The sequence below is a fragment of the Pteropus medius genome, unplaced genomic scaffold (genome assembly GCF_902729225.1).
Source record: "Pteropus medius unplaced genomic scaffold, Ma_sr-lr_union100, whole genome shotgun sequence".
NCBI classification, from domain to species: Eukaryota; Metazoa; Chordata; class Mammalia; order Chiroptera; family Pteropodidae; genus Pteropus; species Pteropus medius.
Window position 1 is genome coordinate 20,286,743 of NW_024352787.1, and position 72,089 is coordinate 20,358,831.

The window sequence follows — 72,089 nt, forward strand, 5'->3', positions numbered from 1 at the left end:
TCCCTGCTCTGAGTTCTTATATCGGGTGCATCTCCCTTTTAGAACTCTTTCCACATTCATAGTATAATTACTAAACTTATATCATAAATTCCATGAAGGCTTTTGATTTTTTTATCAAACAGCTTGATGCCAGGCACATAGTAGCAACTCAGTAAATAATTGTTGAATCAATGAATGTAATACATTCATTATGCACTCATCTAATATTTATTGAATACCTACTAAATACCAGGTTTGATGTTAAGGATCAAAACAGATAAAGGCCTTGCTTTTATTTCTTTAAATTATATAAAGTTAATTATATTAATTTCTATTGCTGCTGAAACAAAGGATCACACATTTAGTAACTTAAAACAATTCAGATTTATTATGTCACAATTCTGTAGGTCAGAAGTCCAGGTAAGATTGACTGGTTCCTATGCTCTATGTCTCACAGGGTCAAAATCAAGATGTCAGTTGGCCTAAGCTTTTAAAGGTCATTTAAGTTGTTGACATAATTCAGCTTCTTGTAGCTGTAGAGCCAAATGGAATTTCCATGCTGGTTGTCAGCCAGAAGCATCTCTTAAAGGGACATCTGCCAAGTCTCTTTTGCCATGTAACATAACATATTCATAGGTTCAAGGGATTAGGTCATGGGCTTTTTTTTAGGAGTCCATTATTCTGCTTACCATAATTACCATTCTTCCAGAATTATTTCTTGGCACTCTGGTGATTTAAAGAAATATCTTACAGTAATACAGCTAAATTTATTTGGGCTACAACATTAAGTTTTGTTTGAACAATAAAGAGACTAGAAGTTCTTTGAAGAGGTATTATAAGCCAGACCTTAATAGTTAATAGAAAGATAGGTTAATTATGGATCTAGAGAAGGGAAAGACCTAAAAGAGATAACTGGCAAACTTTGTAAATGGAATGAGAACAGCAAATAATACAGAAGCAATGTGGATGTCTATTTTGTTTAGCAGCAAAAGAATATAAGGCTGAACAATTACTGTATTTAACATTATTTCATGCTCACTTCAGCAGCACACATACTAACATTATTCCAAATATGATGTTTCCATAAAGGCTATTAAATATTATTATTCTGCTATTTAAAATGAAATAATCTATTTTACACACTATTGAATTTATTTTGTTTGAAATTAACCAAAATTCTCTTTTCTCTTAAAACTTTTCCAACATCAAAAGAATCATGAATGGGTTTGATTTTCCATTTTTAATCTATTAACCAGTAATCCTAATAAAATTAAAAATCAATTCAACAATACAGAATTTTAGAGAGTGTACTATTTCCTGAGTATTTATGCTAGATTCAGAAGATACAAATATATTTATGTTATACTCCTTGACTATGGAAAACTCATAGGAATAGAAATGAATACATTGCAATACTGTGCATCCAGGGCAATAAGAAAAGCAAGAACAAATGGAAGCAATGATTTACTCTAGTAAGATAAGGCTTTCTTGTTTTTTTTTTTTCTTCAACTTTCTTTTTAAAGACAATTATAGGGTTAACTCAGAACATAGCCCCTCTACATACTCAGAAGACATTAGCTGCCCAGCCAGCAGCCAAGGAAGGCAGTGTACAAAGAGTTTTCAGCAGTGCCTACTCCCAAGGACATTTTCTGTTCCTCCCATGGATGTTATCTGCTTCTGTAAGCAAGCAGCACATCTTGCTCCCATCTGTCTGAGAAGGCAGCTACTCCTACAATGAGATAAAACCTCCCTCTGCTTGTGGGCATAAAAACTCTGCTTGCTCTTGGTCAGCAGCTTTATTCCTACAGCTTAATTAACCACTGCTGAAGCTTTCCTGCCTTGTGAGTAATAAACTGCACTTCTTGCCCCTCTAATTCACCTGATGGTTCTTCGGAATACCCAAACCTAGGTGCAAGTTCCGAGCCTAGAGTTCCTGCATTATCACTGGCATAGACAGCTGTGTATTCTGGAAACTACCCCAGTTGTGCTGACCTCAAGTAAGGGGAGAATATGACTGTTGGGTGCCAGCCAGGTGGAATTCTGGAGCGGGCCTCTGGGTCCATGTTGTTCAAAGTGGCAAGCCCTTTAGATTCTTGCAGCCTACCAAGGGAATGGGGGGATGCCCCCTCATGCCTATAGGCCTCTTACAGTTTTTACTGTAAGAAGGATCTGTGGGCCAAAGCAGATGCAGTGGGCTGGTCCCTTCTTCAAGTGCTGTGCAAGGCTACTGCTAAACAGTCGTAGGCTGAGGAAAGGGTGAAGAAAGTGGAAGAGGAAGTAAAGTTAGAAAAAAACCTGTGAGTCACACAGACCAATAGCAAGGATATTCTGGGACGACAGTTAGAACAGACTAGCGGACAACTGCAAGACCTAGCCTGCCACTTTGCGAAAGTTCAGGGATGAAATGTAACGAGAGCTCTCACATGGGCGGTAATTGCACAGCCTGAATGGAAACCCGGTAAGTGGGATCCCACAGCAGAAAGTGAGACTGAGTCAGATAAGGAAATAGAGGTGTCCCTCCCGGAGGAAGCCTCATGTGTGTCTCAGGTCTGCCTGGTAATTGTTCAAAAACTAAAGACTCAACAAGAATGCCCTGAGAGGCAGGATCCAAGAAACCTGCCTCCTCCTCTTAAACATCTACACACTTCTGTCCAGCCAAATACTTCGACGGGGTTGGTAGAGCTGTCTGCCAAGTTCTGCCAGAAAGGATCAGAGGCCTTCGCAGGGTGGCTACTTCACTGCTGGGACACCAGTGAGAATGGCATAATACTGTCTGGGGATGAATTGACCTGGATAGCCTCTCTCACCAACCACCCTTCTTTGTGACATCACATACATGGGGCAATCCAATATGTAGAAAACACATCACTGCTGAATTGGCTCATGGTGGATTGTCAGTGGCTTGGCCAAATGAAGCCGATTTGCTGAGGGCCCAGCCATTCTGAACGTCCATGTCTGAACTGCAGGTGTTCCTTAGGGAGATGGAAATGCGGCATTCTATTTACATCAAACCATTTGAGGGCCCTGATGTGGTGCCGTTTACTGCATGTATGCAGGACCTCATCATCCAAACATCCCCTACAGCCTATTACGGTACTTTGGTGCCTGTTCTGTCCGCTTAGTGGGGAGGATAGTCCAGGTAGCAGCACAGGCTGTTGCCCATTTGGGGGAAATTGAACTGGCAGGCAGAAACGGGGGCCCGACGGGTCCAGGAGAAAGAGAGGAAGTCAATTGTGAATGTGCAGGCAGAAAGTAAGGATGGCCAGAAGACAATTATGGATGGATCTGATAAGAGCCAGAGTAGACCCAAAAGAGATTGATAAGCAACTCAAATACAGTACTGGCAGCCCTGTGGCAGCAACTTAAACTGGAGCAGAAATTCCAACCCCTGCTTGACAGGTGGGCGGCTGTCCACACCTTGGAATGGGACCTCAAGGGAATGGATTCTTGATCCTTGACTCTTTGCTTGGATAACTTTTTTGTGGGATCAGAACATGTCTAAAATATTTACCCAGATAGCTAAGATCAATTTGCCTTTACCTGGGAAGGACAATAATGAACCCTCACTGTCCTACCGATGGAGTATCTCCATAGCCCCACTATTTGCCATGGTTTTGTGGCTGAGGATTTGACTGGCTAGGCTAAACCCTCCACCATACAATTGTACCATTATATTGATGATATGGTAACCTCTGACTCTCTTTCAGACTTACAACAAGCTGTATGCTGCTCCTGCCTTTTCCCAACCTCTGTAAAACTGTCAAGAGCAAATTAAATACTTCTAGGGGTTAAAAAATATATTCATAAATTTGTCAATCTGAAGGATGTTAATTACTTACTTTCTAACTGCCATTAGAAATTGAAGTTTCTGAGAGTTATGAATTCATATTACTATTGAAAGGGAAATGTGTGTGCTTAGTAACAGAAGGAATAAATTATAGAGATTTATTTTAAAGGAGATTAAAGGAAAGTAGTTTGTCCTAAAGTTGGTTATTTCTAAATGAGTTAGAAGAGGCAAACTGATGGGATGAAGAAAGTTGCAGAAGGTCTATGAAGGGAAATATTGAAAGAAGAAACTTTATATATGGTTAAGCCAAACAAGATTGGAAATAAATTTAAATGTCAATAGAAAGCTAATACAATATCAAAGTTGTGTTTTCTCTTTCTGCTAAATAAGATAGAGTTTCTGGAACAATTGGTCTGCTACTGATATTATAGAAAAGATTTCTTTCTGAAGAAAACAAAGACTCTGTGTTTTATTGGAATAATTTTCCATGTTTTATATTGTCTTAATCAGGCCCTTAGCTACTTAAGGAAATTGAATCTCCACAATAGTAAGACATAAGTTTTACTAATAATTATAGAGAATTCAAGTTTTTCTTTTCCTTCCTACTTACCCCTCTGGAATCCAAACACTTTTAATGAGTAAGTATCCTTACTTTCATGGCAGTGTGACTATTTGAGTAAATTCAATAAGAATCTGTTCTCTTTATAACAGGACATGATTGGAAACTAGTTTTTATCACCAAGCCTTTGACTGGAATGTCATATTTGAGAGAAATGCAGAGACTCCGATATGACCAAACAACTTTAAGGAATTCAGATAGACTTACGGAAGCCAATAAAAGCCTTTGGAAATATTGGCCTAGTACCTTGCTCTCATGGTTCCCAGCAGCTTTCACATGTGAGTAAAGAATGTCACTTCTTGGCAGGTGCAGGAAACTCAAAATATTTTGGAGATCTTAAGAAAAGAGGAACTCACCAGAAATCTATAGGTATTGTAGGCATCCTTTGAGGGCAAGCCCTTGCCTTGGCTTTACTGGCCTTGCAAGGTCTTTTAAATTCAATCTGAAGATTCCTTGTAAAAGTCTAGCAAAGCAGAATTAAAAGTGCCTATGTGGTTAATTAATATTCTTGCTGTGCTTATGCAAATGATCAGGCCAAGTTTATTGAAATGATTTATTTCACAAATGAATGAGTCTTAATTTGGCTATCTTTGTTAAAAACAGGGTAGTTGGAGAGAAAAGAAAAAAACATGTTTCGATAAAAATTGAAATATACCTATGTAAACATTAGATTCTTATGCTATTTATTATCTTTTAGGTTTTTATTTTATTTTATTTTCTACTTGTAAATTGGACTGGGTCCTACATTCTTCTACTTTCCTCCAACATCTGTCTGTGGCTCTGTGAACATGTTTTCAATTTGTAATTTTTCTCCCATCCTTTAACTAGGGATTGTTAAAAACTGTAACTGCTTTTTCCAAGCCATGTAAGCTAAAGATGGACAATCTGATATAAAATTCGAGAGATTGCCACATCGACTCATATTTGAACAATCTCAGTGACTAGTGCTGTGTGGGTTACTCAAAGAGTTTGTCTTGGTGTCTGTGGACATCATCAGGGACATTTCAAGTTGCAGGAGATGCTTCCAGGCTTATAGCTAGAAATCTTTGCTGATAGCTTTACAAACTCAGAAGCTGGTTTATAATTTGCTCTGATTATTAACCTTTGTTTTTCTCTTGTTTTCATAGACATAGGAGGTGTCTATACAATGGTTAATACAATCTGCTAAACCTGTAGTATGGGAAAGTTGAGACTCAAATAAATAGAATCATGCAGAAGGCTATTTTGTATACATAGTAAACCAAAACTAACAATACGTTCAGTTGAATGTAGGACAGTTTCATTCCCCTAAACCCTGAACTCTCCCCTTTTCAGCAGAAAGCAGACAAAAGGATCATTGCCTCTCTTCTTCTCTCAATATTGAGGAATGATCAAGAAACTGGTGGAGTTGTAACAGGAATTGTAGCCTCACATGTTGCAGAATTTGAAGCAAACCCCTTAACCACTTGGTGGCCCTCTTTGGGTTCTTGAGGCTGTTACCTGATAACAGGACTGCTTGGCTTATGTGTTCTGTTAATGTTAGGATGTAGTCTTTATTGTATTTGTGATATACGATGTAATACACAAATGCTCTAACCACCCGAGGACTCCTGTTTGGAAGAACTGACGTGAAGAATGTGAGGTGCAGGAGCTATGTCCGGGTGGAGAATAGGGTTAACTCAGAACATAGCCCCTCCACATACTCAGAAGACAGTAGCTGCCCAGCCAGCAGCCAAGGAAGGCAGTGCACAAAAAGCTTTTTGCAGTGCCTACTCCCAAGGATATTTTCTGTTCCTCCATGGACGTTATCTGCCTCTGTAAGCAAGCAGCACATTTTGCTCCCATCTGAGAAGGCAGCTACTCCCCCAATGAGATAACCCCTCCCTCTGCTTGTGGGTATAAAAACCTCTGCTTACTCTTGGTCAACAGCTTTATTCCTGCAACTTCAATTAACCACTGCTGAAGCTTCCCTGCCTTATGAGTAACAAACTGCATTTCTTACGTCCTCTAATCCTCCTGGTGGTTCTTCCTAAATATCCAAACCCGGGTGCAATTATCAAGCCTGGAGCTCCTGCATTTCAACAATTTTTTAATAGATGTTTTTGGTTCACAGCAAAAGTGAGAGGAAAGTACGGAGAATTTCCATGTATTCTCTGTGGCCACAGAGAATACATGGAAATAGCCTCCCTCGTTATCAACATTAACCACCAAAATGTTACATTTGTTACAATCAATAAACCTACATTGACACATCATAAAAACTCAAAGTCTACAGTTTACTTTAGAATTTACTTTGGGTGTTGTACATTCCATGGGTTTGGACAAATGTTTAATGACATGTATCCATCATTATAATCGCATACTGAGTATTTTCAGTGCCCTAAAAGTACTCTGGTCTTTACCTATTCATCCCAATCCCTAACAATCACTAATCTCTTTACTGTCTACATAGTTTTGCCATTCCCAGATGTCATATAGTTGGAATCATACAGTAATGTAGTCTTTTGAGATTGGCTTCTTCCACTTAGTAAAAAGCATTTAAGATTTCTCCATAGCTTAGGACTCATTTCATTTTAGGGCTGACTAATATTCCATTGTTTGGAAGTATCACAGTATACTTAACCAATTACCTACTGAAGGATATCTTGGTTGCTTCCAAGTTTGGCAATTATGAATAAAGCTGCTATAAACATCTGTGTGTCATCTTTATGTGAACATGTTTTAAACTCCTTTGGGTAAATACAAGGGGCACTATTGCTGGATTGTATGCTAAGAATATGTTTAGTTTTGTAGGTTTTCATGGTTTTGAAGGAAGCGTGCTTAAAGGCACAAGTCATTTGGGAAACTACAGGTATGGTTGGAGGGTAAAGAGTAAAGGGCAAGTGGTGAAATGAAGGCTGGAAGGCTGGCAGGGTAAAGCCTATAATGCCATGCATTTTATTCAATGGAGATGAAGCACCACAAAAAATTTTACATCGGCGAAAATGCGTGATTGAACCTGCACTTTAGAAAAATTACCTTGGCTACACAGAAGAGAATGACTCTAGGTTGGAGGTCAGTTACAGTTTGAAAAATCAGGTTAGGTAAGATTGAGCTGTGAGGACGAAAGCTTAAACTAAAGCAGTGGAAGTGACAATGCAGAGCAGTGGAGAGATTTTGCAGTAAGAATCATCAGACTTCATGACTGTTAAAGGTATGGGTGTGACAAGGGAAAAAAGGGAAGGATGAGGGAGGGGAGAGAACAGCAAAGGAGAAGGATTTGAGGTTATTTGAAAATTTCTGACATGGGAGGAAAATTAGATATTTGAAAAAAGTCTGACTAAATTAGGGAATAAAAGAAAATGAGGGGAGAATGGACGGTGACGCTTTTCCTTGAGCAAACCTTAATTTGGTTTCTCTGTGCACTCTTCTTGTTTAGGCTTCCTGCTTGAGACCTGTCTTTGGCTTGCCAAGTCCAGTTTTAGCAAGAATCCTGTTAAATCGGTTTAGAGATAATCTCCCACCCTTAATATCTGATCCAATTCCTCATCCCTCACTCTTAATATCTGATCACACTGATATCTGTTCAGCAAGAATCCTGTTAAGTCAGTTTAGCAAGAATCACCTCTACCCTTGATTTAAAGGAGTAAGGGAAACTGTTTTAACTACCCACATTTGCTTGGTAGCATGAAAGCAACTTAACATATAAAAGAATGGATATGGTTGTGTTCTGATACAACTTATTTTAAATGGACACCGAAATTTGAATTTTATGTCGTCATGTGTCCCAAAACATTCTTTTTATTTTTTTAACCACTGAAAAAAATGTAAAAGCCATTCTTAGCTCACCAATGTACAGAAGCAGGCGGTGGGCTATATTTGCCCTATGGGCTACCTATAGTTTGTTGACCTGGTATGCATAAGCCAGAATTCAAAAAATATGCGTCAAGCGTGGGACATTTTGTGGAGCGGTATATTAATTTCACGGGCTAACTTCCAATGTACGTGAATGGGCTTTCCAGTGATATTTAGTCCAGGATGCCATGCACAGGAATAGTGACAGGAGAGTGGTAGGGGTCCTGCCAACGCTGCTCACCACCCTCCAAGTTGTTGGTAACACAGCGCCAGGTCCGAGGCCCGGACAGAGTGCGAACAAGGCCTTCACGGACCTGGAGATGGAGGATTAGCTCAACTAATAAGGTCCAGAGGCCAGCAAACAAGAGCCATGAGCAGAACAAACCCCCTTCCATGCCGCCCCAAACAGCGGCTCTCCGGGTGCAGTCAGGCGCGTGCCCGCACGCACGCCTCCCTCCCAGCGCTTGGTCATTCTCTATTGCGCATGTCTCGGGACCGAGAAAGCAGGATACTGACAGAGGCTGAGGCCGGAAAGAGGCGGAAGAGTTCCGCCCTCAGTGGGCAGGTAGGCGCGGACCGCGTGCGCGTCACTTCCGCTCGGGTGTCGGGGCGGAGCTGGGGAGGAGGTGGTGCCCGGCTCCTGCCCTTCGGTTTGTGTTGGAAGCTCAGCTGATGCAGGTCAGCCAGAGTAGGCGTCAATGTCGGGAAGAAGCGCGTCGCCACTCTTGCCGAAGTAGTTGCGGCCTGCATCCGGGTAAGTGGCCTCTGGGGTACGGAGGGGGTACGGAGGCGGAACGATAGGATAGGGAAGCTGGCAGCCTGATAGCCCAGGACGCTTGCCCGGCTCTCCGGGTCTCCTTATCTCTCTCGGAGGGCGCTTCCGGTGTGAGAGGGCGGGTTGACGCCTGGCTTGCAGGAGGCCGCAGGACCAAGGCTTCAAAAGGCGACTGGGTACCAGAAGGAACCCGTGACTCCTGGGGCTGGTTGATGCACGGTGCCCTCCGCCTCCCCTGTGGGTTTTGCTGGCCCAGCCATGCAAATTGTTTTGGTTCTTCTGGTACCGCCTTGCGCTTCCTGTCCAACCTCCTCGACTCCCAGCTAGTTATCCCGAATCTGTTTGACTTCCCTCGGACTGTAGGGTTTTCCAACAGTTCGCCGGTGACTGTCAAAACGGTTTTCCTGTTCTACATCATTCTCGAATGTCAGTGCACCGGGTGATTCCATTGCTCGGTATTTTCATTTATCAGCGATTTCTTTTCAACTCCACCCACATTTAACTCTGTCCCTGTCTACTATTGCTTAAGCGGGTTCAGATATGTGCTTTTTAAAAGGCGAAACTGTACGTGAAGCATTGTGTTGCAGTGCTTCCCGTCATTGTCATTTCTATCATCACGCTAGGAGGAAACTGGTTTCTATACCTAATCCAGCGATAACGTTAGAGTGGTGACTCCTAGGAAAAAGGAGATGGGGCATAAGGGACTGTCATATAATCCTTTCTAAAATAGTGTTTTTACTTGTAGTAACAGTTGCATCCTGGTTTTACAGCCCGAATTTGTTGAGATTTCAAAAGCGACAAAACTGTTTCAGTGTATTGAGAAAATACTGTTAAAACAGTGAAAGATTAAGGATTTAAAATCTGAGAATTAAAAAAAATATATATATTAAACTGTGAACTGAGAGTTTATGCCTCTTATTGAGGCAGTTGTTTCAAAACCATTGTGGTGATTTTATTAAATTACTTGTGCAAATTAGTTGTACTTTTATGTTCTGATATCATTTTTACTGATTAATTTTTTTCTTAATGTTAGTCTTATTTTTATATTTCTGTAGGGAATCTAAATTAAAATCTTGAAAGCAATGTCCTTTTAACGAATGATGTTGAATGAAAGGATCAGTTTCACTAGTTTGTATACTTGCTTCACATGCAAAGTTGGTAAAAGTACAGCTTGTACTTTGAGTTATTTTTTTGGCTTAGTAATGGCAGAGGAATTGTGCTGAAGGGTACATATTGCCTCACTTGTGGAACCTGTATTTATGAAAAGGTCAGAGTGAGAACCATAAGCCCTAGACACCTTCCTGTTCTCTCATGTCTTAGTTCTAATCATTCTCTCAAGTGTCATATATTTCACTTTGTTCATTTTCCATAATTTTTTAGAATTTGCTATTGGTTTTCATTGCCCTGATTTTTTTAGGCTATCATTTCTCCTGTGCTTTTTTGTTTCTTTAGAAACTTCCTCTTTCTAACTCTGGATGGCAGTCAAGACTCTACCCTTGTTCTCTCTAAATCAGAATTTTATCATTTGAAACCCAGGGAATACTTTTAATAGGTCCATGGATATCCTGAAATGTCATGGGAAATATAGTGTATATATGCAAATAAGCATTTTCCAAGTAAGAAGAGCTTTTATCAAGTTCTATGATCCCAAAATTCTCAAGGACTACTATAAAACTTTCTTTGGTAAATCCGATTTATGGTTTCAGCTATCACTGTGCTGATAACTCCAAAATAAATCCACAGTCTGTGTTCCTATAATATGTTTCCATTTGAATGTCCTACTGTTATTTTATCCTGTAAATACAAGAGATATTTCTTTCATATTAAATTGGCCCCCTTCCAAATTATCTCATATTCACAAATAGCATACTTCTTGTGTTTCTGATTAAAAACCTTTAAGTCATCCTGACACCTCCCTCTCCTTACCCATTCTTCCCTGTCACCAAGTCCTGTGTTTTGCTGTTTCCCCACTTTCAAAATGTGGCTCAGAGTAACCCTCTTCCCCATTATATTATTATTACCATAATTCAAAACTTTGTCACTTTATGTCTGCTTTATTGCAATCGCCAAGTGAAGTCCTCTATAAATTTATTCTTTCCATCTTCAGTTGAGCCTCCACCTAGCAATTCCCTTAATTCTTCTAGGTAAAACTCAATTCCATTCCCTGATGGTTGGTCTAAGCCTCTATTCTATTTATACCTCCATTGTATTTATACTACCCTATAAATAAGTAGTGTAGTCTTCTGTGATCATTTCTCAGTTAATGATTACACCTCCCACTTTACATTCTTCTCTTTATACTTTTGCAGTTTAACTTCTGTTCTAGCTGAATTTACTCTCAAAACTCTTATCTGTACTTACTGATAGTGTGATTTGGGAGCAGTTAAATTAAGCTTGTTGATAGCTCTCAATGTTTAGTAATTTTTGCTTGATAATTATAGTTTCTAGAGAGGTGTATGAAAATATTATGATCATGAAATTGTCCAGTCTTCCTGTAATTGTTCCTTTTTTTTTTCCTTTATATACCATCTTTCAGTGCCAAGTGGATAGGTTTATGCATAATTGATCATAAGGGTTATATCTTTTTGAAAAGAAACAATATAGACCCCTTACTGTAGCCTAGCCTTATGTAGCTCTGTTGTCTGCTTGACTCTTGGGTCCATCTCTACCATTTATCCCATTTCTTACTTCCTTTCAACCACTTTGTCATTCTTGCTGTTCTTGAATAGACAAAGCCCATTCCTGTCTCCAAAGCCTTGGTTGCTTTTTCCTCTGCCATGATTGCTTTTTTCCCAGATGCTTTTAATAATTTTCTTCCTCACTTCGTTTAGGTTTCTAATAAAATGTCAACTTGGTTCTTCTCCTGACCACGTCAACTAAAATAACACTCAGTGCCCTTTCTCCCCAACCCTCAGCTCAGTTTTCTTCATTACATTTTTCCACCTGATATTATATATTATTTATTTGTTAATAGATTGTCTTGTTCTCCAAGACCTGGAAGACTACCTAAGATTTAATAAGTAAATGAATTATTCCTTTTACTATTACATAATATCCCTTTTTTAATCTTTATTTAATGCTTTTACCTTAAAGCGCTTTAATTTTAATAAATTTGCCTTAAAGTGCTTTTTGTTGTTGTTAATATAGGCATAGTATATTATTTTTCACATTCCTTTATTTTTAATTGTTTTTTATCGCATTATAGGTGTGTCTAGTAACTAGCATGTAGCTGGAGTTTTAATTACTAAAATTTTGCTCTTCCTGTTTACTCTTTGTACAGTTTTTTTTTTTTTGCTGCCTTATTTTTGTTCCCTCTGTTATATCATCGACATTGTAAATCTACTTAATTTTTTTCTATTATTTTTAAATCTTGGTTACACATTTTCCTGTTGGCTATATTTGCTGGTACTTTCTTGAGGTGACGGTTCATTTCCTTGCATGTTTTGTAATCTCCGTGAGTTAAACTTTAGTGGTAGTGGCTCAGTGTGGGAGTTCCATTTGCCCCAAGCTTTGGAAGTGTCCTTAAATGGTAGTTTCCGTTGACTTCGCTCAAGTCCCATGACTAGTTTTCATTTGCTTAGAGTCTCTTTACCATCAAGGTGATGTGACTGCAGATCCAGTTCTGTGATTCCTCTTTAACTATGGATTTCCCACTATTTTTTGTTGTTGTTGTTGTTGTTGTGATAAGAAAAAACATATAGAATTTACCATCTTAACCATTTTTAAGTATATATAGTTCAATGGCATTAAGTACATTCCTTGTAAAACAGGTTTCCAGTACTTTTTCATCTGAAACTATACCCATTAAACCCTCTTTTCCCTTTTTCTTCCCCCATACCGTTAAAACCACCATTTTACTTTCTCTGTCTATGAATTTGACTATTCTAGACACCTCATGTAAGTAGAACCAGTATTTGTCCTTTCGTGACTGGCTTATTTTACTTAAAATAATGTCCTAAAGATTCATCTATGATGTAGCATGTGATAGGATTTCCTTCCTTTTTTTAAGGCTGCATAATAATATTCCACTGTATTTATATACCATTTTGTTTATCCATCTGTCCATTGAGTTGTAGGAGCCTGTTAGTGGTTTTGAGCATGTTTTTTTATCCACATGTCCTTCAATTGTACTTTATCAAGTATTTCTGTGTTGGAGATTGCAGAGCTTTTATGTTAATTCAGCTTATTGCATTGACTGAAAGTCCTGAGGAGTTCAGAAGAGCCAGGAAGGCAGATAAGTTTGCTTCTTTTCTATTCTCCCCTCTGTAAAATCAGGTATTTTAAAACAATATGTGCTCATATGCAATTTAGAAAGATTTTAATTCATATTGCCTTCTTCTGAATGTCACAGTATTTCTTGGTTTCTGTCTTGTCCCATTACTTCTTTCTGTCAGAGATCTGCTGGAACCATCTTTCTAATTCATTCCTTTGTTTAAAATACTTTATTGTCAGTTTGATCTTAAACCTCCTTGGCAAGGTTTATAAGACCCTTCATAATCTGGTCCAGATTATCTTTGCAGTATCATCTACCTCTCCCTTATTCTCTCCAGGTCCTGGAGCAAAACTAGACTACTTGGAATTTTTGCTCATATTGTGTCTGCTTTCTTAAATGCTTTTTTGTGTGTGTTTGCTTCTGTTTTTTTTTTTTTCTATTATCTAGAATACTCTCCTTCCCTTTTCATCTTTACCTTGTTATGAATTTTTTAACTTTGCTCAGTTTTTAGTATCTTTTTTCTAATTTACCTGGATATCTGCTCTCCCCTTGTATCTTCCATTCACAAAGCACCATCTGTTAAAGTGCTTTAAACTGTTTAATTTTTCTGATTATAAAAGTAATACCTGCTCATCGTAAAAAATTTAGACATTACAAAAGTGGAATATAAAACCCCTTCTCATCCTCTTTTGATTCTACTCAATTCACAAGAAAAAACAAACTGGTGCTTATCTTTCCAGAATCAATGTCAGTATCAATCAATCTCTCTCTCTCTGTCTCTCTCTGTCTCTCTCTCTCTCCCTCTCCCCCCCCTCTCCACCTCACTCTCCTCCCTCCTCTTCCTCCTCTCTCTCCCCCCTCCTTCTGTGTATATACGTGTTTGTGTGTAAGCTACAGATTTAAACTGCATATGCAGATTTTTGTTTTCTTTTATTACATAATATCTACATATTTACATCTTTGTTTCTTAATGTATGAATAATACATATTATATTGCAGCTTGCCGTTTTCACTGTTCTCTGTATGAAGGATATGTCAGTCACAGACCATCTGGTTCTCTTTAACTGCTATGGTAACTCATCCTGTTGCATGTATATACCATGATTCTTTTTTCCCCCGGCTTTATTGAAATATAATAGACAATTAGTTGCTCGTATTTATATTGTACAATTCAATGAGTTTTTTTCAGTTATAGTTGGCATACAAAAATTTATTAGTTTCGGTTGTACAGCATAGTGATTAGAAATCTATATAACTCACAAAGTGATCACCCCACTAAATCTAGTACCCCCTCTTCCCCTTACATATATATTACAACATTGTTAACTATTTTCCTTATGCTGTACTTTATATCCTCATGTCTATTTTGTAGCTATCCATTTGTACTTCTTAATCTCTTTGTCCCTTTTCGCCATCCCTCCCAACTCTCCTCCTATCTAGTAGCCCTCAAAATATTCTCTGTATTTATAAGTTGATTTCCATTTTTGTCATTGTGTTTATTTTGTTCTTTAGATTCCACATGTATGTGAAATCATGCGATATTTGTCTTTCTCTATCTAACTTATTTCATTCAGCATAATACTCTCTAGGTCTGTTGAGGCAATATCTTTTTCCATTCCCCTCCTTTTAGTCTCTGTGCATCTTTTAATCTGAAATGAGTCTCTTGAATAAATTACCATTCTTTATTCATGTTTTTGATACATGTTTTTTCTTCCTAAAGAAGTCTCTCCAACATTTCCTGTAATATTGGCTTGGTGTCGATAAATTCCCTTAGCTTATTTTTGTCTGGGAAGCTATTTATCTGTCCTTCGACTCTAAATGGTAGCTTTGCTGGATAAAGAATTCTTAGTTGTAGATCCTGGGTTTTCATCACTTTGAATATTTTGTGCCAGGTGCTTTGTCCTGCAAAGTCTGTTGAGAAATCAGCTGCTGGTCTTATGGGTATCTTGTAGGTAACTTTCTCTTGCTGCTTTTAAGATTCTCTTTGTATTAAACCTTTGGCATTTTAATTATGATGTGTCTTGGTTTGGGCCTCTTTGGGTTCATCTTTTTTGGGTTCATCTTTTTTCTCTGAGCTTCCTGGGGTTTATGTCTATTTCCTTCACCAGGTAAGGGAAGTTTTTCATCATTATTTCTTCAAATAGCTCTTAAACTTCTTTTTTTTTTCCTTCAGGTACCCCTGTGACATGGATATTTTTACATTAAATTGTCTCATAGGCTCCTTAAATTATTATTATAGTCTTGGCTTCTTTTTTCTTGCCATTCTGATTGAGTTTCCTTGCCTTCCCCATCCTCTGTATCTGTAGTTCGATCCGGTTCTTTATCCACTCTGTTGATTCCCTCTAATATCCTTCATCTCAAATAATGTTCTTCATTTCTGACTGGTTCCCTTTTATAATTTCCATTTCCATTTTTATGTTTTCTATCTCTTTGTTTAAGTTCTCATTAAGTTCATCTACTCTTCCCCTAAGTTTATTGAGCATTTTTATAACCAGTATTTTGAACTCTGCCTCTGTTAGATTGCTTGGCTCTATTATTCCTGGATCTCTGTTCTGTTCTCTCATATGGTTTCTGCTTCTTTGTCTTTCCATTTTGGCTGCCTTTCTGTGTCTGTTTCTATGTACTAAGCAAAGCCATTAAGTCTTCTGGTCTTATTAGCGTGACTTTGTATAGTAGGTGTCCAGTGGCACAGTCCTGAGAGGGTTTCAGCTACAGGCCAAGTTTAGCCCCAGCCTTTGCCCCTCTGAAGCCACCTATTAAGATTCAGCAAGCAATCCACAGATGCTGTGCTTATAGTTATCTCAAGAAGCCACGCGAGAAACTAAAGCTGCTACCAGTGTGGGTCTTGGAGCTGGCTCAGCGATGAACACCAGACTCACGGAGGACACAACTGGAGGTAGCTTGGTTGAGGCCGTGAGTTGGGGGAGGCGGAGTTTCAGGGAATCCTCTGGGCGGAGCGACCTCTGTTACTCAGTTTGTTGGTGTCTGGGCTATGGTGGTGCTGCATTCGCACACTGGGATGGATGAGAGCTCAGCAGAGGAACAATGAATACTGCTGTCACTTCTGCCCGGAAGAGAGCCTTGCCTCTGGCCCTCACTCCAACAACTCAGCGTCCTTCCTGTAAGACTCTGGTGTCCCCCGAGCAGCTGACCTGACTCTGGTGCTCTGAGCAAGCAGGTCTGTCCCACGAAAGTCCACTCATGGACACGGCCTGTTTAAGAGATGTCTGCAGCTGCCAGCTGCAGCTGCCCAGCCTCTGTCCCAGTCAGCCGCTCAGGACCAGGTAGCCTTGTGTTTTTCGCCCCCTCCTACCTTCTACCTTTCAGTGTGATTTTTTTTTTCTCTCCCTAGTTATAGTGCCTTGGTTCATTTAGATCCCAGGTCACAACTTCAATTTGGATGCAAGAGGGATGAACGAAGCCTCTATCATCTACAACGTTTTTTCCACTTATATATATCATAATTTAACCATCTCTTGCTAGAAAGCATGGAGTTGCTTTTCAGTGTTTTATTATTTTAAGCAGTGCGACAGGGACTGTGTGTATATACCTTTATACTCTTATTCAAATATTTCTGTAGTAAAAATTCTTGATAGAGGAATTGCTGATCAAAGAATATATGCCTTTAAAACTTGAGAGAGAGCATTTAATATTTCATTAGATACTGTCAAATAGCCGTTTAGTCACCCTTTTCTGCATCCCATTATCAGTACTGGATATTATCACTCATTTATATTTTTACCAATTGAAAGAACAGAATATCTCTTTTAATCGGCTTTTTTCTTAGATGTGAAAGATGTTTTCGTAATTTTACTGTTTGCTCTTATTTTTCTGTGACTGGCCTTTTTATGTTCTTTGCTTCTTTTTCTATTGAGTTAATCTTTCTTATTTGTATATGTTCTTTTTATATTATAATTATGAACCCCTTGTCTGTTAGATGTTGCACATAGCTTCTTCTAGACTGAATTCCTTGACTTAACATGCACTTATTCCTAGATAGTGAAATCTTTCTTACATGGGTATCCCTAGCTCTAGACTGAAAGTTCCTCAGTATTCTATTTGTTCTTATGGTCTGCATCTGGCAACATGTTTAGTATAGATTAAATATTATAAATGGTTTGCAGTGAATGCCTGAATGACTGTAAGACCTGACTTTTGTCTTTAAAGAACTTAAAAGTCTAGGGTCAGATAAAATTGTCAGGACTTTAACAATAAGGAAGAAAAACAGCATAGTACTTAAATTGTGTATTCAATTATGTGTTGTAGGAAAACATCTACTGGTTACTTCTCTAAATTAGTGCTCATGAAACATCCTGCTACTCTCTTATTTCATTGACGTCTATACTGAAAGATGAATTATTTTTTATTAGTTTAAAAGTGAAATCTATATCACCCATAATGGAAATATATTATTGTGTCTTTTTTTGAGACAAGTTGCCGAGTTCATTTAATAATGTATTTTTTCTTATACCTAATTTTGGTTTTACCTTGAATCCTAATTTTTTTTCTTGCCATTTCAGGTAAGAGTGTGAATTATGGCATTTCTTAAATGAAGCAATCAGGAATGAAGTGAAAATCATAACATATAGCAAATAAGTGATTTTTAAGTTATGTCTATTAGTTTGACTATAGATATATATATTTACCTCCTTAGTAATGCACGAAGTCTTTGTGGGAAGCAGAAAAGCAAGCAACTACATTTCTTGTGTTCACCTAAACATTACTGGAGGATAAGCCACTTCAGTCTACGAAGAGGTTTTCATACAAGCAAAATAAGATGTAAATGGACCCAAACTGAAGCATGTTCTTGCAGTAAGCACTGTTATTCTCCAAGCAGCAATGGGTCACATATTGGAATTTTGAAACTTAGCACTTCTGCTCCCAAGGGACTTACAAAAGTGAGCATTCGTATGTCCCGTATTAAAAGTACTTTGAACTCTGTTTCAAAGGCTGTTTTTGGAAATCAGAATGAAATGATCTCACGTTTAGCTCAGTTTATGCCAAGTTCTCAAATATTAAGAAAAATATCAGATGGTGGCTGGTTAAAACAGAATAATGTTAAACAAACCATCAAATCTTTGAAAAAATATAGTGACAAATCAGCAGAAAAGAGTTCTTTTCCAGAAAAGCAAAGTCACATTATAGATAAAGACGAAGATACCGGTAAACAAAGCCTTTTTCATTACACAAATATTATAACGACAAAATTTGGAGAGTCATTCTACTTTTTATCCAGTCATATTAATTCATACTTCAAACGTGAGGAAAAAATGTCTCAAAAAAAGGAAAATAAACATTTCCAGGACAAATCAGAACTTAAAGATAAAAAGGTTGAAGAAGAGAAATCTAGTTCTCCAGATTCTGGTGTCCTGACCGATAAGAAGCTTGGCTCAGAATCTTCTTTATATACTGTGGACAAGCCTGAAAGTCGCAGTTGGACCCCTGAGGGTCTTCCAGTTTCTACTAAACAAAGTATTGCTAATTTTCTTTCTCGTCCCACTGAAGGTGTGCAAGCTTTAGTGGGTGGTTATATTGGTGGACTTGTCCCCAAATTAAAGTATGATTCAAAGAGTCAACCAGAAGAACAGGAAGAAGCTATTAAAGGTGAGCAGGCTGTCAGCAAAGACAAAAATGCAGAGGAGAAAAAGCGTTTATCGCTTCAGCGAGAAAAGGCAAGTTTTTCAGTGTGGTTTTAAGTTTTAATTTTTGTCAAATTTATATTTTATTTCCTAATGAGACCTTAGAAACTTTAACCATTTGTTAGTATTACTAGAGCAATTTCATATTCTAATTATGTGTATTTTGATTTGTCTTTGCAGATTATTGCAAGAGTGAGTATTGATAACAGAACCCGGGCACTAGTTCAGGCATTAAGAAGAACAACTGACCCAAAACTCTGCATTAATAGGGTTGAAGAACTGACTTTTCATCTTCTAGAATTTCCTGAAGGGAAAGGAGTGGCTGTCAAGGTAATTTTAATTTATTTATTTGGTTTTATCTTAGAATGAAAATACTAATAAACATTCTAAAATGGAGAAGGCAGTGCCTTTAATTTTTTTATTTAAATATTTTTGTGGTTTTTATCATACATGTGACTTATATTAGTAATTGCCCCATTTATGATATACATTATGCTAAACGTACCCTTTTATAATGTAATATAAAATATGCTAACAGTACCAATATCTATACTTTGATATTAAACATTTTAAAATGGAAGCAAAATCTCAGTATATTAGCTTTTCTTTGCCTCATTTTTTTCAAATATAAAATAGTAAGGATAATTTAGACCCATTTAAATAGACTATTTTCAGAGAAATACTACAAAATATGAATGATGTGGCTGGGTCTCTTTACATTTATACTACTGGGATTATTTGTAATATTTGATGAACAATTCGAAAATATCACATAATGAATAGATGATGTTAACCATTTCATTAGAGATCTTTTAGTGCTTATTTTTAACTTGCCATTCAGAAAAATGTAAGTTAACTTAGTTCATATTCAAGTTTTTGACAGCCATCTTGCTGAAAAGTTATGTAGTTTGTATAATGTACCCTTCTGTCATTTTATATTGTATAATGCATACATTATAATAGCTGAACTTGAGAATTTTGTGTTCATAAAATTTGGGATTGTCTTTCATATATATGTAATCTCTTACCTAAAAGATAGGTTTTCTAAATATAGATATACATTTAAGTCGTTTAACATTTCAATGATACATTGAAAGCAGAGACCTAAAATAGAATTGCAAATTTAAAGAACTCTTTAAAAAATTTTATTCAAGTATGATACACATGCAGTTTTAAGTATAAAGTTCAGTGAATTTTCACAAACTGAACACAGCTATATAATCAGCACCATTCGAAGAACAGACTGTGCCAGCACTGCAGAAGCTTCCTTTGTGCCCCCAGTTACAAACTCTCAAAAAGTAATCACAGATTAGTTTTATACAATTTTGTATATTATGTGAAATACTGTGATTGGCTTTTTTCATTCAACATGTTGGTAGGAATCATTTACATTGTGTGGGTAGTTGTAGATCATTCTTGTTGCTTTTATATTTCATGGTTTGAATGTATCACAATTTCATTGTACTATTGATGGATTTCTGAGTAGTTTTCAGTTTTAGTTTATTATGAATAGACTTGTTAAAAGAAAATTTAAGAACCGTTCTATTTTGCATAACTGATCCCAAATCTAAGCACCTTTCAGTACCAAAGAGAAATGTAATATAGGAACGTATATTCAGATCAGTTATTAATGAAAATCTAGATAGTCTGAAGGAAGTTCTCGTTTCTCCCCTAAATAATAAGCATCTCAATAACAATGAACTTGTTAAATTGCTTCAGACATGTTAGCATGTACACTGTCATGTGAACTTTCTTAGCTAAATTTTTAATTATTAAGAATTGAGCTTTTTAAAAATGGTAGAATTATTTGTTATAAAACATCTGTGTGACTTTGTGAGTTTTATATTTTTTGTGCGTGGCCAAATTATTTATGGTGGCCAAATTAGGCAATTGTCTTTGATAGCTAATGCCCTAAAATAAACTAGTTTCCTCTTTTGTGTATATATGTTTTGTGTACTGCATTTATGGCAGCCATATCTAGGAAATTGTTTTCGATGATTTTTTTCATTATTAGTGGTGAAGGTGGTTTCCTTTCACTGTTTTTTAAATAAAAAAGTAACATTTACTATTTTTAAAAAGGGCAATACATAGACATCATAGAAAAATAGAAAAAAAGAAAAACAAAAATAAGGAAATAAAAATAGCATATTTCTACTATCCTGAGATTACCACTGCAATGTGTTAGTATCTGTATTTGTCAGATTAAGCTGAGTTAAGCTCTTATAACAAATAATGCCAAATATCTCAGTGGCTTAACACAAGCGAATTTCTATATAATATAAAGGCTTGATTGAGTTAAACATTTTCTTGTTAAAACAAATTGGAGATAATGTCATGTGCTTCATATTGGATCATATCAGAACACACATAATTGGTTGAACAACCATTAGTAATGCTAAGTTGACCACTGGATTGGGGAGATTCATTTATTTCACCAATTTTAAAAGTAAAGAGTTGCTTTAAAACTGCCTCAATGGTGACATGAATTTTTGGCGCTTTTTAAAACTATCATTATGAATTCACAGTTTTTAATAAATTGTGTTTCTGCAATCTTTTTTTCTCTCTCTCTCTTTTTAAATGCTGAATTTATCTCAACTCTAACTACTGGGGGCCCCTTCAAGCTGATTTATGTGCTTTTTAAAAAGTTTTTATAAAAATATATGTAGGCAAGTATATATCATAAATATACAGCTTCGTGAATTTTCAAAAATTGAACACATCTGTAAAACCACCACCCAATGTAAAAAAAAAAAATTATACCAGCACTCCAGAAGCCCCTTTTTGTCCCTTTCTAATCAGTATCTCTAGAAAGATTGACTAATTTTTCTGATTTCTAGCAGTATAGATTAGTTGTGCCTCTTTTTGCATGTTGTATAAATAAAATGATACAGCATGTGCTCTTTTATGTCTGCCGCCCCCCAACGTTATGTTTGTGAGAACTTTCTATATTATTAGGTGTAGCTGTGGAATAGTCATTCTCATTGTGATGTATTCTGTGGTATGAATATAGTATAATGCATTTATCCATTTTACTGCTGATGGACTCCTGAATAGTTTCCAGTTTGGGAATTTAGAAACAGTGCTTCTATGATAGATCTTTTGGAAAACATGTCTTCATTTCTTCGGAATGTATACCCAAGAGTGTATTCCTGGTCATAGAGTATGCTTGTTTGCATTTTTAGTATATACTGCCAAACGGTTTTGCTAAGTGCTTATACCAGTTTATACTTTCGCCAGAATTGTGTGAACCTTCTGGTTGTTCTGCTTCCTCTCCAACACTTTATATTATTTATCTCTTTTTTTTAGCCATTTTGTTGGCTGTTAAGTGATATTAAATTGTGGCTTTAATTTGTATTTTTCTGGTAACAGTGAAGTTCAGCACCTTTTCCGGTTTTTATTAGCCATTTGTATACTTCCTTTATGAAGTGCGTATTCCAAGTCCTGCTCATTTTCCATTGGGTTGGCCAGCTTTTTCTTATTGTTTTGGAGAATCTCTTTATATATTATGGGTATAAGTATTTCAATATACATATTGGTATATGTGTGTGTAATATACATATATTATAAACATATTCTCTATGGATTACTTTTTTCTTTCTAATAGTTTTTAATATAAGATATTAACTTTAATATACTCCAATTTGTAATTATTTTCCTTTATGGTTAACCTTTTGTGTCATATTTAAGATATCTTTGCCTATCCTAAGGTCATAAAGATTTTTTTCTGTGTTTTCTTCTAAAACTTTATTGTTTTACCTTTCACACTTATGTCTACTATTCATATGGAATAGATTTGCTTGTATGATGTGAGGTAAGTGTCCTGATTTTATTTTTTTTAAGTACACATATCCAGTTAACCTAGCACCATTTATTGAAAAGACTTTTTTCATAAATCAGGTGATTATATAGGGGTCTGTTTCTAGACACTATTCTATTTCATTGCTATGTTTATCCTTGCTCCAGTGCTTTAATGCTTAAATTATAGTAACTTTATAATCAATTTGATGTCTGGTAGTATAAATCTTCCAACTTTGTTCTTCCTCTTAATATTGACTTAAGCAGTCTTGGCACATTGTGTTTCCATATGAACTTTAGAATCAGCTTATCTATCAAGAAATAAAAAAAGTAAAGAAGAGGAAAATTATGCTGGGATTACACTGAATCTGTGGAGCAATTTGGAGTGAATTGAGTCTTTATAATATTGAGTTTTCTAAGCCTTGAATATGGTATATTCTTCCATTTATTTAGGCTATCTCTACTTTCTCTCAATATTTTAGTTCATTAGGACTGCTATAACAAAATGCCAAGTAGGTATTTTATAAACAACAGAAATTTATTTCTCAGCATTCCTAAAGCTTGAAGTTCAAAATCAAGGCGGCAACATGATCACCACCTTGTGAGGGCCCTCTTCCTGGTTCATAGGTGATGCCCTCTCACTGTGTCTTCACCTGATGAAGAGGGCAAGGGATCTCGCTGGAGCCTTTTTTATGAAATCACTGATCCCATTCATGAGGGCCCTGCTCTCATGACCTAAGCAACTCCCAAAGGTGCCACTATCTAATACTATCATTTTGGGGGGTAGGATTTCAGCATAATGCATTTTGAGAGGACACAAATAGTCCGACCAGAGCACTTAGTATTTAACATTTTTTCAATGTTGGTGTCTTGCACATCTTTCATTTGATTTTTAAATAATTAATTTCTAGGTATATAATGTTTTAGGATGATAATTTTACTTTTGTTTTTTTTTTTTTCAAAATGTATTTTACTGGTAATTCTAATATCAGGATTACCTCTTGGTCTTTGATCATTTGGTATTGGTTTCACATACATATAATTATTCTGGATGCTGGATTTTGTGAATTTTTAAAAATTACATAGGATCTAGATTATATCAAATGATTTCTTTTTCCAGAGATAGTTTAATTGTTCATCTACTTGAAATATAGAGTGGGGCACTGATGACCTTATTCATTTTGGGTTGGAGCTGGGTCAAGGCTGGATTACAATTTGGTGAGAACTCTAGTTTGCCCTGTTTTTAGGATATATTCCTCTAGGACTTTCAGTTGAGAGCCTGGTGTATTCAATACCACCACTACCACTACCCAGTGAGCCCTAAAATCTCAAGAATATAGAAAATTCCCCTCTCATTTCCAGAATTTTCAGGTTGGCTTTTTAACTTCCCACACCACACAGTTAAAGAATCGATCATATATCTTAGGTGAAACCAGTCTTGTGATTGAGGCCCCTCAAATCCTCATTTTTGTGGTTTCAAACCTATGAGACTCTAAATGATCAACTTGTTTCTCTGTTCTCTATTTATGGCCGTCTGTCTGAACGCCGCCCAGTTTTTCAATTCTTTGTTTCTTCTTCAACTCAGCAAATGCCTGAGGAAAAGGAGGAAAAGCTATAGTTTGTGAACTCACTTCCCAGCAGTTGTCCCTTTTCCAGATTCTTAGCCCCACTCCTGTCCTTATTGCTTCAGCAGCTCTCCAGCGCTTTTAAGCACTTAAAAAAAAAAAAAAAATTATCAAGCTTTTCTAGTTGTTCTTGGGAAGAGACTTTCTATCATAACTAGAAATAGAAATTTACATTTCTATGCTCCACCATTGCTCAGGTTCCTCTAGTGGAGCCTCAGAGCTCAACCCTAAGCCAGGGCAAAAGAAATTTTTTTTTAAAAAATTTAGAACAGTAGTATTTCAGATTTGATTTATCATAAAAAAATGAGTCAGACATTGAGAAGTTATTCGATTTACTGTAGGTTACACAGCACAAATATAGCTCCCACTCAGCTATTCCCTTCAACCTTAAATCAGGGTTACTGACTGGATAAGATGCTTCAGTGCACAGAACCTATTGAGTGATAAACTCAACATAGAAACCTAGGATTTAAGCTCTTGCCTCTGATCAGAAATATGAAGTTGAATGCTTAGAATCTTGAAGTCCCAGGTTTATTTAAACTAATTATATAATTTTGATGGTCAGCTTTTGCCTTCTACCTTAGTTTTATTTATTAACATTTGTTCATATTTCACTATGAGCTACCCTGGTATCCTATGTGCAGTCTATACAAGATGTTTTTTCTTTTAATAAGTTTAATTTCTTTTATTTATTTATTTATTTTTTAGGTGAGGCAACCCTTGGTTGACCGCACAGATTGCAAGGACCTTGTCAGTTTACAATCCCTTATTTTTTTATTTTTTATACCTACAGCACCTGGTCTTCCTAGATGGTCTCCCATCCAAGTACTAACCAGGCCCATCCCCGCTTAGCTTCCGAGATCAGACGGGATCGGGCTTGTTCAGGGTAGCCGTAGACATAAGTTTAATTTCTAATAATTACTATGAAGCAATTTTATCTTTCTTAGGTTTTAGACAAAATATTGTAAAAAATTTATAGTGTTAACCTTTTATTGTTACAATTAATAGTTTTTAAATTCGTGTTAAGCAAATTATATTTTTTCTAATTGTTAAGCATTGCACTTTTTAAAGGAAATATTTGGATAGAGGTTAGTTTTTGTCCTAGATATTAGGACAAATATATTCTAGATATTAATTGACATTAATACGTCAAGTACTAAGGTATCATTTAGGTTACCAAGGAAGTAGTAAACACTGGCACCTTGATTGCATGTGATGATCTATGTGTGCTGGTTAAAAATAACCATATAAAAATAACTTTATTTGACAAAGGCAACAAAATATCTTTTCTCTCAATACAGGAAAAAATTATTCCATATTTATTACGATTGAGACAAATTAAGGATGAAACTCTTCAGGCTGCAGTTAGAGAAATTTTGGCATTAATTGGCTACGTGGATCCAGTGAAAGGAAGAGGCATCCGAATTCTCACAATTGATGGTGGAGGAACCAGGCAAGGCTAGAAAAATAATTTTTAAAAACTGTAGCTCCAGGTCAGCTATAGGAGTTTTTAAAAACTAATTTGGTATAATTATTGTAAAATCAAATTTTTAAAATACAATATGAAATAGTTTTTCTTAATTTATTTCTACATCAATCTAAGAGCTACTTTAACATATATCTGAATTTTCTTTTGTTTTAATTTGACATAGTATTTACATTTTAGTTTGATCTTTTCAGGCTTTTTTGGTAGTTTAAGACAGTTTATCAACCAAGATTATCTTAAAATTTGGCAATGTTTTATAATATTAGCTTTCTTTTATCATATTTATCTTACCCATCTATAAAGTGATGGTTATAAAAGGAATATATATCAGTAACTTTCTGACTTCCTACAGCTTTATGTGCAGATGCCAATTTGGTGCTACACAATAAATATTAAATGCAGTCTTAGTTTAGAATGAGAGAGACTTTTACCGTGAAATTCCTTTCTTACTACTGGCAGTCCATCCATGCTTCCTATTCTTAGTTTGTCTAGTTTCTCACCACTTGTTGGTTAGATTCTTTGGCTTAGTTTTATGAACCTTTCACTCTAAATTTACCTGACTTTGACTTCACTCTCTGGTATCCTGCCTTGCCACTCAGGTCTTCTGTATGTTCAAGTACTACCTTTATCTTTTGTTAAATTCTATAGTCCTATATGTGAACCAAGTCTTTTAAATTTTGACATCAGTGTAAAGGAAGGAGCGAGTGATGAGAGAAGGAGGCTATTTAATAATCTTGGTAGAGAACAATAAAATATTAACTTTGGATGGTGGTAAGTGGGGAGCAGAAGGAAGAAATAGTACACAAAAAATTCTGAAGATAAAGGGGGACTAGATATAATAAAAATAGGTTGAGATCACTCTTAAGAGTAAACTCTTTGGATGACTAGGGCAGAATTGCAAGGATAGGGGAGAAGGTGATTGGTATTGAGAAAGAGTTCTGTTTTGGACATGTCAGATAAAAGGTTTTACACTTCCATTAGAAGTGCTCAGTTGGCAAATGAAGATAGAATTGATTGAGAGAGAAGTCTTAGAAGATCTTTTGGATATTTCTTAGGGAAGTTAAATCCAAGAAGATAGACATCATTCATGTGATAAAGTGGTAATGATTTGGAGAGAATCATTCTAATTCATATAGTTGGTTCCAAGTGATGAGAAATGAGGAAAATGGCAGTTAAGTGAGGAAGGAATTTCACTGAGGAGCAGGAAGAAGCCAATCATCTCTGCCATTAAGCTCAGGGGAGTTGGGAGGGATGATGTCATTCATTGAGTCAACTAACAAATATTGATTGAGTGCCTACCATGTTTTAAACTATTTAGGTCCTGGGGTCACTCAGTAAACAAAACAGACAAAATCCAAGTCTTCATGGTGCTAGTATTCTAGAGGAGGAAAGACTATTTCATCTTCACATTCATCATGAAACTATTTGTGGCCTTTGGCAGGGATCCAGAAATGAACAAAGTCAGCAGCACAAATTTATACATTCTTAATATAAACCATTGTCCTAAGGTTGTTGAAAATTTTAAAAAAGGAACAAATGAAAGCTTAAAAATATGACTAGTGAAATATGTAAAACAAAAACATAGAGAAACACAGGTAACCAACTATTTTGGTAAGAGAAGAAACCAGTATATAGCACCCCGAAATTGGTGAGTGGAGGCTTTAACTATTTTCCACAATTGGGGTGTTTAAAAAATATATCTTACATTGGCATATCTTTGTAGTCTAAAGAGATACTAGTATACATTTTAAAATGTGCTGCTGTAGCACAGGTTTTATATTATTATTTAGATATTGGATTTTCAATAGTGATCTTAAAGACTTGAGCAACTTGTACTTATGGTAATTTATATTATTAGTTTTCATGTTAGAATATAAGCTAGAAAAGCAGTTTTTAGGATTGCTTTATTCTTTCAAGTAACTTCTTGAAAGAGGAATTCTCATTTTGCCTTTATCTTTTCTGTAGGGGTTTGGTTGCTCTTCAGACACTACGAAAATTAGTTGAACTTACTCAGAAGCCAGTTCATCAGCTCTTTGATTACATTTGTGGTGTAAGCACAGGTAATCATTATTATGTAGAAGTGGTACATCTCAGCAGTACATTAAGAAAAAGAAAATTAAGCACTTTTGTTCAAGATCTTGGTCATTCTCTGAAATGATGGATATTAATTTTGTGTTTTGATGATGAATAATCTTTTGGTTTGCTTAATGAGCTTTTAAAAATATTTATTGGGAGTAAGTTAACATTCAGAAAAAGTTTAATGTGTTTTTCTAATATGTTTTAAATAAGCCACAGTGACGAGTATAAATTATGAATTATTGCTTTATGGTATAGTCCCCTTAAGGAAAGTGATGAAATGGAAGGGAGGTAGGTACTCAGATTGTACTCGAACCAATAGAATATTAAAGATGGATAAGAGTTTACTTTTTGTAAGCGATGGCCCTCTGTGAGGAAATGGCTTCTTCTATCATTTAAAAAAAAAATTGATTGTTCGAAGCCAGAATTTAAATTGATAAATATGAGAATCTGTGTTTTTTAAAGGCTATTTTTAATATTGCTAGTTATACATTTAAAATTATGGTTTTGTGTTTGTATTGAAGTTGGTAGTATTGAAAAATATTGTGACTGAATAATTTCTTAGTTTGACTGACTCACCATCAGATGAATTCTTGTTTTCTTTTCTGTTTGTTTTATTTTTTTATTTCCTTACACCAGCTCACACACATGTATTCCCTCCACCCCCATTAAGTCTCTCAGGATACCCATAGCTATTGCTTACTTCACAGGTAACACTCAAGGACTCTTAAGACTATAGATCCTTGCTGTGTATTGTACTGTTTGACCTGATAATTTCTCACTTTATATTATTTTATCTTCATGGATTTTTATTTCTATTTCTTTTTCTCATTTTTTGAATTGTAATAGTAGTTCTAAAGACTACTGGCAACAAAATCAAATGTTTTGTCTATATTATCTGGTCAAGTATGACAAATATCCCCAAAGAACTTGTCAGTTGATGCTCAGTTATGAAAATTAAATGATTGCTATTGCAGGGATAATTCAAAAGCGTGAGGAATCAGTGATTCCTGTGATGTTCTACTGAACGTCAATTCCTCAAGATGTTAGCACAGTTGGAAAACATTGGGTTGAAGGAAGTTAAACAGGTTTCTTTACAGAGGGACTTTTGAGATTGTTTAGTATGTTAAAAATGCACTGTGGAAAAAAAAAAGGAAAAAATGCATTCCCACTCTCAGAATATGAAAATATTACATATATCCCAAAGTGATTTAACTATGGAAACTTTTCTTAAAGAGACATTTCCTAGGGCTAGTGTTCTTTGGTACTTTTTTGGAGCTGTTATCCTGACCGTTTTAGAACGGGCCTCACAATTCAAACATTTAAACATCTACAGGCTAACTTCTTGCTTTGGCACTATTGTTAGTAGGTAGGTGCTCAATAAAATTTTAAATCACAGAGATTCATCTATGGAGTATAATATATATGTTTATATAATATGTACATTTCTGTATTTATCACAATATATCTTCCATTGTATCTTCTAGCTTATGTTAATCTTAATTTGTAATAACAGCGCTTATAATTTTTTCTTTTTTTCATTTTGTATATTCTAATGTAGAAATTTTGTCTCACTTATAATGTCTATGAAGTTAATAAATATATATTTAATTTAAAGGTAATGTTCCTTACCAGTTCAATAAAATTTCATATTTTAATATCTGCTCATTTTTATAGTAGCTCTGCTTAAAAGGGAAAAGACCTTAATTTTTTGACAAGTAATTTCCTTGTGTTAATTACAAATTTTCTACAAACTGAAAACTAACAATTTTTATTATATGCCATACAATGTATTTTAAAATATAAGCTGTCTTATCTTTTACTAGAATAAGGTCAAGTATAATAAAATAAAGTAATTAAAATATATTATGATAGTGATTTTCTGTTTTTTCCTTACAATCTCAAAGTATAAGCAGTGATGCTATACAGGTTTTTGCCTCCTACCCCTTTTCCTTATCCTCCAAAGCTTTCTCCTCCACTTTTTCTTGTTAGTTCAAGTTTAGGCCAGTTAGATTCACTAGGTGGCTATGTGTCCTACCAAATGCAACTAGGATATGAAACCGACTATTTAAAAGAACATCCCAGAGACCTAATTTCTTTAATTATGTTGGTTCCCAGGACCATCCTGAAGTAGTAATTATTTTAATGAATTGGTAAGTTGTCAAATATACTGTGACTAAAACTAAGAAATTATTTAAGGTTAGGAAGGACATTATTTACCACAATATCCTAATTATATGTTATTTAATTTAATGTAAAATGGCACATTTTCATATATTTTTAAATTATTATCATCAGTTAGCTTTTACTTATCTTTTTTGAGGCCTAGTAAAAAGCCCTTTACATGTGTTAACCCAATATAAGAACCTTATACATTTTATTTGTTATAATTACCTTTGGGGTCTGAGAGGTTAAGTAGTTTGTCCCAGGTAACATACTTAGAAAGAATCAAAGCTAGAATTTTATGCAAGTTAATGGCTCAGGAGATTTTATAAATACTGTAATGTCAACGCTGACAAAAACTAAGGATTCTTTCTTTCAGGTGCTATATTAGCATTCATGTTGGGATTGTTTCATATGCCCCTGGATGAATGTGAGGAACTTTATCGAAAATTAGGAGCAGATGTGTTTTCACAAAATTTCATTGTTGGAACAGTCAAAATGAGTTGGAGCCATGCCTTTTATGACAGTCAAACATGGGAAACTATTCTTAAGTAAGTTATAATTATTCTTGTAAGAACGTTTTGATTATATAGGTAATATGTTCATACTATAATTTAAAAAATACCAAAAAATTTAAAGAAGAATATTAAATTTGATTCTACTAATTAGAGATAACCACTGTTAATATTTTGGTGAATCATATTCTAGTCACTATTTTCTTCGGTTCATATGTGTGAAAGTTGCATTTGCCTTTTTAAAAATTGTGACCATATTATATATGGACCATGTTTGCATCCCATTGTTTTTACTTAACATATCAGTCTTCCTTAGGCATTAACAGATATTCTTCCAAAACATTAATTTTTAAACATTTTTTCAAAATACTATTATACTCACTTTCCAAAAAATAGAAGCATAAAGTAGAAACTTAAAATCATTCATAATCTTATTATTCAGAACTGTAATCCTCGCAATATATTTCTTTCTAGTTTTTTTGTAGACTATATATTTTCATATACTTTTTATATAGAAGAAAGTATACTGTGCTTGTAATTTTATACCCTTTCCATTTTTTTGAACTATATTAATATCTCTTGAGAAATTTTTAAGACTACACTACATTCCACAGTGTGATGGCACTGTATTTTCTTACCATTTACATTTAGGACATTTATGTTATTCCTATTTTTTTGTGATTATGAATAATGCTGTGGTTGGAAAATTTACATTTTTCCCCACATTTCAGAATATATCAGTAGGTCAGTTTACAAGAAACATAATTATTGGGCTAATGTTGATATCTTTTTACAATCATATTTTTATATGGTTATATGAAATAGAGAACATATAAAGAAAACAGTGAAAATAACTTATAATCCCACTAAGAACAAAAGCACTGTTAACATGGTGTTTTTCTCTAGAATTTCTCTAAATAAGCATTAAGTGTGGGGTAGGTTATGAGTGTGCATGTGTATTTATCCCCTTCACAAAATTGGGATAATCACAAGTAGTTTTGTATCCTGCATTTTCACTTAGCATTTTATCATGAATGATTTCCTATATCATTAAATATTTTTTGAGGGTGTTTTAATGGTTGTTCACTATCCTGTTTTATGGATGTACTATATTTTATTTAACAAATTCCCTTTATCTAAAATAATAAATATCTAAAATACTTTAGATAGTTTTACAGTTCAAAATAAAGTTTAAATTGACATCCTACATCTCTACTTAAATCTCTGATTATATCTTTAAGTTAATGTCTAGAGTGAAATTTTGGGTCAGAAAGTATACATGTTTTAAAAATCATGAGGTAGATATATGTATATACGTATGGGTGTGTGTGTGTGTGTATATACACACACATATATGAATTGTTTTTCAAAACAGTTGTCTCAATTTACTCACCCACCAGCATCAATTTGTATTTCTATTTCATGAAATACATATGAACACCAAACATTTTAATTTTAAAACTATGTCAGTTTTGAGAGATTTTTAGACTGGTGTTTCCAGTTTACATCACTTTGATTATTGATGCGATTGAACATTTGTTATGTTTTAATTATATTCTCTTTTTGTGTGTGAATGTCAAGGGCATAATTTTTCCCTTTTTCCTATCAGGGTATTCTTCACTATATTGTATATATATTAACTATTTATTATATGTTGAAAACGTGCTTTTTAATTAATTATTTTTTTAATGTAGAGGAGTTTAAAATCTTTATTCAAATCTTTTTCTTTAATTTTAATTTGGCTTTCATATTTAGAAAGTCTTTTCTACTTTGAAATTAGGTACATCTTTATATTATTTTCTTGTCCTAAGGTTTAAGTTTATTTAAAATTTTTAAGTTATCTGAAATCTATTTCGATGTATATCATAAGGGGATCAAACTTTATTTTTTACTCCAATATTAATTCAAGTGTCCCTGTGTATCTTCTACTAAGTACTTTTTCCCTAATTCTACTGATTCAAAATACTATCTTTATCATATTTAAATTTTTACCTACTTTGAGTCTATATCCAAGTCTTTGTTTTTTCTATTGATTTTTAAAATTTTTGTCCAAATTCTTTGCATAATGTTGTTATAGTGATATAGCAAGTCTTTTCTCCTTACTCTTCTTTTTCAAGAATCTGTGCACTGTTTTCATTTAATCTCCAAAGTGAATCTTAGGTTACCTATTACATTTAAAAAATTCCACTGATATTTTGATTCAAATGTAGCAGTTTTTTTGTAGAATAATGGTATCTTTCCGATTGATCAGTCTTACCATTCATTAATGTATGTTGCTTATTTTGGGGTTTTCTTTTCTGTCTGTTAAAATATAATTTGTATCAGTTCTCATAAAATAGTACTGATTAAGATTTTTTAATGAAAATTTGAAAATTTACTGTAAAATCAGTCTCTTTACTATGAAATGTTATTTTCCTTTAGTTATTCATCAGAGTATCTTCAGGTATTTACATACTCCTTGAAAGGCTTCTTTATTTTTAATCACACTATTGATAAACTTTCTAATAGTGGTCAGTTGTTTTTTCTTTTCCCTATTTTTTCACTCAGCCTTTGCTACCAAAAACAAAAACAAAAACAAAAACCAAAAAACACTCCAGAACTGAGTGGTTTAAAACAATAATTTAGTCTCATGATTCTGTGGTTGGCTGGGTGTTTCTTCCGTTTTTGTCTAAACTCATCACAGGGCTGCTGGCAGCTGGCAGCTCAGCTGAGATGGCTAGGACAGCTGGTCTCTCTTTTCACATGGTCACTCTTTTCCTGGACTTCATCCCATCATGGTGGTCTCAGAGTTCCAAGAGGGCATGTCCCGGTCCATAAGTACTTATCAAGCCTCAGTTTAAGGCATGTTTGCTGATGTCTCATTGACCAAAGTCATTCAAACCCAGCATCTGTGTAGGAAGGGACGATATACAAGGATATGGATATCAGAAAGTGGTGTTCATTGGGAGCCATTATTGTTATAATCTACCACACCTACTCTCTGGCCTTTTTTGTCTTGTTGCATTTTTTTTTCTTATTATTTATTGAGAACATTTTTATGGTTTCTTTTTCTGTGATGATGATTTTATGTTATTTTAAAGACATTGTTTTTAATTGTAGCATCAGTAGAATCTGAGAATGTAGAAAATTTTTTCATAATTTGACATTTCTCTGAAATAAGCAATTACTGTTTCTGCTTTGTCTTTGAATTTATATTCATAACTTAATTCCCTATAGCATTTTGGCTCTGTTCATAAAATGAAGATTTAAATAAAAAGTAAATATGAACTTTGCTTAAAGTGTGAAAGCAGCATGCACCTAGGATTCCTGTCTTTTATGAAAATATAAAGTGAAAGACCCATAGAAGAATAAAATTGCATTGATTTTTATGCAGAAGAAACATATAGATAAGGTTGAGAAAGACAAAGATCTTATCTGTTTTAGAGAGCATTTTTTACACTGATATTTTTTAGAGATTGTAAAGGGTAGGATCGCTATCTAATTTGTAAATATTAACCTTATGTGAATTTACTAACATTCTAGTTGAGAAACATGAGTATTGTTTGAAAAACATGTCATTAGGAAAATGTTTTTTCTTACTGAGGCAGGTTGGTAAAAAAACAAACAAATATAGTCTTTATATTTGATACAGGGGGAAAACATAATTTTTAAATCTGGAGAAAAATCCACATTGAAATAAATTTCCTTACAATGGAATCGTAAAAATTGTTGCTCAAGGACAATTTCTATAATGTTGCGGTAATTCAAGTACTAACTCAGATGATTTAAAAAACATTTTGGGAAATGATGTTGGCTTTGTATTGCTAAAACAAGTCTAAAGTATAAATCTCCTGATCCAGTTTTTAGAGTACTCTGTAACTAGCCTAACCATACTTCTTAACACAGCTCTTTTATCCTGTCAGGAAGATCCTGAAAAGCAACAGATTTATTCTGCCTCTGCGCCTTTACCCTGTATATGTCTTGGCTTTCAATGTATTGTCTTGCCATCTTTTGGTGTCCTTCTCAAGCTATACCTTTATATATCTTTCTCAGATACTCAAACTGTATTACTTGTCCCCCATCAGAACTATAGATACTTGTAGTTTGAATTAGAGATTAATAGATAACTGTATATTTTTTTCGTGTACACTCATTGGACTGTAAGCCTCCTAGAGGATAGATTCTTATACTTCTTTTTTGACCCTCATAGTGCTTTAATAAACCCATGGGCAAACTAATTGCTATGTTTATGCTAAGAGTTATGCGTTATGCTAATTGCTAAGTGTTATGTTTTCTGATGTTAGGAGATAAAATTATTTTGATATAATTTATTTCTTTGCTTTTAATAAAGGGATAAAATGGGATCTTCACTAATGATTGAAACAGCAAGAAACCCTACATGTCCTAAGGTAAGTATGGAGTCTCTTAAATATAACACCTAGTTGGAATTTAAAGTCAGGTGAAAGCACTTATTCTGAAGGCCCTTTATTAAAGGAAAAATTTCTTAGGAATCTCTTTTAATAGATTATATTGATTCCTTATTTATTGGGTCATCCTGTGAAGATATAGGATGTGATCATTAGACTTTTTCTATATCCAGTAAAAGTAAATACAACAAAAGTTTAAGAACATGAAAGACTGGAACTAAAGATAAGGAAGAATTATTTTATCATAAGGGTTAATCAAATCTAGTAATTTAAGGAAAATTGTGGCATTTCCTCCCCTAGGTTTTTTTAAAGAAATTTTATATGCCTTTATATATATATATATATATTAATATACAAATGGAATCCCAATTTTAAAGACGTTACTAGGATTTATGTCAGTTTGGCTTCCCTTTTTTATTTTGTTTGACACATAATGATCTGAGTGTTGCTTCAATTCTGTGTTCTTTGATAATACTTGTTATTTGATTGAAGAGTAGGATTTATGCACCATAGATGCAAAAATGAATAGATATAGCTTCTATTTGTTCTTGGATAATAATCATGAAAAATCAAATACAGCTCCCTGAATTGCTCTTTCACTATCTTATTCATATTTTCATTCATTGTTTAGATATTAATTATGTGTCCAATGTGCCAGCACTATGCTAGGCACTTTGGATACATTAGTGAGTAAATGCAGACATGGAATTTATAGTCCAGTAGGGTAAAATAGGCATTAATCAAATAATCACACAAATAAAATATAGTTTCCCTGAAATAAGTTCTGTGGAACACGAAAACAGTACTCTGAACACATATATTCACAGGGACATAAGGGAAGACTATTCTAAGGAAATGAGGTTTGAGACAGTGTGAATTTTCCTGGCAAAGGGAATGGCATGTGTAGGAGGAGTTCTGGAGAAATGCAGGATCTGGAAGAGTTCTTGAAGACTAGAGCATTAGGATCCAAAGACAGCATGTGAAATGAGGCTGGAGTGGGTAGGTGGATCAAAGCAAGCGGAGTTTTAGAGGCCATGATACTGAGATACACAGCTCTTTTGGAGAGGACCCTGGAATGCACTCCACACTTCTTGTTTGTTCTCCTGTATCAGGATTTCTTGTTTGTTTTGTTTTTAAATTATGGGAGTTGCCAGCTTTAAATAATACAGTGAGCGTGGTAGAGCTTTACCTGCCTCAAAAAGTAATTCACTTATAATAAATGGAACCTCCACCCATATGTTTCTTAATTCAGCCTGTGTACCAATTAATAGAAAGACCCTCTGGATTATTGTGTATGGCCAGCTCCTATACACAGTGGGATCAGTCATAGGAACTTGGGAGATGGCTTTTGATTTATAAAATAGCAAAGCAAACAGGCCCCTGGCCGGGCTTGGCAAGGGACCCTAATAACTTTGGCCCCATTTTAACCTTTCAGCTTCTTAAGTTTATATTTCAAATCATTAATAAATACAGCACATTTTACATAAATCCAGCTGACGCAGATAAAATCTGTCACCCAGGGTGATCAACATTAGTTTTTTTAGTAAAATAAAATTACCCAGCTGCCAGTTATTAACTATGATTAGAAAGCCTTGAGAGTTTCTGTAGTCTTTGTTATCGAAGTCATTGCTTTCAAAGAAGATAGAAACAAAGACTAATTGGTAAATTACATTAGGAAAGTAGTATATTTAAGTAATTTTTATTCATTGCTACTATTGCTATATCAATTACTATATAAAGGTCTGCAAATTTATGCCCTCTTGAACATCTTTTCAAATACCTATAAAATCATGTAGTCAAAAATATCCTTTATTATTCTTGTCAATACATTTCTCAAAATTATCTCAATCTTTGTATCTATTTCCCCATAAAAAAAAATTCTTTAAAAAGATTGGGTTTCTTTGGCTTAACATTAGTTATGTTATACATTCATCTTAATGGGTAGTGTTGTAGGTTGTTTATTCATACTACTAAATAATATTTAACTTTTACAAATCCCAAATACTGCTGCTTACAGTGGGTATTGTTTACTTTTTAATTCACTAGGTAGCTGCAGTAAGTACCATTGTAAACAGAGGGATAACACCAAAAGCTTTTGTGTTCAGAAACTATGGTCATTTTCCTGGAGTCAACTCTCACTATTTGGGTGGCTGTCAGTACAAAATGTGGCAAGCCATTAGAGCCTCATCTGCTGCTCCAGGCTACTTTGCAGAGTATGCGCTAGGGAATGATCTTCATCAGGTAAGCTGACTGGCCTATCTTTTAAAACTTTATGTGATTAAAAAGAATTAGCACTTATTAAAGTCACTGAATTAAATCACTGAACTTACAGAGGAGAGGGATCAACCACTCTTCTTCATGTCTCCATGTGATGGAAGATGTGCAGTACAAGATATTTTTATTTGTTTTTCTTAAATTAATATGCATTCTGGCTGGAGAGCATATTTTAGGAACGATTTTTTTTGTATTTAATATAATATGATTCATAGCCAATTATAATTTTATTGATGGAAAAATGAAGTAGTATGTATGATGGCTTTCCAAATGTGATAAAAATTAAAAATGAAGCAGTCCCTGAAAATGCAGAACACAATCTGTTTGATAGTTCGGTGATCATATTTTGAAGGAGAGAATATAATAAGATAATAGTAAACATTTACTAAGTTAGCAATGTGTCGGACACTTATGTAGTCCTTTGCATGCATTAACTCATTCAATCATCACTGCTTATGAGGTAGATAGAGTTATTTCCACTTCACAAATGATAAGTTAGAATCTTAAGAAACATTAAGTACTGGGCTAGAGTCATAGCCGTTAAGTGACAGAGTTAGAATGCTTTCTATAATTATACTGTCTTAACACTTATGGCTAAATGATATATAAAGTTAAATATTATTTCTGGTAATTTATTCTTTTTCTATTATATAGATGACTTATTATAAATCTTTTCTGTAAAGTTTTTCCCATTATTTATGGAAATCTTAACTTATACTAAGTGGTAAAAAAAGTCAATAAAGCTTTTGAGCTGATACTTTCTATATATATATAAGCTTAACTTTTTATATGATATTCCACTTAAAATTAGTCTCGTTTGATGGAGTCAGTCAGTAGCCTTAACTTTCCTCTCTAGTCACTGAAGTATGTGTGCTGTCTTTATTTATTTGGTATTCATGTTGAAGAAGAAAATAATTTAACAATGATTTTCAGGTGTTATTCAAAAGCTCACACATGGATCTTTTGTATAAACTGTATACTAACTATATAACTTTAATTTACATGTGTCAATGTTATAATATATTTTTATCAATTTTATTTTTCCTATATATTTATATAGTAGCTTAAATATATTTTAAAATGCTATGGTCAGCTCTCCCATGATCTTTCTATCTCTCTAGAAGTAATATCATAATCTTTGTAATTAGATTAAAATAGGATTCCTTTCCTCTTTGGAGTCAATTTAGACTATTTCTTTGTCAAATCAGTCATTGTTGAATTATGTAAGATACTTCCCTTTCTCACCTTTCTCTTTCTTCCACCCCCTCAGGACAGAAAGTACTAGTTGTAGTTTCTTTCTAACATTTTATTTTACTATGTTGCTTGTTGTTTCTAACAATTATTTCTTCACATTCTTATAGTATTCTCACCATGTCATATATGGAGAAGTAACTTAGTGTATTCAAAATATAATAGTTAAGTTTTATAACATTACTTTAAGATGGTTATCATGCTGCAAAATTGCATTTATGCCAAATATTAGTGAAAGTTTCAAATGATAAAGTATTGCATTTCAGGACCATATATTCCTAAACTTCAAAAGAAGTTATCTCATTTGCTTTTTATTCTTTATCTAAGAAGTAGTTGTAAAGTTTAATTCAGTCCTGTGGCACCAGAGCCCTGCCAAAGTGAATCCTGATCAGTAGGGTCAGCCTTTCACCAGCTAATCCTCACAACCAGTCAGCCCAAGGGTCAGTCCCTCCCATTGTGTGCAAACAGCAACTAAAGCTCAACTACATTAGGAGGGCAAACCTTGAGCACCTCATTCAGGTGACCAGGGAAGACAGTGCCACTGGGCCCCACAAGACACTTACTACATAACGCCATTCTACTCAGCCCGGGAGATTTAGGAGCCCTACTTAATACATAGAAACAAACACAGATAGGCAGCCAAAATGGGAAAACAAAGAAACATGTCCCAAATAAAAGAACAGAACAAAGCTCCAGAAAAAAACTGAACAAAGTAGAGACAAGCAATCTAACAAATTCAGAGTTTAAAACACTGGTTATAAGGATGCTCAATGAACTTAGGGGAAGAGTAGATGAACTCAAAACTTTAATAAAGAGAAACCATAGAAACGGAGGTGGAAAACATAAAAGGGAACCAGTCAGAAATGAAATGTACAATATTGAGATGAAGAGTACATTAGAGGGAATCAACAGATTAGATGAAGTGGAGGATCTAATCAGTGATTTAGAGGATGGAGTAGTGGAAGATACCCTATCAGAACAGCAGCAAGAAAAAGGAATCCAAAAAAAATGAGGATAGTTTAAGTGGCCTCTGAGACAACATCAAGGGCAACAGATTCACATTATAGGGGTGCCAGAAGGAGAAGAGAGAGAGTAAGGAATTAAAAACCTATTTCAAGAAATAATGACTGAAAATGTCCCTGATAATGGTGAAGGAAATAGACACACAAGCCCAGGAAACACAGACCCAAACAAGACTGTTAGTCAGTTTCTCAACAGAAACTTTGCAGGCCAGACGGTCTTGGTACAAAATTTTCAAAGTGATGGAAAGCCAAGACCCGTAACCAAGATTACCCAGAAAAGCTTTCATTTAGAATTGAAAGATCGATAAAAAACTTCCCAGACACGAAAAAGCTAAAGTTCATCACTACCAAGCCAGTATTATAGGAAATGTTAGAGGAACTTCTTTAAGAAGAAAAAAAATATATTAAAAATATATGAATAGAGTGGCTATAACTACATATTTATCAAATACTTCAAAGGAAAAGAAATTAAAAATGCTCCCATCAAAAGATAGGGTGGCTGAGTGGATAAAGAAATAAGACTCTTATATGCTGCCTAAAAGAGACTCACTTCAGATTAAAAGATACACACAGTAAAAGTAAAGGGATGGAAAAATTTATTTCATGATGGACCAAGAGGGTATTGGCTGAGTGGAGTAAGTCAGAGAAAGATAAATGCCATATGATTTCATGTACATGTAGAATCTAAAGAACAAAATAAAGAAACAACAACAACAACAACAGCAAACAGAAAGAAACTCAAAAAGAACATTCTGAGGCTTACCAGATGGGAAGGATGTTGAGGGAGTAGGTGAAAAAGAGGAAAGGGTTTAAGAAGTACAAAATGATAAAAAAATTTAAAAATATGTACAGGGTTAAAAAATAGTATAGAAGATGTGATTCATTCTGCCAGAATTGGCTTTACAAAGACATTTTCATCTGAGTTGATCTATAAGAAATGAATAGTTGATTAGGATAGAAACCAGTCAGGGAAGGGAAAAAGGGGAGCGGCTATAATGGTTACAGAGTTTCTGATTGGAAATAGTGGCGATGGCTGTAAAACATTCTGAATGTCACTGAATTATAACCTTAAGAATGGTTTAAAAGATTAATTTTGTTATATTTTATGTCATATTTATTTTACCATAATAAACAATCTTTATAAAAAAAGATGCTAAGATGAGATGATTAGGGGACATTCACATTGTCCAGTGGTTATTTTTCTGATAGGTGCTCTGATTTATGATTTGAAATGATTAAACAATGAAAATAATTAAAAGCACCTAAAATTTGGCTATTAAGTATATGCACATGTACTGCAGTTAAAACACAATCCTGTGTGTACCTCTAAGAGATAAGTAGCAAATTGTTTAATCAATTCATTTTCAAGTCTATTTTACCTCAATACCTAGCAATGTGCCTAGCAAATACCAAGTACATAATATGAAAATAAATGTGAATGTGACTACCTAAGTGAATAGAAAGGCCACAGGAAATACCATAGATATAATATATGCCTAATGAGTTACTACTGATAGAAAAGGCATTTGACAAGAGTAGGCTAACTATAAACAGAGCTTAAGGGGTGATATGTCTCACCACTAGAGTAGAGTAAGTATGAGAATCTAAACTTGCACTTCTTTATGGAAAGCAGGTAAAGTTTAAGGAACAGAAATTTACTTTGAAACATGGCTATTGAAACTTGGAAATATGGCAACTTTTTGATTTGGGATTAATTTTACTATTATCAATTATTACTAAGCCTTTTTTGTCCCTTCTTTCCTCCACCTTTTGTTTTCTCTGATCCTTCTTTATAGGCGTTTATAATAATGAAGATGATTTCATCTAAAATACCCAAATGATTAGAAGTTACACAGAGTATAACTATAGAATTTAAAATAAAAATAGTTTAATAAAAGAGATAATTTATTATCGGATGGGTATCATTCTATTAATTGAAAACAATTGTAAGGATTAAATTAAAATTTATACTTGAGAAAGACTAGGAAATAATTACTAGTTTTAAGAATCCAAGTAGATTTGTACAAAGTTAAACAGTACAAATACTTAGCCAATTTATGACTTTCAACAGATATATAAAGGTAGCTAAATTTAAAAATAGTTTCTTCCATCTGGTGAATGGATAAAAAAAAACAAACGATATATCAAATAATGAACAATAAAAAGGAATGAATTACTGACATGTACAGAGACATGGATTGATCTCAGAATCATTATTCTAGGTGAAAGAAACCAGACTCAAAAAACTGTACTGTGTGATTCTATTTATTTTGATTCAAGAGCTAATGTGTGACCATGGAGAGTAGATGTAAGAATAGTTTTTGTAGATAAGAATATTGAGGAACTGAGAGTCCAAGGTGCTGTAAAGATGTTAAGTCACATGGGGTAATATAAAGAATTTCTACTCCTTTCTACACGGAGTAGAAAGGAAGTCTGTGAGCCAAGTGCTGATTAATTTGTTGAATGAGGAGGAGTGATTGGAGGTTGATACGTGACAACAGTGATAAGGAAATGTTGGCATAGCTGAATAGCAGAGCCTTTAAAGGAAATTAATTTTCCTAGTAGATTTGGAACTAATAATAGTCTAGAAGGAACACTAAAGAACAACTTTAAGACACCGCTCCCTCTTAACCACTAAAGTATAAGCTATGAAAGAATCAACAACTATCTGGGAAATGATATCAGGGAAGAGCCATACTTCTGTTAAGTCAAAGAGGAAAAAAAGCACTTTCAGAGGAAGGTGAAATTTTGTTGGGAGTTTTCACTTTGGAACAGTTCCACAGAGCACAATGAAAGAGTTTAGGATGTGGGAGAGGAGTGGAGGACTGTGTCCAGTGGCAAGGAAGTTCAGAGAATTGAATGCCATTATAGCAATAAAGGTACAGTGTAATTTAGAATGATGTGAATTTAGCTTCTACTGGTTCTTTAAGAAAAGTGGACCTAGTGGTTCTAAAAACTTGTCCCACTCTTTATGGTTATCATTTCCAGCTAATTCAGTCTCAGTTCATTTGCTTCAAACTCAACAAACACGAAGATAGCAGTCTCCAAAACTATAGTCACTACATGATTTTCGACCTGTTATAGAATAAATGGACATTTAAATTTTTAATGAATGAACTGAAACAGTCTACTTGGTATCAGAGAAGGCTTACTTCTTACAATGTTAACTAATACTTTGATAAGTTGAGTTTAGGATTCTGATCTTTTGTGTATATTCTCTGCCATGCTACTTTGAGTTTAGGAGTCATTTAACTATATTACTATAGCATTTAACTATATTACTAAGATTTACACTGAAAATTAAGTGTTTTGAGTCCATAAAAAAGGTAAGTATAATGCTAGCATGTATGCTGCTATTTACTCATTGTGCCCTTGGTACAAAATTCCTTCTTCTTGAGCCTACACAAGGGAGAGAGGCTTCACTATTCTTAAGACACTTACTGCCAGTCAGGTGGCAAATTAGGTGAACCCAGCCCTCACCCCCACCTTTTTTTTTTTTTTTTTTCTCCTGTCTGAGACCTGAGGCCATTCACAGGCCAGCTTTCTGTAATCTTTAGGTTTCAGAGACAATCTCAACTTATGTATATTTCAGCCACAAAGGGACATTTATGAAAAGAGCCCAGGATGTGAAATATGATGGGCCTATGAATAAATGTGCCCCTCTTGACAAGAGATGTCTTTTAAAAAGACAGCCTTTTCTCATGAAAGTCACAAATATGAAAACATAAGACACATTCTTTTGAAGAGTCCAATAATTAGAGTGTAGTAATTAGAGTGTAGTGGCAACTCAGGGGAGGGGTAGAAATTGGATTGAAAGTGGCAGCAAAAACCCAACCTAAAATGGAGAATAGAACAAGTAATGAAAATGTGACAAAAATAGCTTTTCTGAGTATCTACACAGCTCTTTGTATCCTTGTTATTCCAAAGGTATAAAGCTACATATTTGGGTTGAATGACTTATGCCATGATAAAGGACCATTAACCCCAGATTGGCTATTCCATAATGAAAGAGCCAATTAACTTTCCCCTTAAAATGTGATTTGCGTTTTGAAACATTTCCATATTGCTGCCTTCCAATGTAATTTCAGTGACCCAATCAGAGTGGCATTTGGGATTCATGTTTTTGAGAAAGTTGTTTTGGTAATGTTTAAAATAAAAAGCTATCATTATCTATTATTTGTAATAAATGCTACCCCCCCACCCCCATGTAACTGAACGTAAATTCACAAAAAGGTGAGAAGTGTTTCTCCTTCACATTCCATGAGAAATGTTAGTTAACAATTGTATGTACTTCATTTGTAGGGCAAAATCCTGCTTAATGTTTTTAATGAGGCCTTCAAGCCAGAGAACACTGATATTGACAGTGGTGGAGGTGTGGGGTAGATTATTTTCCATAAGAAAAGGAAACCACTTGGGAGAAGTTTCTTTGATGTTTTGATTCACTAATTTTGTAAAAAAAAGACAGGCATATTATTACCTCACTAGAGATTGGGTTGCTGCATATTCTTTTCACCTTTATCAGAAACCTGTAGATTATTCAAAAGGAAGCTGTCATCAAAAATCTTTTAAAGTTCTAGGGCCAGTACTAAAATAAGTTGCCATTGAGCCCATTTGAAATTGTATGTGTATCCATACTCAACACCATACCTAATCGTAAAATTTTTGAATTGTAATGGACTTTAGAAATTACGTAGTCAAACTTTATTTTAAAAGTCACCATGTCTTAACCAAATAAGTAGAACTGAGATTAGAATTATAAGTATCAGTAGTCCTAATCTGTGTTATTCCCCCACAATCCTAAATCCTCAGAAAAAATGTAAATACCATTTTTTTTTTAAAAAGTATATGGCTTATTCCAGAAAGTTTTATTTTTAAAAAAATATATAAATATACACACACACTCTGCTCTAAAGAAAACTCCACTATGCAAAGCAGTTTATTTGTCAAAGATCCTGGATTGCCATAATTTTACTGTACTAGTACATTGAAAAATAATTTTGAAAAAATACGTCTTTTGTAAGAAAAAAATATTTAGTTTATTACATATCTTTGCCTAAGAATGTTTGAATTACTATAATAATGCTACCTTCATTTGAAATACATACTGCATTATTGTTTGACAATTTAAAGTTGTATTTCTCTTTCTATCATTGTGGAAGACATTATTTAAAAATTCTTTTTTAATGTATTAGTATAGAATTCAGCAATATCTTCCAGTAGAAGTGGATTGTTTCCTACTCAATATGTTAGGATTATTTCAGGTTCTTGCTAGAATAAATGATTCTTTGACTATATTTCCATGGTCCAAGTGGGGATTAGTTGAGCGCAACATGAGAAAAGGCATGAAGACAAGAGAATGTAGCTTATTTAGAAAAGTGCAAATAATTCATGAATGGCTAGACTGTAGGGTAAGAAGATGATCGATTCTGTATAAATTCAAAATGCAAAATCTATAATTAATAGATAAAAATTACAGGGAGAGAGATTTGGGTTTATTAGAAGGGATAATTTTCTAACAGTTTATAGCTTTTCAAAATTGAATGGATTAATACCAAGTGAGATTTATCCCAGGAATGTGAGACTGGTTATATACTTTTATTCTACTATATTTTTATAGTACTCTATCAGCATTTTAGCTTTCTTTTCTTTGAATGCCTCAAAATAATATGCTTAGAAATAAAGTTTGCCTACTTTATTTAGGTTACATCTGTATTATAATGAATGTGATGCTTTGAAATTGTACTGTTAATACAATTTCAACTTAAATTAGTTGAATTAATTTGATTATATTTGACTTTTGAAAGACCTAGTTATAATTGTTTGGTAGAACCACAATTCTTTTGTTAGGTTTTATATAGAATCTGTATTAACCACTAAACAAGGATAATAGCTTTAAAAAGTAATTCAATTCATTACAACAGTATTGAACAAAATATGCAAAGCAGTCCAAGAAGTTCAAAGAACCTCTATAATAGGAAAGGAAAGCTTAATAAAGCTGGCGAGGCCAGGGAGTTTGTAAATGCTTTTTTTTTTTTTTTTTTTTACATATATAGTATAAAATAAATTCAAAGGAACCTTTTGTTTTTAAATAATCTGTTGAATTTGTTATGCATTTCAGCTTTCCCTGTGAGTAAATTTCAAACTGTTTAAAATATAATTTTTGTTTTCATGTTTATAAAATAGAATTTCACTTTTAAGGGTTCAGTATTACATTTTCTTCACTTATGTTTTGCAGGATGGAGGTTTGGTTCTGAATAACCCTTCAGCATTAGCAATGCATGAGTGTAAATGTCTTTGGCCAGATGTCCCATTAGAGTGCATCGTATCCCTAGGCACTGGACGTTATGAGAGTGATGTGAGAAACACCATGACATACACAAGCTTGAGAACCAAACTGTCTAATGTTATCAGCAGTGCTACAGATACAGAAGGTTAGTTGTTTTCTACCTTGGAGTACTTCAACCCCTAGAACTCAGCTTTTGGTAGAATATGCTGATCCTAACTGTAAAAGAGTATATTATGTCTGTATTTTAGGCTTAGGAACCACATGAGAGCAAGTCTTCTGTCGTTCTCATTTTTCCTCACCCATTTCTTCTAAGAAACCCTAGAATAGAGACTGTTCTTTATCCGGGAGCTAGTGCTGCCTTTGCCTACTTACAGTTGGAGAAGTATCCAAAGCTGGATTAGCAGAAAGGCTTGGTTGGAGACTCTTAAGCCACTTAAGAAACAGAAAAGACAAGAAGTCAGCTTGATTCAAATATACACATAACAGTGAACGAATTAAAAGTACTTAGGAATTAGATTATTTAGTAATGTGGAGGCAAACTGGGAATAGCATAAGTCCTTCCTTTCATTCTTACTGCCCCTAAAATCTCATGTTCATATAAAGGCTGAAATTATTCTTTTAAAATATAAATCATGTCTCTTACCCTGCTCAAAACACTTTAGGCTTCCCATCACACCTAGAACTAAACCCCAAAATCTCATCACTGCCATTGATCTCCCCTTTCAAAATATATCCTCTCTATAAAGTGTGTCCAACTACACTTTAATTCTTGCTGTGCCTCAAACTTGCTGAGAAGTCTGCCTCAGGGCCCTGCACTTGCTATACTCTCTCTCTGTAAGGCTTTTCCCAGATATATACCTGATTCACTCCCTTATTTCAATCAAGTCTCTGCTCAGATGTCACTTCCCATTGAGACCTTTCTTGACCACTTTCCAACCACCTCATTATCTCACTCTAACTCCTTATCCTGCTTTTTTTTCCCCCTCTTAGAGCATTTATCTCATTATGGATATATATTACATATTTGCTTGTTTAACTGCTTGTTATCTTCCTGTCCTATAAGAATGTAAGGTAGGAACTTACTAAGTTGACTACGTTGACTTCAATGCCTTGCACATAGAAGGCAGGCCGTGAGGATTTGTTGAATTTCTAGTTTTTGGCCTTGAGATCTAGATCTCCTTATTTTACTATTTTATTTGAATCTTATTTTTCTATAATATATTATTAGCTAAGTTATTAGTCTACGTGAGAATCTTAAACTCCCCGCTAAGGACTTTTATCTATTTATTACATAATAACCCAAGAGAAGCTGTTATCCTGGATTTTTCACTATGTGAAATTTTGTTGTCAAATCAATAAAATATTCTTACTCTAAGCACTCTACTGAGAAAAAGATAGCTTTAATCATCCAGTTTCTTAATACTTATACATATACCTTGTGCAAACCCTGTGATGGGCTCTTTTGAAATTTTCAAGAAACTTGAAATGCTTTCTTCATGTACTTATACTGTAGTTAATGAAAAATTTATGTGGATATGCAAAGGAGCTAGAATAGCCAAAACAATTTTGAAAAAGAACAAAGTTGTTGGACTTACACTCTCTGATTTCAAAACTATAAAACTACAGCAAGTAAAGGACTATATTATTTACATAAAGATAGAAAACATATAGATCAGTAGTACGTAATAGAAAGTACAGAAATTGATCTCTACAAGCTCAAAAGATTTTTGATAAAGGTAACTCAGTGAGGAAAGGATAGTCTTTTCAACAAATGGTACTGGGACTATTAGGTAACTATAGTCAAAACATTAAACTTTGTATGCCAACTATAACTAAAAAATAAAACAAATATTAATAAAATGAAACTTGATGCTTCATACCATATACAAAAGTGAACTTGGAAATGGATCATAGACCTAAATTTAAGATCTAAAACTGTAAAACTCCTAGAAGAATACCCTGGAGAAAATCTTAATGGCTTTGGGCTAGGTAGAGCTTTCTTTAGATAAGACACAAAAAGCATGAACCAAAAAGAAAGAAATAGATCAATTAGACTTAAGTTCAAATTTTACCCTTCAAAAGACACTTTTAATATCATGAAAAGACAAGCTACAGATTGAAATAAAGCATTAGTAAAACATTTATCTGATCCATTCTCTATCTGATCCAAAATATATAGTGAATTCTTATGTTATATGTAAAGGATATGTAAGAGAGAAAACACAAAATTCAGTGAAAAAAATGGCAAAATATTTGAACTGATACTCCATTAAAGGAAGTGTATAGATGACTAATAAGCACATGAAAGACTTCTCAATGTCATTAGAGAAATGAAAATTAAAACCACACATCCTCTAGAATGGGTAAAATTAAGACTAACAGTTCTAAGTTCTGGCAAAGATGTGGAGCAGTGGGAATTCTGATATATTAAATGATTAGAATGCAAAATGATAAAGCCATTTGGAAAACAAGAACTGTATTGCACTTCTTAAAAAGATAAACATACTTCTACCATATGACCTAGCAATTTCATCCCCAGGTATTAACCCAAGTGAAATGGAATCATATGTCCACAAAAAGATGTGTGTGTAAATATTTATAGGATTATATTTATAGGATTATTTCTAATAGCTAAAAACAAAAGAACCAAAACCAGAACTAGAGAGAACAAATTGTGCTATATTGTATAATGGATTACTACTCAGCAAAAAAATAAAATAAAATAAAAAAAAACTGAGTGTCAGTTCATACATGCTTACTTAGATGAATTTCAGAAGCATTTTGCTAAGTAAAAGAAGTTAGACATAGAAGGGCTCTATCCTTATGGTTCTGATTCTGTTTATGTGAAAATCTAGAAAAGGCAAAGAGTAAGGGAGGGATCAACTATAAAGAAGCATGAAGGAACTTTTTGAGATGTCGGAAGTATTTTGTCATGATTGTTTTGGAGGTTACATAAGTGTATACATTTGTCAAAACTTGTCAAATTATACACTTAAAATTGGTGCATTTTTATGTATGTAAATTATGCCTCAATAAAGATGATCCCAAAAAATTAAAAACAAAAATGGAAGGTTGGAAAGGTATTTCAGCAGTGGTTAATAGTATAACCAAAAACATAGAACAAAATATTAAAGCAAGTATCCTAATTTAGCAGAATTATATGTGGTATTCTGGGAAATGCATTTTATTGTATAGTTATATTTATTATTTATAGATTCCTTACTTTCTAATTAGCTGGAGTGATGAAATAAAATAGGCTTTGTAATTTTCCCTAAAAGAAGATAATTTTAAATAAAGAAAATTAGATCATTGCAGAATAACTCAGTTTTCTTATCCACCCTATCCTCTCTTTGTTTTAACAGAAGTCCATATAATGCTTGATGGTCTGTTACCTCCTGACACCTATTTTAGATTCAATCCTGTAATGTGTGAAAACATACCTCTAGATGAAAGTCGAAATGAAAAACTGGATCAGCTGCAGTTGGAAGGTTTGCAGTACATAGAAAGAAATGAAGAAAAAATGAAAAAACTTGCAGAAATATTAAGTCAAGAAAAAACGACTCTGCAGAAAATTAATGATTGGATAAAACTAAAAACTGACATGTATGAAGGTCTTCCATTCTTTTCAAAATTGTGATGAGTCCATGTATATAGTCTCGTAAATGAAGGCCTATCAGAAGATCCACCGAATTCAGTAAGGAACTATAAGGTTCAGCATGAATTACCTTAAAAATACTTATAAATTCTGGGGAATCCTGGAAAAGATTGGACCAGCTCACACAGCACAGAGGGTATGTTTGGTTACAGAATTCAAAAGGGAATTAGGTTTCTGTGATGTTAATAATTAACTATGCTGTAGGAATCTTATTGTATTAGTTAGTTTTAGTAGGTATTGGTGTTATATTGTTTGATGTTTGAAAATGTATTAATATATGTGCTAAACAAGAACTGAAAAATATCATACTTGGTGTTTTTGCTTAATCTCACCATAATCATGTTGAATTTTTTGATCATTGATTTTCTTTCATATGGAAAAGCTAATTTCTTCTTAAATTTACATCACATATTTTCACGAGCTACATTCTGCAATCCAAATATTGCCTTTTACTGTAATATTTAAACAGGTGCAGAAAAATGGAATTTTCTCTATCAAAGGACTTTTAAATTTTAAATGTGAAAGAACCAGAGACAGTTTTCTATTCAGACTTTATTTCAACATTGTTTTGGTTCCAAAAGATAGGTGAAGTTCCAATCAATCATTTTTTCCCACTGAAATTTCAAGATAATGCTGTATGTTAACTTTTCCAGCTCTAGCTTATCATTCACTGTTATTATATTAATTACTTGAATTTAGTGAGAAAATATCTCTATCATTAACAAAAATAAACTGTTGAAATCTATTGTTGAAAGGCTAATGTTATTTTAAAATTATTTATCGTTCATAATATAGCTCCCCATCACTTTGTAGCATTTGAATATACCCTGTCAACAGTATGCTTTAAAAAAATTAGGTGTGTCTTACTCCTTTAATTATGTGAATTTCACAGAGGTTAATAACATACAATTCAAATCATCGTTTATGCTAGCCAAATTAATCTTTGTTGTGTTTTCTATCTGCCTTGTAAATCCTTACATCATGTTTACATTTGTCAAGAAAAATGAAAAAAAAAAGTGCCCTTTGCTTTCTACATATAAACTAAAGCTAACTCCTTTTGCCTGGATTGTCATATTGCTTCTCTGCAACGTAGATTCATAGAGGCAATGAGGTGTGTGTAACTGGGACAAAAAGGGTGCATCTAAGCCAAAGAAGAGATGTGTGCAGGTTTTGCTGCAAGGAAAGTAGAGAGTTGCAAGTCCCTGAGACAGGAAAGCTGTTGCTGTCAACAACTTGGCTCTCCGTGGTCTCCAGAGTACAGATTATGTAAGGGAAAAACCAGTCATCATGGTAATTAAGAAAGTTGGGGTCGTGGGTGCTACTGTTTGGAGGATTGGAGGGGGATGAGGTAATTGATCATTGTGTCCTGTTCTGGAATCAGTCATGGTACCATCCAGTCTGGTCCAGTGGCCGGTAGAGTTGTTCTGCCTTGATGGGCCTGGGGCTGAAACACATCTAAAGCCAAGCTGTTATCCTTAGTCTAAGGGAAACTTGTTGTCAGTATAGACCTGAGGCTCAGTTTATCTTATGCCCTAAAGCTTAATTTAATGATTAAAGGAGCAGACATCCAAAGGTGAAAAAATAAGGGTGGAAAAAAACAAATGAGTCACAATGCCGTTGTCTAAGCAAACCAGCTTGAATCAGAGAAAAAGAACTGTGTTAAAGAAATGAAGTTTGTATGTGGCTACACATGGTTCAGTGAGTGCTTGGGAGAAACTGAGAGTATGGATGCTAATTACAGCCGTGAAGCAGAGGTTTTCTGTTTGTGACTTTGAGGAGGTTAGATATCTCTCTGGGCTTCAGGTGTTTCATAGGAAAGCTAGCTCTAAATTTTTTACTCTTCTTTATAGCAACCTAAAAAGTAAATTCTGCAAAAGATAGGATGAGATGTGAAAATGAATTTCAATCCTATAGTTTTATGGCGCGAACTATTCTAAGACCCACGGAGCCAATTGAGATTAATTATGAGCCTTTATTAGCAGGCAACTGACTTCTCTACCATGCAGAGTTAGAGGAGATCAGCCCCCGGGGTTTGAGAGTGAGGCAGTTGTAAAGCCTAGAACAAGCAAGCAGATTACAGAAGCAGAAGTTGGCTATCTTCATATCTTATACAATACACCTCCTAAACCACACCCAAGCAAGTAGGACAACTTCTGGTATCTAAAAATATTTCTTCCATGTAGCTGACTTAGCTAGTTTGGCTCACTTGAAAATTTTCCACCCTTAACAATACAAGTAAAATATCTATTCTTTCCAAAGAAGCAAAGAGGAAGAATAGTCTGTTTTAGAAATAAAAGGGAATAAATTCTCCAACTCATCAATTACATTAAAAAATATAGAAAATAAAAATGGTTTTGATGCTCAGACCTTGGATTTTTATTTCTGTAATAAGTGGTATACTGGCGATATTTCTATTCTTGCTGCAGATATTAGTCTTTATTAAAAATAGTCCCCCAAATAGTTGTTCCTAGAGTCATATGGACTAAATGGAATTCCTCTAGCGTGTAGAAAGAGCCTGGTCTGAGTTATAATTACACTGAATACTTTTCCCCCTCCCATGCCATATTTTATCTGGGAGAAATTAGATATCAAAGGAATTTTCTGAATGGGAAGGAAGTCACAAAGAGCCTGAAATCTAAGAGGATAGAGAGGCTCCTACAACTTTGTTTTGATAGTAGGATGGAAGGGCTCCCTTTGAGTCTTCCCCTGCCAACAGCTACTGACAACTGCCTCTCCTTTTCACTTATTATAGAGTTGCTAATGTACTGAAGTAGCTGGGACCCCTAGAGTTTGAAGTTCAAAATTTTCCCTAAAAACAATTCTAGTTACAATTTTTAATATTTCACAAGTATCAGTGCTAGTAATATGACTAAAAACATTGATTTTTAACATCTGGATTACAGTTTTTAGATGCAGCGTAAGTACGAAGCTACCAACGATTTCTAAAGATAATGTAAAATAATCCTTTCAGTAACAAATACTGCATATTCATATGCAATTAGAAAAACATAAATGCAAGAAAGTACACATAATTAGAAAATAGAATCTTTCTGGGTATTCTTCATAATAAACCAAATTCCTTGTTACACGGAGAAAGCAAGGTAACTGTAGTCAGGCTTCTTCCCCTCATCCATAGCTAACTTCCAAGGGGAAGAAATAGCACTTTCATGTAACCAGGTGCCCCGTATGCAGGTGCAGGCTTCCATTATCTGGCATTTGTGCCACTATTGTTTAACCTGTGTATAAAAAGGTGCTGCCGCCACTCTGGGTGCCTGCCTTGCCCTTGCTTGATAACACTGCTACCCTGTGAGGTGGGCTTTGGCCTTGCTGGAATAAAGAGCTATGTCACAGTTGCCTATGGCTACTCGCATTTTCTTCCAACTGCCCGAGTCATACCCCTTACTCCAGAACTGCTAATCTGCAGCAACACACATGCACAAAAAGTAATATTTAATGCATTTTACATATATGCACCTGTCATAATTGTGCTATGACTCGGATATCCTAGTGAGTACCCAGGCTTCAACAACTCTTTGCTGGAGGCTCTATAATCTCTCATTTTTTCTTGAGGTCGGAGAAGCAGCCCTTTCCCTTCTAGGCACAATGCCCAGTAACTGCATAGCTCTCTGCATTTGGCCATTGGTCGCTAGGTGCCAGGACCCAAGATCTGAACTTTGTTTGCCTCTTCTGCTGGGATGGAGGTGGAGAGGCCCTAAAGGCTGCTCCACGCATACCTCTTGTATGGGACAGACAAAATATCCACCAGTACACAAATTTTACTGGCAGTGAGCTCTCACAGTGTCTTTCTCTCAGTAACTTTCAGTCTCGTCCACTGTGGCTGAGTAAACATCCATTTCTCCATCAGCAGATCAGTGTGGCCCCAAGTCTCCTGGGCGGGTGCACAGGCTTCTCTAGCTGATTAAATTCGCAAAGCTCCACTTCTCTAGCCTCCTGAAGAAAAACGTGGCGGTGCTTGGCTTCAAGCACTGCAGGGCACAGGTGTGCACCCTCAATGGGCAGACTGACATACTTCTAGACTCAAACTCAGCTCTAATTGGTTTCTCTGATTGCAATTTCAATTGATCTCTTCACTCGTGGTCTTAATTTTCTCTCCCTAGCTGGAGGGGGTGGGTGGCATTTTCCTGTACCTGAAAGGACCTTCTTGTGCTGGAAGGTCACACCCCGTGTTAGGACCCCTAGGTCTCTTCTCTCCTGCTAGGGACGAGGGCAGAGCTCTCATTCCAGAAAGCCACAAAGCATAGTTTCCCAAACTGGAGATGCATTTCTTCTCTTCCCCTCTCTGATCACCTTTGTCTTCAAACACATGGTCATCACCATCTTATCCTACGCTCCCTCTCAGCACCATTTTCCCTGGGAAAATCTCCTACCTTAGATTCAGGCTTTCTTGGAAGCCACTCCTTTAACCTTTTTTGTTTTCCAATTTTATTGTGTACATTCATTTTTTGTATTTGATGCCTAAATTTACCAATTTGAAAAATGCTAATTTTGTACTTTTATTTATCACTAGAAATTAAAGGTCTTATAAGGTTTTTCTTTCAGTAACTTTTAAGGTCTTGCAAATAGCTCTAAATGTAAATGCAGTCACTACTTCTTAAGGCTGAGGCAACTGAAAAAAAGGAGGGGGGCACTTTTAAAACATAGAGGCTGGTTTTATAAGCTGTACACTACTTCCACCTTTCCCTAGCCTCTATAAAACTATTAACAGCAAATGAATTATTTCTTTGCTTACATTCTAACTGCCATTAGACATTAAGAAATTTAAATATCAAGAGTAAACTAATACAAAATTAGTTATGTTTTTTCCTTTCTGCTGAATAAGAATGTTTCTTAAAACTTCAGACTACTACTATGAAAGTTTTCTGAGTAAAAAACAAGGATTCTGTACTTTATCAAAATAATCCATGTTTAAAATCTATAGCTGGATACATTAAATTAAACCAATGTCTTATAAGTCTCCACAGGTATCTCCAAAACTTGAACCAGAAACTATAATCTATTCCTATAACTGAAAAGTAGATAAGTCTATATAACTGAATTCCTTGAACATTCAGGGTCTCTCTTAGTATCTTTCTCTTGGTCCTTCTTAGGGCCTTCATTCTGTCTCTCTCACTGTCCCTATCTTTCTATTGTCTCTGTCCCTTGAGTCTCTCTTAGGCTCTCTCTACCTCTGAGAGGAGACCACACTCTTTGGAATGCTGCCTCTTCTCTGGCAAACTTTCCTTTTGACTAACTTTAGAGCACCTTTGAATTCTTTCTTATACTTCACCAAGAACCCTCCTCTCTCAGTGTAGGGCTCAAGTTCCCCACCCACTCAGGGAACTTACCCTGTCCTACATCCCTGTTACTTTACAGATGCTCTGCTCCCTCCCCATTTTGTCTCACCATCTACCATTTCAAACCGCCTTTTCTCTGCTGGAGATCGATGCTTCACAATAGGAAACCAATCACCTATACCATCCAAGAGTCCTCTTGGCTGTATTCCAGTACATTGGGCTCAATTGGACGCACAGACTCTGAAGAAGCAGAGGCTTATTTCCTTTTGCAACTCTGTGCAGCCACAATATAGACTCCCTGGTGGGGATATCTAGTCACTTAATGGGAGTGTTAATTACATCACCATACTCCAATTAGGTCTCTATTGCAAACGAATGGGTAAACAGTCGGAGATTCTTGATGTTCAAGCCTTTTTCCTACTCTGAGAAAATGATTCCATCTTACAGAAATACAGTCTAACTACTCTAGCTTTGCTTCACACTAATAAGTTTACCTCTTCCTCTTCTGAATCTTCCTTGGCCAAACCATTGGCTTCTTCCACTCCCCCATACCTGGGAAAACCTCCTTCACCATCTAAGATTTCCTCTATGCCTCCACAGAAGGTTTACCCTCTAGTAGAGGCTCTCAGAGAATTTGGACCCCAACTTGTCCACAAACCTGTTCACTTACAGAGCTCTAACAAGTAAAATAATACTTAGGGAGCTATTCTGACAATCCCAATGGGCATATTAATACCTTCCAATATAATATGCTTATTTATAACAACCTAGAGGGACACCATGATTATTCTGGGACTGACCTTATTGGACCAGGCATTAGAGCCCCAGGCTCATGAAGAGAAAGGAAGGATAAAAGCTAGGCACCCCAGGTATTAGCAGCCTTAAAGGCCAATTTCAGTCCACATCCACGGTGGCCTTGCTCCCAATGGAGAATTACTCATTGAAGTGCAGCATCTGCCACCAACCAGGCCACTGGGCCAAAAAGTGTCCCAACAAGGACAAGCCTCCCAAATCTACTTGCTGCAAATGTCAGCAGTTGAGTTACTGGGCTGCACTCTGCCCCAAGGATCGAAGGACTCCTGGGTCAGAGCCAGCAATAGCTGAGGGTACTTATGGGTGTGGAAGGTAGGACAATTACTTTCTTTTTGGATACCCAGCTATCTGCTGTTTCCTTACTTCCTTCTCTGGACCCTTATACTCTTGAAACTGCACCATTTTGGGAGTCACTGGTAAGCCAATTTCTCAATATTTTACTCTACCTTTATATTACCTATAGGATAAATGTCCATTTATATCTAAATACCCAAGCCCTTTGTGGGCCAGGACAGTTCTCACTTTTTTAGCCAAGCCTTAGCTCATGATCTACAAGATTTACAACTTGAGGAGGGACCCATTTTATAATAAATAGATAATCTCCTTCTCTGTTCTCCTACCACACTGACTCTATAACCTTAGGCTCTTATGTCAGGTCACTCAGCCACTTTATTAATCAAGGTGTATAAGAATAATTCTCCAGCCTTTCAGTTACAGCCAATTTGGAAAGGACCTTACTCTGTTCTTTTATCTTCCCCAACCACAGTGAAGGTCTCCAAAATTTCCAGTTAGATCTAACGCTCTTGAGTCAAACTTTATCGTGAGACTTGAGAGGCCCCTGCAGCAAACTCTACTTAGAACAATAGAAGACCTGAGGTTCCTCTTCAATAAAAGAAAAACCAAGGTAAGTTTTGTATTGCAGGGGCAACTACAGAAGACGGTCCTCAGTTGGCCTTCTTCTGTAGTTGCCCCTGCAATACAAAATAACCCTGAAAAGGGTTATTAAAGAATCCACCAATGCCATCAGGGAGACAGCCTTTGCTCTGATCCAAATCCAGGAACAACTGTATTTCTTAGCAGGCACAGAACTTCAAAATTGAAAAGCCTTGGATCTTCTGACAGCAAGACAAGATCATGTGCTTACCTCAAAGAAAAATACTGTTTCTATGTCAACTGATTAGGACAAGTTTCCACATCTATCCAAAACATCCTTAAATCCACAGACCAGATAGAACACCTTAGCATAGACACCCTTACTGGAAATTGGCAATCATAGTTCAATCCATTCTCCTGTCATTTGTTGTTCCCTTAATTTTACTTTTTATTCTTCTTCTCCTAGGACTACCACTTATAAATCACCTTGTTCAATTTGTTTCTTCCAGGGTCCAGGCAATTTATCTACCTATTGTCCTTCAAGAAAACTATCACTTGAGCCAATCAACAGATCCTATACCATACTGTGGTCCCCTAGATGGGCACTGACAACCCTTGCCCCAACTCAACAGAGAGCAAGTATAAGTGACCCAATCCTCCATCTTCACCCCGTCTCAGCCTGAAGTAGCTATAGTGATCATAACCCCAAACCCCAAAGATTTCAATCCCTAATATTTGAGGAGGAAAATGTTAGGTAGTTAGACATGAGCAATAGGGGAACAAAGGAACAAAGGCCCAGTTCAGAGACCACCCAAAGAACAACCCATTTGTAGTTAAACAATCACTCCTGCATCCTGAGAGGCAGAGGACTGGAAGCCATAAACCGATAGCTGGTTTACTCCAGCCATAGAAGCTTGCACAGAAAGTACTACCCTAATCTGCTCATAATATCAGCCTCATTATACCATCATTATAATACCATTTTTATACCCAGAAGTTCATGAATCTAATTATAACAGACTAAATTCTAGGTAAGCACATGAGCAGTAGGGAAAATGTTATATAGCAGCCAAATGTCAATCAAAATTACCTCATGTGCCAATCACATACGAATGCCTTGTAACCACCCATTGTGGCCCTAATATAATACAGACCTTCCCATTTCTGTGCTGTTAAAGCTCTTTTTGCTGAAAACCCACTCTCCTTTGGAGTATACTCTATCTTTTATTTTTTCACCTCCCAAATTCCATAGGACTGCAGCCTTCCTTAGCATGGCCTATCTCCTTCTAAAATGTATTTTCAATAAATCTTACTTCTTCTAAATCTCGCCGACATATAATTCTTTACGAAGTCAGCAGGGAAGAACCAAGGACTCCTCTCTCACCCTACTCCACCCCATGCTGCTGGGGTGATGCTAGATTTCACATCACCCCAGAGGTAACAATAAGGCCACTCATCCCAACATAATGCAACTCATCTGTTTTAAAGCTGAAGTAACTCTCTGAAGTAACTCTCTTGTTTTTCTTGGCTGATTATCTCTCACGACCAAGTAGGTTATAGATTCTCCATCGTACTGTTTTTAAAGTAGGATAAATTTTTTATGAGAAAAATTTTAAAGGTAGGTGAATGGCCTAGTTAGGTTTCTTCCAACCCTATAATTCTGTGATAATTTACAGCAATAATCAGATAAGTTAAAGAGGAATTTTCCACTCAAATGACTAACCTTGTAATCAGCTCTTTGTTCTGCTTCTGTAGACATGCTTGCTGCATAGGCTGAAGGGCAGGGTGACCTTGAGATCAATTGAAGACTTACTCTTCCCTTTGCTTGTTCTGTCTAGATAACAGATGTATCTCCTTTGCTTGTTCTGTCTAGATAACAGATGTATTGTCTTTGCTTGTTAAGCCTTATAAAAGTAAGGTTACTCTGGAGCTTGGGGCCTAGATCTTAGAGTGCTAAGATCTAGGGACCTCCTGCATAATAAACCTGAGTTTTCCAATTTTCTGAGTGGTGCTTGTTTTCTCACTGGTCTGATTTTTCTCCAACATTTCTGGAGGTCCCAGCAAGATTCCAACCAGGCCAGCCAGACCAGTGGTTCAGCCAGGCTGAGCTGGAGGGGCTCCGAGATGAACGAGGAGGCACGCAACCTGATGGTATTCTGGGTTCTATTTTGGACCAGCGCTCCGACTCTCCAGATGGCCAAGCCCTGACCAGACTCAAAGGAGGGACGGACCAACTCACCAGGAATGGTCACAAGATAAGGTAAGGCCCTGGGACTCAGCACCTTAGTCAGGTCCCATCTTTGGATGGAAGAAGAGCTTGATCACCTCCTAAAGTCTTCAGTTAGAAGACACAGATCAGGGTCTTTGCAATGAGGGAAGACATCAGGGTCTTACTAGCAGGGGAAGACAAAGGTCAGGGCCTTCTAAAAGGGAGAAGGCAATGATTTAACCTCTGGCGTGTGGATGCATGAGTGAATGAGAGTCCTGGCTGGTTTGACTTAGTCAGGTACCAATTCGTGGCTCCACAGCTGGGCACCCAAAAGTTCCCTAAAGCCTGCGGAGTCTAAATGGGCCTGTCTGCGATTCTGTGATGCATGACATATGGTCCAGGGTAGCAATGGACTAGAGTTCGATCATAAGTCACAAAGCTGAGTCTGCTGTGGCCAAGCATCACTTAAGCTCCTTTAGGACACAGCCATTACAAGCACCTGAGTGATCTCCTCTTTGGAAGAGGCACCTGCACTTGTTTGTCTTTGTGTCACCGACACAAGGTGGGATACACAGGGAGGGGAGACAATTGGTTACTGATTTGGTTTAAAGAATTGTCTATCTCCAAATGGCCCTTTTGACATAGGGGTCCTCTGTCAAATTATTTTCTTGAAATTTTAAGGTCTATTTTCCCCTTCTATTAGGAAGCTTCCTAAGGCAATATGGGTGGAGATGCCTTTAAGCCAACTGTCTTAAATTGTATGTTGAAAAATTTTAAGAAAGGTTTCCCTCCTGAGACTCTTACTTGCCCAAGCAAGCTGGTTCACCTGCCTCAATCTCAAAGAGGCCTTCTGCCTCTGGTTATCATCAGCCGGCTAGCCTTTGTTTGCCTTTGAGTGGTAAGACCCACACCCCAGGAGAAAGACACAACTGAATTGGACTCGACTGCTACAGGGCTTCAAGAACTCATCCACACTGTTTGGCGAAGTGCTGGCTGCAGATCTGGCTGCCTTCCCCGGAGAGACTTTGAACTGCACTGTACTCCAGTAAGTAGATGACCCATTGCTGGCTAGCCCCACCTAAGAAGGCCACTAGAAAGGTACTAGAGCCTTGTTGGCCCTACTCTCTACCATGGAATACAAGGTATCATGGAGGAAGGCTCAAATCTGCAAACAGGAGGTCAGATCCTTGGGTTCATCATTTCAAAAAGACATCAAGCACTTGAACACGAAGAGAAACTGGCTATCTGTTCAATACCTTGGCCAAACACTGAGAAAGAGGTCCGTGAATTCCTAGGGGCTGCTGGATTCTGCTGGATCTGGATATTAGGTTTCTCTGAAATTGTCAAGCCACTGTACAAGGCCACAGCTGGGTCTGGTAAAGACCCTCTGGAATGGGGCTCCAAACAAGAAAAGACCTTCAGAGAAATAAAGAGACTTTTGACCAGTACTCCAGCATTAGGACTACCAGACATGACACTGGACTTTAACCTCTGCATATATGAGAAGAATGCCTTACTGCATTAATGAATAATCAGGAACACAAGTGGCTGACCAACACCAGGACAACTCATTTTCAGGGACTGCTTTGCGAAAATCTGCATATCTACCTCGAGACTGTGCGGATGTTGAATGCTGCTACTTTTCTACCCACTGAGGAAGGCCCTCCCAACCATGATTGTGAAGAGGTCACGGATGAAGTCTACTTAAGCAGGCCAGAACTGACTGGCATTCCTCTTCAGAACCCAGAACTGGTATTGTTCACTGATGTGAGCAGCTTTATCAATGAAGGATAATGCAAAGCCAGCTACACAATAATAACTACAGATGTGGTAATCAGAGCTGAGGCTCTGCCACAGGGCTGGCTGGCACAGCGGCCAAGCTATGGGTACTCATCCAGGCACTACAGCAGGCTGAAGGGAAACAGGCCAACATCTATACCGACTCAAGGTATGTCTTTACTACTTTGCATGTACATGCAACCATTTATAAAAAGAGGGGACTACTTTTGGCAGGAGAAAAAGAAATCAAGAACAAAGAAGAAATCTTTCAACTCTTAGAGGCAGTCTGGAAGCCTTCTCAGGTGGCAGTCATTCACTGCAAGGGCCACCAGAGAGGAACTGACTTTGTCAGTAGGGGAAACCAACTGAAAGACCAAGTAGCTAAGGAGGCTGCCAACTAACCAAGTGCCACAATGGATCCTGACCCAGTCTCCAAGGTTCTCCTAGCACCAGAATTGCCTCTGTCCCTGAAACACACCGAGGAAGAACAATAGGCCTTAAGTGAAGGGAGAATCAAGAGAAAGGAGGGCTGGAGGGAGCTTCCAGATCAGTGCTAGATGTGTAACATGCACATGAAACAACATTGGCCAAAGGCCAAAATCCAATCAAGAAATGGTATTATTCACTGATACCAGGGGTGCAAACAATTGAGACTATGACATTTGAAGATCTAGAAGTGGACATTACTAAGGTTAAGCCCTGCTGGTGCCACTGATACTTGCTTGTGTTAGTTTGCACATACTGCAGATGGGCTGAAGCTTTCCCTACACCCACTGAACAAGAAGTAGTGAGAGCCTTGTTGAGGGAAATTTTCCAAGTAATATAGGCTGCTCCATTTAAGAAACCTGTATGATTCTCATAGAAACACACATGAAGTCTACAGGGTTACTAAACAAAAATTCAGGTTACTGTCAGGAGAGACCAAATGATTTCTTAAGCATCTTTCCTTGAGAATACTACTCTGAAACCTCCCAAGAAGAATGCCTACTGTTACCAGCATATCTCAGCTTTCTTTCCATGGTCTTTAAGCCAGTCCCAACAGACTCTCCAAGAGCTTCTGATATAAAAGTGTCTAATTTATAACCAAGCTGTCATCTTCTAGGAGGAGGACTCAGTTCACAGCACCAAGACTGTCCTCCATTTAAAGCATCTATGATAGAAATTTGGGCCAATGGCACCAACTTTGTGTCATCCTAACAGTCCATTCAGCACAAACTGGTCCCACGTCACCAATTTTCCTTTTTGCCAATTATTGAAAGGTGACCATAACCTACAGCATGAAGTGAGCCCCCTGGTAAAAGAAGGTAGAGTGGGCACTTAGAAACTTAGCACAAAGCTTGAACTCTTCTTTCAGGAGCTCAACTTGGGGAGCTTGGATGCATGGCCAAGCATTGTTCCTATTTCCAGGAAGTAGAGTGGAGATCTTGGTCCACAGAATCTAGCCTAACTTTTCTTAACAAAATCTTACGTGTAGGACTTGGCAAATGGTAACAAGACTGCCTTGATAGGAAAAATAAAAAGTCAATAGAAGTACATGGCCCATGACCCAGTCATCTGCCGGGATCAGGGGAAGTAGAGTGGATATTTGAAAACAACACGATGCCAGTCTCATTTTCAAGGTAAACTCAAATAGAAAATGTTTCCCACACACTCAAGCCTAGTTCATTCAATGAAGTAGAGTGAAAACCTACTCCCACAGCAACAGGACTAGTCATCTGGTAGACATGTGATTTCCACGGGGTCTTCTTTGAACCTCACGTGAATAGTGCAAGGTCTTCATGTGACCAGCCTGTGATTCCCTAGTGATTGCTGCGTGATTTCCAGGTGACTTGCACCTTATAACTCTTCCCCAGTCCACAACCAAGTGTTTTCAAAACATGACTCATAAACTATTCATTGTCAATATTTCATCATCGATGCATTGGCCGTTAAGCAAATACCTCTAGACAGTATTGACATAAGGTCCACATCCAAGAATAGTGAGGGAGATGCTCCTGAACCCATTAAGAGTTATGCTCGCAATGCCTCAGCACTTATGCTACAATACAGCAAAATGGCAGCTGCTGTTTTCACTGCTCTAAAGTAGGTTACTCAAGCAGACTCAGCCTCCAAATTTCAGTGGGGTTCATGTGCGCCATCCGCTCCCATTGCAGGTTGCCTGACCACATACGAAATCTCAGACCAGTTATCCAGTAACAATTATCTGGTAGGCTACACCACTGTTCACAAGCAAGTCTTCTCATGCAGATATGACTTTTCAATTGATGGGCAGTGAGGTGGCTATCTGGGCCACGCTCTGATACACACGAACTTTCGTTTTCTCAGTGTTTATGTGGCTTTCACTGAGGAATATAGAAGGGTAACTCAAATGTGAGAACCACCTCATCACCCCAATGTCACGTGATCTCCTTGTTATGCCCTCAGGCCAGTCTCTTGATTGTCATGTGTTTCTTGCAGGTCAGCCAGGTGAATGCCACAAGATTCCCTAGTTCTTGCTGCAAGATTTTCAGGTGACTTCCACCTCATTTTCCTCTGCTGGCCTAAACCAAGGGTTTTCACAACACTTAGAAGGAACTACTTCAATGAAAATATCTCAGCTTTCTTTCCATGGTCCTTAAGCCAGTCCCTCTCAGAATTTGTAATCTGAGGTTTGATATAGAGGAATTCTGAGGCAGACATTCTTTCTGCTATAAAGATATATCCTCACAATGACTCACCATTTTTCATTCAACAGAGCAAAATAGTGGGCTGCTGTTTCTACCACTATCAACTCACTTCCTCACAGCACACTCAGCCTTCAATTTTTAACGCGGCCAATATGCGACCACCACCTCCACTGCTATAAAGCAGGTTTCCTGACAACAGACAAAACCTGAAGTGAATGAATGATCATTGGCCACATATACCGTTGACCTCAAGTAGGTTTTGTAATGTGGACACAACATTCGATTAGAGGTCAGTTAGGAGGCTGTCTCAGTCACCTTGTGTTACACACTGACTAATGTTTTCTCAGTGTTTATGTGAATTTTATGAAGTGATATGCACTTGATATATCAAAGTGAGCACTACGTAATCCCCATCTGTCACATGATCTCCCCGTGTTACATACAGGCCAGTCTCTTGTTGGGCCTGTGATTCCCTTGGGCTGGACACTGGATCCTGTTATGACTCCCACGGGTCATGCTCCCAAGGTTACACACTGTCTAATTTTGAAAAGATTAGGCTAAAGACCTACTCACACTACCAACAACCTAAACCATGTGACAGAAACTAATTTTCAGTTCATGGCCCATAGGTCAAAGCTGTCTACTTTTACAGGAAAAAAAAGAGACCTCCTTTCATGGTAACATTACTGTCCTATATTCAAATTATATAGACTGGAGGCCCTATGACACAAAACCAGTCTCTCCCTGACAATAATACAATGGAGACCTGATCTAAATCCACTAAACCTGTCCTCGCTGAATTTTTGTAAATTGGAGACCTTAATCCATAAGGCCAGCCTTTCTTCTGGTAAGAATATCTTTCTTGGAGAACTAGAACCTTGGCTCTAGGCCTGGACTTTCTGTTAGGGGTGAGAGTGGTGACTTTGCCTTGCAATTCCAATCTCTTCACCTTTTCCAGGAGATAGAGCTGAGACCTTGGCCCACAGCATTTCTTCTGTTTTTTCATAACAGAGACTGAAGTAGTGGCCTGGGACCATGGTTTTAAGACAGTCCTCCCTGAATGAATGTTGAGTGGTGTCCTAGGCCCATAGAAACAAGGCTGTCTTTATGCAAGGGAAACTAGAAAGGAGACTTAGGCCTGTGATACCAAGTGTGAATACTCCTCATAGGAACTAATATGCAGTGCTAGGCTCTCAAGCTCAAGAGCATCTAATTTATAACAGACTAGATGAAACAACTACTCACATTAAACCCAAAGTAGCCCCAGTGTACAGAAACTCAGGTGGAGTGTATGGCCCACAAACAAAGCTGTCTTCTCTGAACAGAATGAACAATGGAGGCCTCCATTCGTACCAGCAACACTGTTTTCCTTAGAAAGGATGTGGAGTGGTAACACAGGCCTAAGGCACAAAGCCTGTCTTTTCCTATCAGTAAGTACAGGGGAGACTGGTACCCATGGAATAAACCCGTCTTCTCTGAAAAGCTTACCCCAAAGGGAAGCCTGTCCTCAGGTAAGAGAATCTTAACTCAAGACCTACGACCTTGTCCCCTGCCTGGATTTCTAATCTGGAACCAGAGTGCTGACCTTGATTTACAGTTCCAATTCCTTCCCTTATTTCCAGGAGGTTGAACTGAGAAATGGACCACAGAATTTCTTCTGTATTTCCCTAACAGAGCCTGATGGGGTGGCCTGAGCCCAAGATTCTAAACCTGTCCTCTCTGAGCAAATGCCACCTTCGGTCCTAGGCCCACAGCAACAAGCCTTTTTTATTGAAGAGTAACCTGAAAGGAGGCTGTGGAAATTGGCACCCAGCCTGGACCTCTTCAAAGGAATTAGTTGGAAGCCCCAGGCCCACAAGGTTAAGACAATCCAATAGGTAACGAAATTCAGACTGAAGACCTAGGCCCATAACACCCAGCCTGGCCCCTTATACCAGAAACTTTTGGGGAGACCTTAGCTCTCAGAACCAAGCTGTCATGTCCTAGGAGGAGGAAGAATGGAGGACTTGGTTCACAGAACCAAGACTGCCCTTAATTTAAAGCATTTATGATAGAAATTTGGGTTGATAGCACAAACCTGTGTCATCCTAACAGTCCATTCCTCACAACCTGATCCCACAACACCAATTTTCCCTTTTGCCAGTTATTGAAAGGTGACCATAATCTACATCACCAAGCCTTTCCCCTGGTAAGAGAAGGTAGTGTTAGCACATAGAAACTGGGCACAGAGCCTGACTCTTCTATTAGGAACTCGATTGGGGATCTTGGAAGCACAGCAAAACATTGTTCCTATTTCCAGAAAGTAGAGTGGAGACCTTGGCCCACAGATAGCCTAACTTTTTTTAACTGAACCTTAGGTATAGGACTTAGTACACGGTAACAAGAATGTCTTGGTAGAAAAAAAAGTTGATAGAAGTCCATGGCCTGGGACACAGTCTTCTGCCCATTCAGGGGAAGTAGAGTGGATGTTTGAAAACATGACACCATGCCTGTCTCATTTTCAAGGTAAACTTGAGTGGAAAACGTTTCCCAAACACTCAAGCCTGGTTCATTCTAAGAAGTAGAGTGACAACCTACACCCACAGCAACAAGACTAGTCACCTGGTAGACATACAAATCCCACAGAGTCGTCATGACCCCCACGTGAATCTCGTGAGGTGTTCCTGTGAACGTTGCATGATTCACTAGTGATTACTAAGTGATTTTCAGGTGACTTCCACCTTATTTCTCTTCTGCTACCCTCAACTAAGTGTTTTCTAAACACTTAGTTTGAATGTAATTTAATTAAGATTGCCTTAATTTTGATTGCTTCCAAGGAAATAAAACTATTTTTCCAAGCTTATATATATTTAGAAAATGAGGAAATTTAGGCCCTTCAAAGTAGATGAAAAGTGGCTCACCTAACTAAAAATTTCCTTAAGAAAAATGTTTGAGGATGTTTTACACATTTTATACTTTTGGACATTATACATTAGGAAGAATAGTTGATTTGGCGAGTGGCCAAATCATTTCTTCTTTCCTCAATTCACTGGCGGTGCATGTACTTCAAAGTGTGGTCACACTCTAGTAGAATTATAAATTTATTTAATTCCTGCATGTTTTTCAGATGATTAAACGTGTAACAATCCAGAGTATGATATGGAATACTGTCTTTTGAGTCAAACTTGCACTTTGTGTGGCAGGTTTTTTTATGTTGTGATAATTGTGTCTACTTTCCTATAGTATGTTTCAAGAACTGTATTTAGCATCATCTGGTAGAGATCTATAGGAATATTGACACTCAATTTAAAAATTGAGAATTTTTTTGAAATTGCAGACTGCATTGTAAGACACAATCTCAAAGATATTTCAGGCAAATAAGAAATGCTTTTTTCTGAAAATGTTCTGTAATTTCTTAAACCTCCAGTTAACTTTGTGTTCTACTGACCTGACATTATAACGCAGTCTAAGCAAAATTGATACAAATGAGTCTTTTAAATATTTTTATTCATACTTCTCTAAATATATTTTTATTTTGAACTGCCTATTTATATCGCCTATAAGAATAAAGTGCTATATTTGTTTAAAATGTATTATGAAATAAAATTAATTCCAAATATATCATAAAGAATGGGAGAATCCCTAGTAGTTCTAAATAATTTATATTAATGAAACCAATAATCCTGGAGCAAGATTATGTATACTACAAGGGTATAATTTACATTAGTTAGTTTGTATTTCACTGTACATCTGAAAACTGACATTAAATGTTGTTTTTTTCAAAAACAGGCCAAGAAATGTCTTTCTTCACCAAAATACATTTTAATCAATAGGAATAATTAATCTGAAAAGATTAAGTATATTTTAAAACTTTATATGGTAACTAAACTATTTTTTGTAAACTTACCCTACTTTTGTATTTCTCTCATTTTATTTATTCCCAGGATTTTTTTTCATAGATGATCATGGCCTTTTATGATTCCATTAATATATAAAAAGACAAAGTCAATGAAGTTCATAGTAATTTAAATAATCTATTACCACCTGAAGACAAAGGAACCCATGGTATGCTACAAACTTAAAATCAAAGATCTTCAGATGTTTAAAGAACTCTGACGCATTGATGAGTGAAGAAAAAAAAGTTCCCAAGACCAAAAAAAATTAAAAAAAACAGAAATAAAGTTGGAATAAGAACTGAGGAAAATATAAATCAAAATAAAATTATATATATATATATATAAAAAGAGAGAGAGTGAGAGAGAGAGAGAGAGAGAGAGAGAGAGAAAGCATTCACGTTTATTTACTACTAGGGAATTGTAAAATAAACCACAAGAAATCGCCACATGTTCATCAGAAGGGTTAAAATTCATCTACCGTATGATCCAGCAATTCCTCTCCTGGTTATTTACCCAAAAGACTTGAAAATTCATATCCAAAAAGATATTTGCACACCAATGCTCATAGTAGCATTATTCAAAGAGCTCCAGGACATGGAAGGAACCGAAATGTCCTACAATAAGTGATTGAATAAAGAAGCTGTGGTACATATGTACAACGGAAAATTACTCAGCCATAAGAAGAGATGAAATACTGACATTTGGGACTGATGGACATGGACAATAAACTAACGGTTTCCGGAGGGTAGGCGGGAAGGTCAAGAGAGGAGGTAGACCAGATAAAAGGGTCAAATATGTGGTGATAGAAGGTAATCTAACTATGGGAGGTGAACACACTGTTAAAATATATAGATGAAATTTAATGGATTTCATTAATCAATATCACCATAAAATAATAAATTAATTAATTAATTTTAAAAAAGACAAAACCAAATTCAAAACAACTGAAGTTCTCAGAGATTGCTGAAGAGATATATATTAGTACTATATTTTGGCAAACAGTATGACATCGTTACTTAAGTGTGAACATATGCATATCCCCTTACTCAGAATTTCTACACCTAAGTATTTATCCAACAGAAAGGCACTCATGTGCTGATAAAAGATATGTACAAAAGAATCCACTCTTTGTAGTGTAGACATGGACACTATTTGTTATATCAAGAAGAAAAAAAACCTAAATGTCAATCAACAGTACATAGGATACATTAACCATCGTATATTTGTACAATGGGATTCTATGGAGCAATTAAAATGAATATGACTAAAGGCAATGATTTAGATGGACCTTAGAAATAAATGTGAGCAAATTTATTTGGAAAACATTCTAAGTCAATTTATATAAAGTACTAAAAATGGAAACACTAATCCATTTGGAATAGTTGTTATTTTGAGCCAGAGACTGATATTGTTCTACTCTTTCATCTAGATGCTAGTTAATTGTAGAGATATAGTTTGAAAAATAAAATTATCAAAAATGCTTATAAATCTCTAAATCTAAAGAAACAAAAAGAAAGTTATTCAATTTTTCTGGTGATTTTAAGCTTTTCATCGAAGATATAAGAAAATAATTTTGACAAAATGGAGGAGTTCTTGTTTTGATAGTTTTTTGTTTAGTTAATATTAAGGAATTATCTGCTTTTAATGCTTGGTGAAACAATGCTACATAGTTTTGTTATGATTTCTAGCAAGGAAGCATGATTTGGGAGCATGAAGCACTATGGTATCGGTAGCAGTGACTCAGAAATGACAGTAATCAAGTGTGGTAGGTTACATCTGGAAGATAGGTTTGTCAGAGGGAATGAAAGAGCCAGAAAATGTATGATGTGGAGTGATGAGCTGCTGCCAGCTCATGGTTGCTGACTGTGTGTGTCTGTGGCTTTGGGGTCTCCTTGGGAGTAACCTTGGCTGGACCTTTACTGTTTTCCCAGGTCTACTATAGATGCCTTTAGGCCCCTGGGAGCCTGACGTTCCCACAGAAGGCCAGCCCGCTACACTTGAGAGTGGCCCCAGCCTTGGTCAGGACACCACTGGCCAGGCCCAAGCAGACAGACTTTATCCCAACCCTGTGGACAAGTCCACTGACCATAGGTGTGCAGAGGGTGGCTGTTCCAACCGAACTGCCCGAGGAGCTTGGAGTTCAGCTCCTCATAAAAATGCTACAGCTGGAGTAGTGTTTCCAAGCCTTCTTTAGCATCAGCACCCAGGCCAGAGCAAGGGATCCCAGCATAGACTGCCTCTTCAGCTGTGCCTGGGGTCCACGATCTGCCTCCTGTGTCTTTTCCCTAACCACTCTTGCTGCTCTCAACCTGGGTTCCTTTTGGTCTAGTCTTCCTGGGCTGCCTAGGTCCTCTTAATTCAAAAAAAGCAACAGCCATCTTAAAGGAGAAAAAGTTTGATATATCCCTTAGGAATTTCACATGAGATTTTCCCAAAGTGTTTTCTTATGGGAATTTGAAGAGAAAGAATAAGCTTCATAACTTTTTTTATCTAGAGAGTATAATGTTCTAACTTAGCAGTTGGCTAGTTAAAGCCCGCAGGTGAAATCCAACCTATTACCTGATTTTGAAAACAGAGTTTTATTTATAAAAATCTTTTGTTATTAAAATTATTAATTTAAAATTATTATTTTAAATGTTAAATGATTGTTAATGTTTTTATATTATAAAAAATAAGTAATTAATAAGACAATAAAATTCAATATCATTATTAGAAACTATACAAATATTTCTAAATTTATTATTAAAATATTAATGTTTATTTAGAGAAAGTACCCTAACCCTCCAACTCTAAAACAAAGAGAGAGTAAAAATGATCAAAGATAATGTGTTTATTTATTTGCTCTTTAACTTAACCCTTCCCCTCAAAACCAAGTCTTTAACATACTGATTTAAGAAAATAGAAATGCTGGCATTTATTGTTTAATGTGTCATAGGTTATCGTCCCAAGAGACTTTATAATTATCATTTTAGATATAAATATCTTGACTAGATTTCTAAGGTATGTTTTGTAACCTTAATACCAGGAGCTATAATTTACACAGACATATTTTGGATGCTTTTTAAGTTATTTCATGGAACTAGGCTTTTCCACACCAAAGCAATAACAACTTCAATAAGGTTCTACTATCATTAGTTTTTCACATTTTATTTAGAAAGTAAGAAAGGTATTTGACCAACTCTGAGACTTAAATGATCAATTCCAATTCATATCATGACAGTATTTCTAAACTCTTAAATTTATACTTTTTGAAATGTCCTTTCAGCACATTCCAAAGTTTTTACATTTTAAAATCCCAAACTTCTTTTCTCATTTGGGCTTCATGTTGAAGTAGAAAAAGAAACAAAGAAGTCATAAAATGAAAATATTTCTTGTTTTCTTTTTTCAAGAATACTATTGCCAATCATTTGTTCTTTACAGTAAGGTGTCATTAACTTTATCCTCAGTGATTTCTTCTACCCCTTAATGTCAAGAATTTATAAGTAAGAGAAACACAAGACCAACAAAAAGACAAATCCTAAGGCCAGTCTAAAATACTAAAGAACATTGATATACAAGAACATCTGTATGGGGCATATAGTTTCCTGGAATACATTCATATAATTAAAAAGGGATGTATTTCATTACAAAGAGGCATTGGTTATTTCTATAATCATAACATAACAAAAATAATTTTAAAAAATTCAGTACGGCCATTTAAGCCAATTCCAGTGGGTCGGAGAGTAATCGTTATCATTACTATAGCAGCTAACACTTACTATGAGCATTCTATTTTCCAGGCACTGTGCTGTTAGCCAGCAAAGGATACTGACCCTCTTTAGAAAACATTCCCCATTGTGAAATGGACATACTAAGTCATTAAATTTTCCTTTCATTAACTTTCTCAATTTGTGCTGTTTTCCTGTTGACCAAGGAAACTTTGGATTATGATCTGTCCTCATATAAGATTCTTCTTAAAGAAAAAAATAAGTGATAACCATATGGAATTCAAATTTTTTACTTCAAATGATAGCGATGCCTCACTGGAAATATAGAAAATGACTTTGATGACGATGTGACTTGTCATCTAAGAATGTCTATAGGAAATGAATGTGCTGGTAAGTTTGGTCACTGGAACAATAAATTCTTATTTTTAATGAACAAATTGGCACTCTGCTGTCTACCTCGATTATGTGCGTATTTTCATTATTCATCCCTGGACATTACCAGTGAGTCTTTGGAGATTCATGGTGCTGAATCACCACCTCTTTCATCTACTAAATTAGTTTTCCAAGAGAGACAGGGCCAAGGAGAAAGAAAAAAGTCCAGAGAGAACATGCCAGCTCAAAGATTGGCTCCTGGTTCCTCATTTCTTGGCCCAAAGACTTGGAGCAAAAGCATGAATATTGGTGAAGTGGACAGTCATGGCAGGGATGGAACTGGAACCTAAATGGCCGGCTAGCCCGCAGGTCCCCCACTGTCTGTCCAGGTGTTAATTTCCCAAGTGGGGGCACAGCAGTGACTCCAAGTCCCTCCAATGCTAGGTAGGATATTGGTTGGCCCAGCCTCCAAAGAGAAATATAGCACCTGGCCAGCTCTTGGCCTGGGCATTCCTGAGACTTGGTTTCTTCATCCCTGCTGACATTGAAAGTGGGAAGCTGGTGATAACAGCCATGATGGAGACCTGAGCAGAGGGCTTCATTCATCAGCAAAGGCTGCATTTGTGTGTCCTGAATTTCAAATGAGTGCTCTGTGTTCCTGTATACACTGATGCTCCATCAGTAGCACACTGTGTTGAGGCCACCTGCTACTGAGTCGCACCACCTCCTCCCCTGCTCAGCGCTGGACAGACGAGAGTGAAAGAATATGCCCCCTCCACTGGCCCCAGTGTTCTTGAAGACCACATGAGAGCCAAGACTCAGGCCTTCTGCCTTGCCACATGCCTAAGGGCCGGCAGTTACCAGCTGGCCAACTGAAAGGACAGCCTCACCTGCCTTGCATTGAACTCTCTCTCATTCAAGTCATGTCTGCATCTTCTATCTGTTTGCCCAAATGCCACAGGCTGACTCCTTCGGCCCAGCGGCTTGTGCAGCCACCAGCCCTTAGTCTGAAGATCAGTGGTCGCTGAACAGCCTTGGGCATTTGGGGGCTGCATTTTCCTGGAACTTCAGCCTCCGCCACTTCCTGGCTGAACACCTCACATAAACTTTCTGTACCAGCCC

General features: G+C 36.1%; 1 protein-coding gene and 1 pseudogene across 4 annotated transcripts; one reads left to right on the top strand and one right to left on the bottom strand.

The window, feature by feature from the left end:
* The first annotated feature begins 8,794 nt into the window (after nucleotides 1-8,794).
* On the top strand, nucleotides 8,795-50,133 carry PNPLA8 (patatin like domain 8, phospholipase A2). Of its 4 annotated transcripts, none has more exons than XM_039848911.1 (10): nucleotides 8,795-8,952; nucleotides 18,692-18,858; nucleotides 19,006-19,155; nucleotides 25,547-25,698; nucleotides 27,697-27,791; nucleotides 30,350-30,521; nucleotides 34,816-34,873; nucleotides 36,938-37,132; nucleotides 45,674-45,869; nucleotides 49,087-50,133. In XM_039848911.1, the coding sequence occupies exons 1-10, from the start codon at nucleotides 8,871-8,873 to the stop codon at nucleotides 49,359-49,361; spliced, it is 1,542 nt and encodes a 513-aa protein (XP_039704845.1). In that variant the 5' UTR covers nucleotides 8,795-8,870; the 3' UTR covers nucleotides 49,362-50,133. The 4 variants fall into 4 exon arrangements, with proteins under 4 accessions (XP_039704845.1, XP_039704842.1, XP_039704844.1 ...); XM_039848908.1 differs by having other exon boundaries at nucleotides 8,804-8,952; nucleotides 17,707-18,858; XM_039848910.1 differs by having other exon boundaries at nucleotides 8,804-8,952; nucleotides 17,841-18,858.
* LOC120591926 (uncharacterized) lies at nucleotides 25,030-25,143 on the bottom strand (annotated as a pseudogene).
* Nucleotides 50,134-72,089: the final 21,956 nt, after the last annotated feature.

Bases quoted from the DNA above. Each gene is read 5' to 3' on its own strand.
- PNPLA8 (XM_039848908.1), top strand. From the start codon at position 17,797: ATGTCTATTAGTTTGACTATAGATATATATATTTACCTCCTTAGTAAT. The intron at 27,792-30,349 runs GTAATCATTATT...TCTTTCTTTCAG, and splicing joins CATTTGTGGTGTAAGCACAG to GTGCTATATTAGCATTCATG. The intron at 45,870-49,086 runs GTTAGTTGTTTT...TTGTTTTAACAG, and splicing joins CAGTGCTACAGATACAGAAG to AAGTCCATATAATGCTTGAT.